Source organism: Hypanus sabinus, unplaced genomic scaffold (assembly GCF_030144855.1).
Source record: "Hypanus sabinus isolate sHypSab1 unplaced genomic scaffold, sHypSab1.hap1 scaffold_52, whole genome shotgun sequence".
NCBI classification, from domain to species: Eukaryota; Metazoa; Chordata; class Chondrichthyes; order Myliobatiformes; family Dasyatidae; genus Hypanus; species Hypanus sabinus.
In genome coordinates this window covers 1,110,119-1,182,207 of record NW_026781382.1, presented here as the reverse complement: position 1 = coordinate 1,182,207, position 72,089 = coordinate 1,110,119, and the positions used below count along the sequence as shown (strand labels likewise).

General features: G+C 41.3%; 1 protein-coding gene and 1 long non-coding RNA gene across 2 annotated transcripts in view; both read right to left on the bottom strand.

The window, feature by feature from the left end:
* The window catches only part of LOC132389266 (uncharacterized), a 2,248-nt gene extending 1,614 nt beyond the window's left edge, over nt 1–634 (bottom strand). The window contains exon 1 of the long non-coding RNA XR_009510467.1: nt 589–634. This is a non-coding gene — a long non-coding RNA (uncharacterized LOC132389266). The remainder of the gene's footprint in view (nt 1–588) is intronic.
* A 15,154-nt stretch (nt 635–15,788) lies between these two features.
* LOC132389264 (uncharacterized) lies at nt 15,789–58,341 on the bottom strand. Its single transcript, XM_059961759.1, has 10 exons — nt 58,261–58,341; nt 50,808–50,975; nt 31,262–31,433; nt 27,774–28,004; nt 27,183–27,314; nt 25,517–25,747; nt 24,927–25,058; nt 23,295–23,531; nt 20,649–20,870; nt 15,789–15,868 (listed from the first exon to the last, which is right to left on the bottom strand). The coding sequence occupies exons 1-10, from the start codon at nt 58,339–58,341 to the stop codon at nt 15,789–15,791; spliced, it is 1,686 nt and encodes a 561-aa protein (XP_059817742.1).
* Between the last annotated feature and the right edge of the window lie 13,748 nt (nt 58,342–72,089).

The following is a 72,089-nucleotide window of genomic DNA, read 5'->3' as shown; positions in this document are numbered from 1 at the left end:
ATAACTCTTTTAACCTCTTCTGTTTGCTTTTATCTGCATATTGTCCATCCCTTAACGCGATTGATTGATCACATTTTTCTCAGATATTCCAGCATTTTTCAGACTTCTGGGTCGAAGCAGCAAGATTTCAGATCTGCGTCTCCCTTAACTATCCCCTCGACTCGATTGACGTCATCTGCACCTTTTCCTTTACTCCTTCTATGGTTACACTTCTCATCCAGTTTTCAACAGTCTCCTAACTCTAAACATCTTCCTATTTTAAACAGAACTATCTGCGCTTTATGAGTAATGATACATAAGTCCAGCGATAATATTTTAGCCCTGTCGTGACACTCACTCCATTATTTCAAGTCAATCATCTGTCAACATACTAAATTTTCACACATCGTCTTAACCAACATCATTCCCTGCATAGGTGCCTCCTGAACATCTGACTTTTAGAAACTTGATTGTGCATAATAACTTCTGCAGTCGTTGGTGTGCTGATGAATCAGTTCGACTGTTTTATAGGAGATGATACGCGAAAGAGATACATAATCGAATGTCACCTCTTCGTCTTGACGCTGGACATCATAAACAATTACTCACGTCAGTGTTTTTATTTTACTCTTTTTCAGAACATCGAAGAGACGCTTCACTCCAGAATCTTGTAGGTTATTCTGGTTCAATCTGAGTATTCAATATAAACACGAATAATTAATTGATCCGGATATTTAAACTTGGAACGATATTCCAATAAGTTATTCAGCTTATTTACCACATGATACAGTAAAGATAATTCAATATCAATTATATTACTATTGTTATTAAGTCAATGTTCATTTTGAGACTAACTGCTGAACTTGAAATTCACTCTACTGTCCATGAAAAACTTAGGCAGGGTACTAATTTATAGACACAGATACACGTGAATGACTGCAATACATTCAGGTTAACATATTATTGAATCTCAGTAAATGAAGACATCAGCATTGGACCACCACTCAGTGGCTGAACTCCCATTTCAAGAAGAGAAAAACGTTCTCTGTCAAACACGTCCTCGGTAAAGAACTAACCCACACTACAAATCCACGCCGCAATAGTTCAAGTAGCATGAATTAACCTTCCTCCTTGATATTGTGCAAGTGTGTGTAGTAATCCGTTACAACACAAAATGTTTGCCCTTTAACATAAAACTCTTTTGAGATAATCCCTCAGACGATGCAAGTGACATTTAAAATAAGGTATGAAAGGGTGTTTTCTTGTACCAAGAAAGGGTGTTTTCTTGTATCATTTTTAACGGGAAAATACTTCAATAGTAATCTAAAATATACGAGATGTTATCAAATTAGAACAACCGATAAAACGAAGTCATTGAGAAAAATGTTTATTTAGACCCAAAGTGATATCGACAATCCACAGCATTGCCACTTTATGCAGATATGTGTATACTATTTTTTTAATATATTTACCGTATTTGATATATTACCTGAGAATTACACATCTGGGCAGCACCTGTTCCAGTTTCCGAATTTCCTCCGGTTGTGCAAAGCACGAACTGAGGTCCAGCTCTTGAATCTCTTCAGTGTAGGTTAAGGTTCTGGATAAAACAATGCAGTCAGGAGATTTGAGACGAAGGTGATTTAATTTAATAGTTGTAATGGAATGCAATACGTCCTTCATTATTTCATCGTCTAGAAATTCAAATAAACAGTACAGTATGCATAAAAACGTTCTTTGAGTATGTTTCGTATCCATGTCCTTCAAGCGTCTGGTGGCAATTCTTCTGAGCCATTCGGAGATACAGGAAGTAACTTCAGTAGGGAATGTCTGCAGTTCCAACTCTAGGCGATCCGTTGACATCCGAGAAGACAGGCCGACAAGAAAAATTGAGAAGGTACTGAATCTTCCTGTAATGTCTGTAGATCTTTCATCCAGTATCTGTTCCAGTTGAGATATTGGAGCATTTAGAACACTGGTAAGGGCAGCAAGGAAGTCTCGTAAAACAGAGTGCCTAAATTTGCAAATAGCACCACCACTCTGTTTGTCCAGACCCTGATACATAAACGCAGAGATAAACATGGAAGTACACGAATCCAGATCCCTGACTGCGTCTCCTTCAAATGAAAGTGTGTTTTGTTTAATGCCCTTCTCTGCCAGTTCTCCAACTGCAGTTAAACACTTCCGATTTGTGCTACGATCGTAACCACATTTTGTGAAAAGATGTGTGACGTAGTCAAAGAGCACCATGGTATGGTTTATGATGAGGTTTCTTTCTCCTTGTGTCTGGAAAGATTCCAGTGACGAGGCGAGGGTGACGCAAAACAGAGGGTCACTACACATATTCCACAATATGTCACTTTGCTTAATGAAGTCCACAATTTCATTTGCATTCTGTCCATTGCCGAAATAACGGCGAAAATATGTTTTTGCTTTCTCAGAAGTGAATCCCATAAGTTCGAAAGTTGAATCTGCTCTTACGTGATGCAGAAGTTCAAGCTTCCATTCTCGGGTTGTGATCAGCACTGAGCAACCTCTCAGAAATTCTCCGTGTAGGAGACAGCGTACGATATCGCATACATAATATTCAGACTCTGTGTTCCTAATTTGAGTGTCCGTTAAACTGTATCGTGAATTGTCGTTTCTACTAGTATTAGACAGAGTGAACTGTCGATACAATTGGTCCAGATCATCAAATATAAACAATAACCTTTTGGGTTCATTCCACAGATGATCCAGATAGTCTTCGAAGTGAGGATATGAGTCAACGATCAATCGACTGAATGTTATTGGAGATTTTATTGCATTTAAGTTCTGAATTTTGAAAGGAAGGACAAAACTGAATTCTTGAAATTCCACTTCCCTGGCCCAGTCATTGATTATCTTTTGTACTAGGGTGGATTTCCCCGTTCCTGCAGCTCCATACATGATGCTGATGGTGGTCTTCTCAGAATCACTCTTGCTTAGTTTGAATAATTCTTGGTACTCAACTTCGGTAATATGCGTATGAGATACTCCTGTTAAATTTGCATGTTCACTTTCTATCATTGTAATCGTTGGCTCAATATAGATGTCAGAAATTAAACATGGCTTGGGCAAGTTCAATTTCCTGCTCTGTCTTCCGAGATTGTATCTGTGTAGACGTTTCACATCTGGAATAACGAATAAACATGAACAGTGTTTCTATGCTTTGTCCATAGTATAAATAAAGGGTGATTACAGACTGACAAAAATAATAATAATCGTCCCTCATTCTGTATGTGCGGTATCGCTATCAATTAAAAGCGCTTAAGTCGTTCTTCATACCATATCTCTCCAAATTAAAATAAATTTTATCAATTTTATTAATTAAAATTTATAAAAGTGTTGTACGAAAACTTTGAATTCAACAACATAATCCTGTTTACCGTCAAGATGTGGCATAGTCAAAGGTTTCAAAGTTTTCAAATGCACATTTAATGCCAGAGAAATGTATACATGATACAAACATCCAGTAAAGCAGAGGAGTATTCCAAATAATGGAAGATAGTTAAATATTAGGATCCCAAAGCACCCTAGCTGCACCCCCACGCAAAAACAGTATCCGAACAAGGATTCCCTCTCTCCTACCAGCAGGAAAAGCATCGGCAGCCCTTGCCGGGCACTGAAACGAGCGGCGAAGCATCAATAAAGACACAGATTTAGAGTACCCCAAGGACTACTTGCTCATTGGGTAACTCGTCATACCACATGCACTCTCTATCTTGTTTTCTTTTCCTTATCTTAATCCATTTGTTGTTTCGTCATCCACTGGTTAATTTCTCCAATTTGTTAGTAGGACTCTTGTTTTTTTATTACTGCATATTTTCTGTAAAGTGTAACCTGTTTTGAATTCTGATCTTATCCCCTTATTTTATTGTTCTATGACGTACGATACACATTCAATTACCCGTTGGTTCTTTGATGCAATTCCTATGCCATTAGCATTTCACCATTTACTAATAATATCGGGGAACAAGTTTCTCTTTATTAGCAGTTATTTTGTTCATGTTTCTCCCTGTTCAATACTATTTGCAGCATAAATGTTTTGCGGGCAGCACCACGCATAGGGGTTTACCACTAATATCTGGAGACAATAAAAGAGAGCGGGAGGCCTATGCAATAATCACCGCTACATCAAATACGTTTTATCCCTTGGCGCACAGGCATAATCTTCAATCTTTTTTCTGCGTACAACCATACTGAGGGCATTTTGTTCGTTACTGCTGAGAAGCTTCTCGGGCATGAGAATTACATTTCCCAAGCCATTGCCTGTTCACTGCTTTTTCTACTTTCAATGTTTGTTCTTCCTGCTACAGGTCACAAATTATTGGAATGACTAAACACACACATACACACTGTGCGCATTCCATATATGTACATAACGATAGTCATACACAGTCATTAGCAGTATATGAAGTACAGTATATGCAGTGCACACACAAACACACACACACACACACACACACACACACACACACACACACACACACGCACGCACACACACATGCACAATATTCACACATCAATGTATACACAGACTCAAACACATCTAATAGATTTTCCACAATGCACGGACCTATACTGTATATACATATAGATATTCACTCACACAACTCACACAAACGTACTCTGATTCCACTGCCAGGAAGCAAAGCCTCGAAGCAACCAAGACACATAATAACTGTATTGTTTGAATGGCAAAGAAAAACAAAAAAAAATACATTCTGCTTAAGACAAGATCAAACAGTGTAAAAGCTTGCCAAATTTGTATTCACATAACGTGTTGAAATATCTGTGGATTTTCGATTCAAAGTCTCTAAGGTACTATTCTCCACTACACAACGAGGTAGATTATTCCATGTGTCTACTAACGTCTGTGCAATGAAACGCTCCCTGATGTTCGTTTGAAATGCCTCCTTAAGCAATCTTCACCTGTAGCCCTGTTTCCCGATGATCGATTATTTTTTTTAATTAACAGCTGACATCCAGTTCACTTATACACTGAATGAATTTGAACACGCCTATCATATCTCCTCTTATTCTAAGCCAGAAATTTTTAGTTATTTAATTATTTCACTGCTCAAATCTGCAGACCTGGAATGAGTTTCGTCGCCCTGTTTGAACTATCCAGTACCTTCAGAACCCCCAAAAATATGACGACCAAAACTGTGTACAGTACACAAGGCGTGGCCTCACCAGCGTATTATACCGGTTCAGGAGGATATCTGTGGACTTGAACTCTACTGAGTGCATTACATAAAGCAAAAATTTACTACCCTTCCTAATCACATCTGCGTGTTGCGCAAATGTTGATAGTGATGAGTCCACCAGAACGCCCAAATCCTTCTCATTCATTGCACCTACTAACTGCAGACACCTCCATTGTTTATATAGATCTATTATTCGCACTTCCCATATGTAATTCTCACATTTACTTACAATAAATTTCCTCTACCATTTATCTTCTCAGATCCCGATTCTGTTTGTCTATCTGAACTTATTCTGCAGCCTAAATGTAATCAGCCCATCCTCCTACGTCTGAGACATCTGCAGACTTGACGCGTTTATCTATTTTGTGCTTATCTAAACCATTAAGGTGCATTAAAAGCAGCAGCGGCCCGAAGACAGAACCCTGCGAATCCCCACTTGAAATATGTTCTACGAGTAAAACCGATCCTCTCATCAAAACTCGTTGTTCTGTGTTTTGCGCCAGTTCTGCACCAGTTCGCACACCTTACTCTCAATCTCCACATTATGACACTTGATTATCAAATCCTATGATTTACCTTATCGATAGGCTTCTGAAAGTGCAAAGAATTATAATTACGGCTTTATTGTTATTATAGATTTTAGTTTCCTCTTCAGAGATTTGTACCTAATCATTGGCTTGTCATTCCATGCATTCATGTTACATCCATCAGCTACTTGTAAACCGACTGACTCAACCTCAGCTTTATCCTATTGATTCCCATCGCCCTGCCACTTTATTTTAAACCACTCCCAGCCGCTCCAGTAGAAGCATAGTTTACTCTCATATGCGGAGCCCAAGGCACACCAGTGCCTTTTAAGGTTCAGTATAACATTCCTGTTCTTGTATTCAAGACCTCTTGAAAGGAATGCGATCAAAGCATTCCTCACGACGGACACAACCTCCAAGTTCACATTTGCATCTCAGATGTTTCGATTTTGTCTCCATTTAGAAAATAGACTTCACATTTGCATTGAGTATAGGGGTTGCGATGTAATGTTAAAAGTGCACGAGGCATTGGTAAGGCCGGATTTGGAGTATTGTGTACAGTTCTGGTCACCAAACTATAGGAAATGTCAAAAATAGAGACAGTACAGAGAAGATTTACTAGAATGTTACCTGGGTTTCAGCACCTGAGTTACAGGGAAAGATTGAACAAGTTAGGTCTTTATTCTTTGGAGCGTAGAAGGTTGAGGGGGGACTTGATGGAGGTATTGAAAATTATGAGGGGGATAGATAGAGTTGATGTGGATAGGCTTTTTTCCATTGAGAGCAGGGTAGATTCAAATAACAGGATATGAGTTGAGAGTTAGTGGACAAAGGTTTAAGAGTAACATGAGGGGAATTTCTTTAATTAGAGACTGGTAGCTGTGTGGAATGAGCTTCCAGTAGAGGTGGCAGAGGCAGGTTCGCTATTGTCATTTAATGTAAAATTGGATGGGTATATGGACAGGAAAATGATAGAGGTTTATGGGCTGACTGCGGGTCTGTGGGACTAGCTGAGAGTAAGCGTTTCGGCACGGACTAGATGCGCCGAGATGGCCGAGCTGTAATTGTTATATGTTTATATGGTTACTGCTTTTAGCTGTCCCACTCTGTCACCTCTGAAGCAATGGAAACGCGCAATATTCAGCTGTTGATCCTTCTCGTCCCGCAATAAAATCACTCTAATGGATACAATTTTCTGACTTTGTCTTAACAACAATTGTCTGCACATCCTCTCCATTCTCTGTTGAAGCACTGTTTTCCAACGTTCTACAAATCTGGTTTGATCTCCACCCATTCCTTGTGAAGGGCTCGTAAACATTCCCTCTCTTCTGAACATGTACCGCGTTCCCTGAAAGATGGGATACTCTGCCCACCTCCAGGCTCCCAATCATTCGGATTTCACGGAGTTGTAGCTCTAATACCTTAATGTGTGGATTTGGAAGCTGCAGTGGGATTAATGGATCAATATGTTTTATATATTGTAGTTTTTGAGACTTTGCTAGCGCTGGAAGTCATGGATAGAATGGATAGAAAACAAGCTGCGTATCATGACAATCGAAGTTTAAAGTAAAGCATATTTTAACAACATGAACTCACCATTCGCTCTTTGACGCTCCTGAAGGTTTTGCATCCATGTTTCTGTTAAGGCCTTTGTGGGTATATCATCTCTTTTATTTGCGATGACATTTTTACGGTCGGTATCATTTTGTTCAAAAGTCAGTGACTGAGATTCCACGTTGTCCTTATCAACATCCTGTTCTAGCTTTGCATTGTTGTCCGAATCGTTCCAATTGCTCCGGAGTTCCTCCACTTCCTTGAGTGTATCTGCGGGTAGTTCGTGTGACGTTCTTACATTTATGGCAGTAAAACGATAAACATGTCATACGGATAATAGAGTAAAAACGGGTGCCTGATTTGCCACATGAAATAAAACAATTTAATATAATTGACTGCAAATCAGGCACCGAAAATATGTAACCATCACGGCAATATAACACGCACTGTATATATCATGCGTAAGAAACGGGATACATTCTAAAGGAAAGATGAGAACAAACGAGGTCAACAAGAGATGACAAAACCAACATTAAATCGAAAACGAGTGTCTATAAAAGAGCCAAAAGTCACGGGAATTTAGAGGATTGGGAAGCGTTTAAAACCAATACAAGACAAGTAAAAATCCTTAAGAAGGTAAAGATGAAATACGAAAATAAGCTAACTAATAATATTAAACAAAATATCTACATTTATTTCAGGTACATAAATAGGAAATGAGAGGCGAGATTCTTTATTGGACCGCTGGAAAAAAATGCTGTAGAGCGACAGCATTGCGGACAAAAAAAGGAATGGCAGACGAAATGCAACGGTGTTTGCAAAAGCCGTCACTGTGGAAGGCACCAGCAGTATGATTGCGGTTCCACATATCAGTCGTCATGGAGTGTGTGTCGTTGCCATGACGACACACAAGGTTCTTGGGAATCTGAAAAGTATGAAGATAGATCCGTCCCCTGGACGAGATAGTGTACATCTCAGAGTGCTGAATGGTTTGGCTAAAAAAATTGTGGAGTCAGCTGTAATGACCTTTCAAGTATCACTGGAAAACTGCAAATGTCACCCCACTCTTCAGGTAGGGAGAGAGGCAAAAAAGCGAACTCGTGGCCAATTAGTCTGGCCTCACTAGTAGGGAAGATCTTGAAATCAATTATTAATGATGAGTTTTCAGGGTACGTGGAGAGACGTGATAACATAGGCGATATTCAGCATGGTTTACCTAAGGGAAAAATATGCTTGACTGATCTTTTGGAAAAAAATAAATAAATGGCAGCGCGTGTCGATAACGGATAAATGTTTGATATCGTGTGCCTGGATTTTCAGAAGGGTGCTGCCAGCTTCCGCACATGAAGCTGCATAAAAATTACCAGCTATGGCATTGCAGCAAAGGTTTTGGCATGTCAGAAAGTAGTGAATGATTGGCAGGATTGAAAGAGATGGAATGAAGAGAGGATTTACTGGCACGATGCCGCTGACTAGAAGTGTTCGACAGGTGTGTGTGTAGGGACATTTTTTTTAATTATATGACAATGACTTTGATAACGGGATTCATGACTTCACTGAAAAGGTTAGAAATGTTATGTTGACAGGTGGAAGGCGAGGTGGCTTTGAGAAAGTAGATAGAGTAGAGAAGGAAATGGACAGATTAGGAGAATGGACAAAAAATGGCAACTCGAATATAATGTTGGGAAATTGATGGTCATGCACTTTAGTAAAATAATTGAAAGGGTTGACTATATTCTAAATAGACCGAAAATTTCAAAATAAAAGGAACAACTCAGAAAGTCGTGGTGCAAAGGGACTTAGGAGGCATTGTGCAGGATTCCTTAAAGATTAATTTGCAATTTGAGTCGATGTTGCGGATGGTGTAGACGATGCTAAGATTCATTAAATGAGGAACAGAATATAGAAGCAAGTACGTATGTTTGAAACCTTATTTGAGACTGATGAGTCACCTAGCATCATTTTTCGCAGGTTTTTGCTCCTTAGCTGAGTAAGAATGTGCTGAATGAAAAACTTTTGCAGCAGCAGGAGGAGGAGCGAAGGGCTCGTGAGAGCGCTGAGTGCTGGGAAAAGGCGCGCGCAGCGGGTATTCAGGACAGTGTGATCGTGAAACCGTTGCAGCAGGAAGAGGAGGCGCGAAGGGCTTGTGCAATAATTGGCGGGGACAAATAAAAGAACGGGTAACTAAAGAGGCGCGGCGAATGCTGTGAGTGCCTCACGGTAGGAGTGAAGATCTGAGGCTGTAGCTGGAGGGGCTTCCGCGAGAAGAAGCTGAAACGAGCTTGTTCCAAGTGAGGTAATGCCGGGTAAGTTCCTTTAATTAATTTAATTAACTTAGGAGTAGGTAACGGCGGCAGTTCGGGCAGTCGAATGCTTCGTATGCAGGATGTGGGAAGTCAGAGACAGCACAGTTGTCCAAGATGATTATAACTGTAAAAGGTGCATCCAGATGCAGCTTCTGACAAATCGAGTTAGGGAACGAGAGCTGGAGCCGGATGAACTTGGGGTCATTCGTGAAGCAGAGGCAGAAAAGGACAAGAGTTTCAGGGAGATAATCATCCCTAAAGGTCAGGAGACCGATAGCTGTGTGGCTGTAAGGAGAGGATTGGGGAATTGACAGGAAGAGCAGAGCACCTCTGTGACTGTTTCCATCAACAATAGATATACCGTTCTGGATACTGTTCGTGAGGACGAAACTTGTAGTGATCACCTCTCCGGCACAGACTGGACCCTAAGCTCAGAAACGAAGGAGGGAAAAGAGGAGAGCAGTATTGATAGAGGATTCGATATTTAGGGGGTCAGATAAGCAGTACTGTGGGAGAGATCAAGAATATTCGATTGTCTGTTGCCTCCCTGGTGATCTCGGATCGAGTTCTCGGTATTCTCAGGAGGGAGGGTGAGCAGCCGGATGTTGTGGTCCATGTAGGGATCAATGACATAAATAGGAAGAAGGAGCAGGTTCTTCAAAAAGAGTTTAGAGAGTTAGGTGCAAAGTTGAAGGACAGCACATCAAGGGCTGCAATCTCAGGATTGCTCCCCGTGTCAAGTGCTAGTGAGGCTAGAAATAGGACGCTAATGCAGCTAAATACGTGGCTAGGAGATGGTGCGAGAGGGAGCTCTTCATGATTCTAGACAATTGAACTTTGTTCCAAAGAAGGTGAGACCTGATCCTACGGGACGGTTTGCACCTGAAATGGAAGGGGACTAACATCCTTACGGGTAGGTTATCTAGTGCTGCGCCGGGGGGTTTAAACCAAATTTGCAGGCGGAGGGGAACCACAGTGTTAGAGAAGATGGTGAGGTGGAGAAGGAATAATTGCATGAGTGAACTTCTTGTGTGGGCAGAAATCAAAGATTTGTAGATGATAGAATTTTTTTTTTCAGGGGCCAAACATTAGAGACTGGAGAAGTGGTGTCTGGCCCTCAAATAGCGAAAGATAGGAGACCACGTGTGAGGGAGGACAGGCAGGTTATAGCGAAGGTAAGCGCTCAGGCCGACGGTTTGAGATATATTTGTTTTAACGCAATGAATGTTGTGAACAAAGCGGATGAGCTTAGAGCATGGATCAGTAACTGGCGATATGGTGCGGTGGCCATTACAGAGATGCAGATGGCACAGGGTCAGGAATAATTACATCAAGTCCCTGATTATTGATGTTTCAGAAATGCCAGGGAGGGAGGCAAAAGAGGTGGGTGCGTAGCACTGTTGAACAGAGATTGTGTCACGGCTACAGAAAACTTGGAGGTAATGGAGGAATTGTCTACGGAGTCTCTGTGGGTGGAGATTAGGGACAGTTGGGGATCAATAAATTTACTGGGTGTTTGTATTTACATATAGGCCACCCAATAGTAAGAGGGTTATCGACGAGCAGATAGGGAAACAGATCGTGGAAATTTGTGATAATAACAGAGTTGGCGTGATGGGAGATTTTAATTTCCCAAGTATAGATTGGCATCTTGCTAGAGCAAGGGGTTCAGGTGGGTTGGAGTTTGTTAGTTGGGTGCAGTAAGGTTTCTTGACAAGATATGTAGATTATACTAAAAGAGGAGAAGATGTACTTGATTTGGTATTGTGAAATGAACCGGGTCAGGTGTCAGATCTCTCAGTGGGAGAGCATTTTGGAGATAGTGATCATAATTCCATCTACTTTAGCATAGCATTGTAGAGGGATAGGAACAGGCAAGTTAGAAAAGCGTTTAATTGGTGAAGTGGGAATTATGAGTCTAGCAGGCAGAGAATTGGAAGCAGATGTTCTCAAGGACAAGTACGGAAGAAATGTGGCAAATACTCATGGAATATTTGTGTGTAGCTCGACACAGATGCGTTCAAGTGAGACAGGGAATATGTAGTAGAGTACAGGGACAGTGGTTTACAAAGGCAGTAATAAATCTGGTCAACAAGAAAAGAAAAGCTTACCGAAGGTTCAGAGAGCTAAGTAATGTTTGAGATCTGGAAGATTATAAGGCTAACGGGAAGGAGCTTAAGAAAGAAATTAGGAGAGCCAGAAGGGGCCATGAGAAGGACTTGGAGGGCAGGATTAAGGAAAACCCCAACGCATTCTACAAGAGCAGGAGGATAAGACGTGAAAGAATAGGACGTATCAAATGTGACAGTCGGAAAGTGCGTTGGAACCGGAGGCAATACCAGAGTTACTTAGTGAATACTTTACTTCAGTATTCACTATGGAAAATGATCTTGGTGATAATAGTGACGACTTGCAGCAGATTGAAAAGCTTGAGCAGATGGGTATGAAGAAATACCCATCTGCTGGAGCTTCTAGAAAGCAACAAGTTCAATAGGTCGCCGGACGTAGATGAGATGTATCCCAGGCTAGGACGGAAACTTCTGAGCCTCTGGCGATGGACTTTACATCACAAATAGGGACGGGAGAAGTCTCAGACGATTGGAGGGTTGCCAATTTTCTTGAAAAGGAAAAGGAGTAGAAATAGACCAGGAAATGATAGACAAGTAACCCACACATCAGTGGTTGGTAAGGTGATGGAGAAGATCCTGAAAAGATTAATGAGCATTTGGAGAGATATAACATGATTAGGAATAGTCAGCACAGCTTTGCCAAAGGCAGGCCATGGCTTACGAGCCTGATTGATTTTTTTGAGGATGTGACTAAACACATTGATGAGTGTGGAGCAGTAAACGTAGTGCATATGCATTTCAGCAAGGCATTTGATAAGGTACCCCATGCAAGTGTTATTGAGAAAGTAAGGAGGCATGGGATCCAAGGGGACATTGCTTCGTGGAACGAGAACTAGCTTGCCCAAAGAATGCAAAGAGTAGTTGTAGACAGGTCATATTCTGCATGGTGTTCGATGACCAGTGGTGTGCTACAACGATCTGTTTTGGGTCCCTTACTCTTCATGATTTTTATCAATGACCTGGATCAGGAAGTTGAGAAATGGGTTAGTAAGTCTCCATATGACACAAAGGTTAGAGGTGTTGTGGAGAGTGTAGAGGATTGTCAGAGTTTACAGCGGGACATTGATAAGATGCAAAGCTGATCTGAGTAGTGGCAGATCGAGTTCAAACTTGATAAGTGTGTGTTTTCGTAGGTCGAATATGATGGCAGAATATAGTATTAATGATAAGACTCTTGGCAGTGCAAAGGATCAGAAGGATCGTCCGAGTCCATAGGACGCACAAAGTAGCTGTGCAGGTTGACTCATTTGTTAAGTAGGCTTAAGGTGTATTGGCCTTAATCAGTCTTGGAATTGAATTTAGGAGTCGAGAGATAATGTGAAGACATATAGGACCCTTGTCAGACCCCACTTGGCGAACTGTGCTCAGTTTTGGTCGCCTCACTACAGGGAGCACGTGGATGCCATAGAAAGGATGCAGAGGAGATTTGCAAGGATGTTGCCTAGATTGGGGCGCATGTCTTTTGAGGACAGGTTGAGTACAGTCGGCCTCTTCTCCTCGGAGAGATAGAGGATCTGAGGCGTTGATCGTGTGGATAGTAAGAGGTCTGTTTTTTGTTTTTTGTTTTTTTTCCCCAGGGCTGAAATGGTTGCCACAAGAGGACACAGGTTTAAGGTGGTGGGGAGTAGGTACTGTGTAGATATCAGGGGTAAGTTTTTTGCTCAAAGTTCAGTAAGTGAGTGGAATGGGATGCTGGCAAATGTGGTGGGGGCATATACGATAGGGTATTTTAACTGTATTTTGGATCGGTACATGGAGCTTAGAAAAATAGAAGGCTATAGGTAAGCCTAGTTATTTATAGGGTAGGGACATATTCGGAACAACAGTGTGGGCCGAAAACTGGTTAAAAAGCCTTAATAAAGTGGACGTGGAGAGAATATTTCCAAAGGTGAGAGTGTTTCAGACAAGTGGACGAATTCTCAGAATAGAGGGGTTTCCTTCAGAACGAAAGCGACGGGGAATGTACTTAGTCAGAAATTAGTGAATCTGTGAAATTAGCTGCCGCAGGCACTTCAGGAAGCAAACTCTTTATGTATATTTCCGGTAGAGTTTTGAGATATATTGGAGTGGCCAGGGCATGAGGAGATGCTGGGAGAACGCAGGAACTGTGGCAGAACAGAACGTTTGATCAGCCATGATGAAATGGCAGAGCAGACGTGACGTAAAATGGTCTAATTTTGCTCATTTATCTTATGATGTTATGGAAACGGATAATAGAAACACGACTGAATGTCCAAGATCACACTGCTTCACAAACAAATAAACTGGAAAGATCCAGCTTTCCAAACAAATTTTAAAGCAGCAGTCAAGGGGCGACCAGTAACCATGCAGTTTGCTCGACCTATTTGGGCAGCTACTGGTGCTCCCTGCATGCGAAACAAAACGTCTAGCTGCCCAGAACTGTTGGAGATACTCAGCTTGCGCCTGTGTTGTATATTTCCAACTCTGAACTGTTCGGCTCTGTTCGCTCTTTCACATCGTTCTTGGTCAAGTTACAAGAACGTTCAGACAGATTCCCATTTTAAGTCTTGATATTTTTTCATGTTATGAAATTTCCTCAAAGGTATACATAAATGTTTATGCTCTGGGTTTTGCCCTTTTCCGAAATCTTAAGAAAGTTATTAGAAATATTTCTATTCGTCATTATTGATTGACTGTAGAATACAACAAAACACCCACCTTTATCACTTCTGTTCACATTCCCTTCTTCTCGTAAGGCTTCATTAACCGTGAAAACGTCCAATTCTGATTCAGCCTGCTGTCCAGTCCATGATGGATATTCCACATGTTTTTCATTGGAGTCCGGTTTATCAAACGTTCGCTCTATATTACTTACAGATTCTAAGTTGTAGTCTTGGTGTTTTTCGGTTTGATCTATAGAAATTGGACGACATGCGTCAGCATTTTCTATATTTATTGAAGAATCTTCCTGTCCAAGAACACCCCAAGAAAAGGGTAAATTTACGTAGTAACAACCATCGCATCTGCTCCGCTGTTCCAAATTGTCTGGCTTCATAGCGCCCTTTACTCTTATATTTCTAACTCTTTCTCTCTGGAACCCTTGAAGTCTTTCCAAAAGCAAAACCTAACTACCCCCGCGTTATGTAGACCTAATATCGTGGCGTCCACTGACGCCTGTGGCACGTATTCAACAGATTCACCACCCTTTCCCCGAAGCAATTGCTCCCCATCTCTGTTCTAAAGGAAGTTCCTCTAATCTCAGGCCATGCACTTTGGTTCTGGTGTACACTGTTATAGAAAATAACATCTCCATTTCCACTGCATTCAATGTTCGATAGGTTTTAATATGGTCATCCGTAGTCTTCTGAAATCGATCCAGTATGGCCCAGGATCATCAAACACTACTCATATCTTAACCCCTGTGGTCCCAGAACCATTCCAGTCAACCTTTTGCTCTGGACCATCCTTAAATCCGGAGTCCAGATGTGTTCTCAATTCTTCTAGTGCTGTCTGTGCAAAGCATTATAAACCTGGTCAATAATTAAAATCTGGGGTTCTCGTTTAGAATAAGTTTTAAGTCTCAAGTGAACAGAAATTATATAATAAAATCTGTTCATAATTTCAGCATCTTTGCGTAATATTTTTCAGGTGTTTTTATTTTGTAATAAATGTAACAAGTTGGGTAGTGTATCGAGTTGTGCTAATACCTCGTTAAGTTTTTTCCAACTGCTGTCATCATAGTTGTTATGAAACAGTAAACACGGAGATTTTCAACTTTTCGTCCCTGCACAGTGGAATTGGACTTGTTGTCGATGAAGTCCGCATGCGGGAATCAGGAAAACCCCTGAGTATTGAATTTTATATTGCATACTTGGCCCACAAGCTGAATCTCAGCTGTAGCTATGCCGTCTGTGCCATCCGCGATCCGAATATAATCGGAGACAGGTTACAATTTGAGCTTTCAGATCCACTCATCCATGCTACCCGTATAGGCGAGACCCAATAAGACTGCACATAGAAATCATTTCATTTTGTGCTAGCGAGTTAGAATCTGCTCGGCTGCAATGCGTATGATTTACCCTGCCAACACATTCTAACTCACTAGTTCATGGCTGTCTCGACAACTCGTGACTCTGCCTGCATTTCAAAGGCGGAATTGCCAGCGTGAATTCGTTCAATGACTAGAAAGGTCGATGAATTTCGAGAAAGTTATTCAGGTGTTTCTGAGTTTATTTCATGTTCATTACCCGGATGTTTGATTCAAAGATTGAGTGGTGAACGATCCCTTTGAAAAGTGATCGGATAACTGAGAAGACAAGACAGAACACAACAAGAGAGAATGGATACGTTACAAGGCGTCATGGTAACTGAAAACAAAGGTATCTGGTTGTGGATGTCTGCTTCGTATGAGTGAAGGGGTTTAAATCGACTGCAGTTGATAAGGGATGCACTTGGGTGAAGGGACATAAAAAAGAAAATAAGAAGTGGATTTACGAATCCATGGAGCAGATGAAAATGTTGTCGAGTCGACGAACATACACCTGTAGAGATTGCCTTGGAGAATCCCGTGAACGATGGCTTGGAACCAGTGAGCATTATGAAGGTAGTCCTCGACAGATACACGCGGAGGATGCGGATCAAGTAAAACGCGCCACGTAGATCCAGTGTGGGAAGATGCTGGCCCCAGTAGTTTTTCAAATATTATCCATCGATGAGGGTGGGTAGCGTTTCATAATCGTGATTTTGTTTAGTCCATGTCAGGCAGTGAGCTCCATCTATCCTGCACACAAAGAGGAAACCTGCACTGACTCGACACTGGGATTGCCGAACGACGCAGTAAGATAAGTAAATCGAAAGCTCAAATTTGAAAATAATTTTCATATCAGAGTACGTATAGTTCATCATCATTTGCCTTGAGATTCATCTTCTTGTATGTATTTACCACAGAAGAAAAATGCCATAGGGTCACTGAAAAGTTATGCACAAAGTCTGATCTACAAAATATGAAACATGCACAAATATAACGCCTAATAATAATAAGAAATACAGTAAATAAGCAAGACGTAATACCGACAATCTGAGTTGTAGAGTCCTTGAAAGTAAATCCGTCGAATGTGCTGGTTGGCGATGTTCACTCTGAAATATCAGCCTAATAGGTAACCATTAGGGTTACTTGATAATAGGTACCGAGGTGATGTCAATCGTAGGTTTATTTTGCACAGAGAGAGGAATGCACAGTCGGCGACGATGGCAAAGTGGATACAATAAGGTATTTTAATAGCCTCTTAGATAGGTACAAGAAGCTTGAAATTAGAGGGATATGCAGTAGGGATATTGTAGATGGTTCCTACAGTAGATTACATAGTCGTCACAACATTGTGGTCCGATGGGCTTGTAATGTGCTGCAAATTTCTATGTTCTATGTTCCTGAGGCAGCGTATGTAAAGGTGCTCATCATCAGGGAGACCTGTGTATATGTTCCTTTGGGTATGTGTTTAACGCATTTTGTAGCGTTTTTCCGTTCTTACGAATTGGTGTGTTCAGAACAGGCGGTGATGCATGCTGACCACATACTCCCCACTATTCATCTATTGCAAATCGTCGAAGTTTTAGAATTTTCGAGAAAGCTGAGGTTCTGCCGTAACCTGTTTCTAATGGCACGGACGTGCTGGTCCCAGAATCGATCGACTGATAATATGACACCCAGAAATTTAAAGTTATTGAACAACACGCATCCGATGGCTTAATCAGGACTAGCTGATGGACATGAGGATTCTGCTACCCGCAGACAAAAATCAGTCACTGGACTTTCTGACTTTGTTGTGGCAGTAATTTCAAATATTTTCAATCTCCTTCCTAAATACATTTCATCACCACTTTTGATTCGGCCAAAAACACACGCTGGTTTCGTAATTTCACAAGAAATTTGTGCTGTGCTGAAATCTTAAGACTCTAAAGCAATAAAGATAGTAATTTTCATTTTATGGAACCAGATGCGTCCGTGAAGCTGGACTGCGGACTTGGGCATGCATTCGTACAGAATATAAATCGAATCTCTCTCGACCCGAAATGATGGAGAATGTTTCATTAAATATGACCCCACCTTTGACGAAATTAGCTACCACAAATTCTGCTGCACTTATTTTACGTACAGTGCCGCTCAATTCACAAGTTTACCTTCCAGGTCCACAAATACAAAGAACTCCTGTAACGCTTTCAATGAGTAGCACACATTATATCATCTTCGGTTATCCTTTCCGTTCACACTTGGCTGTCGAAAATGTGTGTTCCCGCTTTTATCCATTTCAGAAACTTAAGAAGCTCTGGCAAATTTGACCCAACATTTTTCGCTCGAGAATATATAAACTAGATGCATCAACCTTTCCTCATATGCGATATTCTCTATTCGAGGTATCATCCAGGAAACTAACGTCCACAAACCAAAGCTTCAACATCTGTTCGATAATGGAAGTGACTAGTACGGAACTAAATGGTCGACGACTAACCTAATTCTGTTGTTTGCTTTTATATGTAGAACAGAATAGTTGCATATTCTCTTGCGGCTCTTAAACTCCATTACCCGCGTAATAAAACCCAGAAGAGCAAACCCCTTCCAAACAGCAGGGAGCGTGTCCAGACAGGTATATGTAGTTCACCACAATCTCCTTTATTAGCGATGAGAATATTTACGTTCGGTATCATTTTGTTCTACAGTCAGTACAGGAGTTTCCACGTTTTCCTTATCAACATCCAGTTCTGGCTTTGTATCGTTGATCGATCCGTTCCAATCGGTCCGGAGTCCCTCCGCTTCTTTGGGTGTAACTGTGAGTATTTTGCGTGACGTTCTTTCATTTATGGCAGAAAAAACGATTAACACATCATACGAATAATAGACAGAAACGGTGCCTGATATGCCACTTGAGAGAAAAAAAAATCAGATGTAAATGATTGAAAATCATGCACCTAAAATATGTAATCATTATGACTATTTAACGCTCACTGTATACATATCATGTGTAAAGCACGGGATGCATTCTAAAGGAAAGATGAGAACAACCGAGGAGAACAAGAGATGTCAAAACCAACATAAAATCGAAAGCGAGGGCCTATAATAGAGCAGAATGTCCTGGGAAGTTAGAGGATTGGAAGTGTTTAAAACCAATAGAATGCAACTGAAAATCTTTAAGAAGGTAAAAATATAATCCGAAAGTAAGCTAACTATTAGTATTAAAGACGATATCAAAAATTTCTTCGGATATGTAAAGAGTAAATAAGATGGGCTATTCTTTATCGGTCCGGTGGAAAACAACGCCAGAGAGGTAGAAATTGGGGACAAAAAAATGACAGACGAAATGCAAAGGTATTTTGCATAAGCGTTCACTGTGCAAGACACAATGATGGCGTTCCAGATGTCAGGGGTCATAAAATGCGTGAAGTTGCAATGACGACACAGAAATTCTTGGAAATCTGAAATGTATGAAGGTTGATCAGTCCCCTGGAGCAGATGGTATACATCTCAGTGTAATGAACGAATTAGATAAAGAAATTGTGGAGTCCTCTCCAATGATCTTTAAGAATCACTAGAAGTTGCAAATTAGGATCTTAATTTTACTTAATCGTTCGTTATACCGAATTAGCATGTTTTACATGTCAGATAGAAATTAAGAAGTCAAAACAACATCAACAAGAATAGGGAACACGCTAGATCAAACCTATCGGGGTAGTATCGTGAGTTGTGGTTTTACTTTATTGGCAATTCTCCATAAATCTCTATTTCCCATCGGTTAAGCATTGATCTATTATCCGTTTACTTTTAGTTATTAATCTACCCATTACTCTATTAGAGGGTAGAAACTGATATCAACGTCTAAACAATGAATTTTGCAACCCAGTGTAAACTGATTTATGTTCTCTTCGGTCGGAAAATGCCCCAATTCATCTGTATCGCAGGATAGCTTATCAGCTTCTTGTCTCTAACCATGTACTTTTCCGTTTTCATCTATTCAGAATCCTGTTGGGAAGTCTTACCGGGCTGCATTTCCAACTCTTTCAGTCCCCCGGTGCGTCGTGTACCAGCATATCTTTGTATTTCCCGCCTCTTTAACACTTACATCATGCTCGGATCAAATTTCACACGCTTTGACGTTTGACAGCAGTAAAAACACCCTAAATGCCATTTTTCAGCAATTTGTTGACTTTTACAAAAATGACCCGAAATTCGCAAAACTGAAAATATGTTTAAAAATTACACTTTTGAGCAGATGTTACAATTTTCTTTTTTTTTACATTGAGGCTGTTCCGGGTCGAATTTGACCTGTGTCTATTGAAATGGATATTAAATCGCTGATACATTAATTAAGGATTAAAGTATATTGAGGCTGTTCAGAGTCAATTTTGACCCGTTCCGTTGAAATGAAGTTTACACCAGTGAAGCATTAATTACGGATTAATCAACTATTTACTAAAGTCCGATAGGCTATTTATACATTTTAAAGACATCTGTTGTTCAAAGTTTAGTACAGACATTTGTTATAAGGGGATTCTTGTGCAGTGGCAACATTGATATGGATCACCCTATGAAGGTATCGAATTTGAACTGCATGTAAGGGTTTCTTTAATCCCAGTTTCAGCTTGTTCAGAATCAACCACGCACTGGGACATTTACTGCCTGACTGTGGACGCCCCTGCTGTCCATTACTTCGTTCCTGCCGGCAACTAATGCCCATTATGGCATGTCCGATCTCAGCTGCATCCCTAATTATACTGGGTCTTCGTTTTGATCATTGTCCAGTCTTCAGACTTCTGGTCCACTGTTAATTTCACCAGCTACATCTGAGTCAGGGTGTGGAGCCAGGATCTCTGCCAGGAACAGTATACTACTTGCTCTTCATATCACGAACTACCTACTTAATTTGGAAAGGATTTGGAAACATAGTTAGAACAACATTAAATTATACTCACCACCTATGGTTCTGCCATCCTGCGATGTGCCTGACTTTTCATCTCGTCTGTCAGTTGCCGGATCTTGATTCGTTATTTCAATATCCTCCCTCGCTCTTTCGTTACCAGCACCGTGCTTATCTTCAGCAGCTCTTGGTTTCTCATTGTCTACACTATCTTCTTCATTCTCTGTACTTTCTTTCAATTCTGTGTCCGCCATATGACGTATCACGCCACATAACTCTGCAGGTGAATGTTAAATACAACAAAGGCGTAAGATCTGGGAAGCATTTTCCAATATCGGGAACAGCAAATGACACTTGTGCTTGTGGTAATGAAAAACTTAATATCTATAATAGACAATATGGACAGACTTATTCAATCCTCATCTGATCCAGAGGATGGTAAATCGTTGCTGGTAGATACGAGCACAATAGTTTCAAGTCCGAGATCTTGCCATTTTTGTGAATGCTGCATTTCAAAACTACTATGTCTGCGAAACTGCCGGATGTAAGTTTTCTTTTTACTAGTATTGTTTCTTTCTCTAGGTGTACCTGTGCATCTGGCGAAAAATTCAACTTTGAATTTGACTTTTGCTTTACCGAATAAATATCTAATTGGCGCCAGGATACCAAGCCAGAAGGGATGGCGACTCTAGCAATATTAGTAAATACGCCTCTTTAAGCTCATAGCTGTCCCAGGGTACGTCAAAACCAGTCTACCTAAACTGGTCTCAAATCCTCTACTGCGTTTGTTTTCCGCAACTTTCAATTTCCCCTCGTTAAACAGTTATCTTTCAAAAAGTTTTTTTTTAATCCCTTAATCTGCCGTCCCTATAGCCCAGGGTGTAAACTGATATTAACTTCATAACAATAAATTTTGCAAAAGACTGCAACCTGATTTATATCCTTCTCAGACGGACGATGTTCCAATTCACCTGTACCGCAGGATAAATTCTGGACTTCTTGTCTTTATTCCATGTCCTTCTCTTGTTACGTACCCATGGATATCTTGTATCTGTCACATACCATGTTATATTTGAAGTTATGCTGTGCATGAGGTAATGGTCTTGTGTTGGTGGAGTGTCGTCACTTTTCCGTAAGTGAGAGGTCATGTGTTAGTTTTTTTCAACCGGGTATGAAAGGACAACCATGTCCTGTGACTTCGGCAATTCGTTGCTGAATTCGCCAGTGACTCCATGTTGCTTCGTATTCGATGTTATGATGCAATATTATTTTAAAGTGGAGCTTTAATTTCTGCCTTAAATCTCAAAGTTTATTTCCAGCAGTTTTGCTTCAATACTTCCAGTAAAAGCCCAGATGGAAAGTTAAGATTTATCAAAGTTCGGGAAGCGAAGGATCGAGGAAATTTAACGTCGACAGTGATTCGACTTTTATTTAATCTTTGTACAAGGAATTAGTAACTTGCGTCCATGTTAACGCCTTCTTTGACAAAAAAGAGCAGAAAGTTGGATGCAGAGATTCTCCAAGTAAAGGTCAGTGCTTTTAAGCCGTTTTATTTTCTTCAATCGTAAATCCCTCGGCAAAGCATACTTCGTCTGGGAAAAGTTGTAACGGCGTGAAAGAGGCTTTAAATCAAGGAAAGTCTCTCCCTTAATTGACTGTAAATCATGTTGGGCGTTTTGCAATACTTCCTTCAAGAACTGAGTTCGCATTTCTTGCTTTAAGAACTGTCCGAGCTGCCGTACTGCAGCTGACCTCCGGTTAAGATAGTCTTAATTCTCTTTTTTTAGCAGTGTTAAATAACAGTTTTATTTGCAATATTAAAAAAAAAAAACTGTCTCAATCATATATTCCTTGTTGCTGGATCGTAACACAACATTGTCATCAGTTCAGATTCCTAATACGTATTCTTACACTGCTGCATGTCCAATTCTTACGTTCTCCAGGTGAGCCATTTGACAGCCTATATTTGTAATCACCTTCTCTTTCGGATTTTGTTTCCCAAATTTCCCTTATTCAGTATCAAGCACGCCCTGGGACATTTCCTGTCTGACGAAGGAAGGGCCCCTACTGTCCATTACATCGTACTGTCCATCAAACACAATTCCCTTCGCTTAACCAGTTATCTTTCAAATAATTATTTTTAATCTCTTTTTCGAGAAGACCACAACATCTCATTTCACTGCCATATGTTTTAGTTTATTTCTGTCTGAATCATTTCCATATTCATGATGTTCTTTTACTTCTGTGTCGTGTCGGGAAATGGAATAGAATTACAAGGTCTGTCTATCTGGACGATAGAGCTGAAGTGCCCGGTAGAGCGGCTCAGCATCGTAAACGTGCACGGTTACCGGCTATCGGAGGGACAGGACGAAGAAAGACGAGCAAATGCTACGGATAGGGCTGCACGGGCTTATTCTGTCCTCAATGCCGGTTACCGTATGGTTACTCCCGGAAATGGAAGCTAGCAATGCCGAAATATGAAGGACAATATAAACAGAAAATTTACCGACCGCAGTGGGAGTGACAGCATTGATCCTCGAGACTCTGCAGGAGCACAATGAGATTCCTAGTTCTCCGCAGTTGCTCTCTGTCCCGCAGAGTCCCGCGAGACGTATACTACTTCTTCCTCAAATCACGAAACAGCTACGTAATTTGAGAAGTATTTGGAAACATAGTTAGAACAGAATTAAATTATACTCACCACCTGTGGTTCTGCCATCCTGCGATATGTCTGACTTTTCATCTGGTCTGTCAGTTCCCGACACTTGATTCGTTATTTCAATATCCTCCCACGCTCTTTCGGTACTAGCACCGTGCTTATCTTCAGCAGCTCTTGTTTTCTCATTGTCTACAGTATCTTCTTCATTCTCTGTATTTTCTTTCAATTCTGTGTCATGATCTTCCGCCATATTACGAATCACGCCATATCTCCCTGCGGCTAAATGTTAAATACAACAAGGTAGTAAGATCCGAGTAACAATTTCCAATATTGGAAACAGAGAATGACACTTGTGCTTGCTGTAATGAAAAACTTAACATCTATAATATATAATATGGACAGAAGAGTTGAATCTTCATCTGATCCCGAGGGTGATAAATCATTCTGGGTAGATATGAGCAGGGTAGTTTCAAGCCTGAGATCTTGCCTTTTTTGTGAATTCGGCTGTTGGAAGGTCGTATGCCTGTGAAACTGCCGGAAGTAAGTTCTGTTTATACAAGCGTTGTTTCTTTCTCTGGGTGTACCTGTGCATCTGGCGAAAAATTCGACTTTGACTTTGCCTTTTGCTGTTCTGAATAAATATCTAATTGGCGCCAGGACACCAAGCCAGAAGGGATGGCGATTGTAGTAATATTGAAAATACGGCTCTTCAAGCTCATCGCAGTCCCAGGGAAAGTTATTGTTTATCTAAACTGGTCTCATAACCACCACTGTGTCTGTTTTCCGCAACTCTCAATTTATCTTCGCTTAGTCAGTTATTTTTGAAAAAACTATTTTTTTATCTCTTAATCTGCCTTCCCTGTAACCCTGTATGTAAACTGATATTAACTTCATAACAATAAATTTTGCAAACTATTGCAAACTGATGTATTTCCTTCTCATTCGGACGATGTTCCAAATCACCTGTACCGGAGCATAGATTCTGAACGTCCTGTCTTTTTTCCATGTCCCTCTTCTTTTTCATCTGTTCAGCTTCCTGATATGTATTCTTACTCGTCTGCATTTCAATTCGTACGTACTCTCGGTGCGCTATTTGCCAGCCTATATTTGTAATTAACTTATCTTTAGGAATTTCTTCCCCAACTACCCTTTACTCAGTATCAAGCTCACCTTGGGAAATTTCCTACATGACTGTGGACGCCCCTTCTGTCCATTATTTCGTACCTCCCGACAACTCATGTCCCATTATGGCGTGTCTGATCTCAGCTTTATCCCTAATTATACAGGATCTCCGTTTTGGTTCATTGTCCAATCTTGAGCCTGCTGGTCCATTGTTAATTTCCCCAGCTTCATCTTCGTTTGGGTGCGGAGTTTCAGGAACCTCATCGCCAATTTTTGGACATTTTGTATTCGGTACGGTATTTGTACAAACGTAAATCGGAGGAGACAATGCACGACTTTTCTGCGCAGTTCTGACTAAACTAATACAAAGTGAAGAAAAAAAGAACAACCGCTGTCTTTATGAAATGCATGTCACTGGAATTTAAGGAGTAAGGAAGTGCCGGGAACATTTGGTAGATTCGGCTCGTCAGACATTTACATTTACATTTACAGCAACCTGTCAGCTATACTGCAGTGTGTTAAAATTGTGTGCTTGCAAAACCTGATCCTTACCTTCGTTATCAGCACTGTGAACATCTTCGGGGCCTCCGCTTTTCGAGGAGTCGACACCATCTTCTTTCACTGCCATATGTTGTTGTTGATTTCTGTCTAAATCATTCCCGGTTTCATGATGTTCTTTTACTTCTGTATCGAATCGGGCAATGGAATAAAATTACAAGGTTTGGCTAACTGGACGATAGAGCTGACGTGCCCGATAGTGCGGTTCAGCATCATAAACGTGCAGAGTTACGGGCCAACGGAGGGAAAGGACGAAGAAATACGAGCAAATGCCACGGATGAGGCTCCTTGGGCTTCTTCTGTGGCAAATGCCGGTTACCGTATGGTTACTCACAGAAATAGAAACTAGAAATGCCGAAATATGAAGGACAATATAAACAGAAAATTTACCGACCGTAGGGGAGTGTCAACATTGTTCGTCGAGACACTGCAGGAACACAGTGAGATTCCCAGGTCTCCGCAGAAGCTCTCTGTCCCGCAGAGTCCCGCGAGAAGTATACTACTTCTTTTTCAAATCATGAAACACCTACGTAATTTGGAAAGGATTTGGAAACATAGTTTGAACAGAATTAAATTATACCCACCACCTACGGTTCTGCCATCCTGCGATGTGCCTGACTTTTCATCTCGTCTGTCAGTTGCCGGATCTTGATTCGTTATTTCAATATCCTCCATCGCTCTTTCGTTACCAGCACCGTGCTTATCTTCAGCAGCTCTTGGTTTCTCATTATCTACAGTATCTTCTTCATTCTCCGTACTTTCTTTTAATTCTGTGTCATGATCGTCCGCCATGTTACGAATCACGCCACATCTCCCTTCAGGTAAATATTAAATACAACAAGGTAGTAAGATCCGGGTAACAGTTTCCAATATCGGGAACAGAAAATTACACTAGTGCTTGCTGTAATGAAAGACTTAACGTCTATAATATATAACGTGGAGAGAATGGTTGAATCTTCATTTGTTCCGGAGGGTGATAAATCGTTTTGGGTAGATATGCTCTGGGTAGTTTCAGGCCTGAGATCTTGCCTTTTTTTTGTAAATTCTGCATTTCAAAAGTACTATGCCCGTGAAACTGCCGGATGTAAGTTTTGATTTTACTCGTGTTGTTTCTTTGTCGAGGTGTACCTGTGAATCTGGCAAAAAATTCGACTTTGAATTATTTGCCTTTTGCTTTACCGAATAAATATCTAATTGACGCCAGGATACCAAGCCAGAAGGGATGGCGATTGTAGCAATATTAGCAAATACGCCTCTTCAAGCTCATCGCAGTCCCAAGGACAGCTATTGTCTATCTAAACTGGTCTCATATCCACTACAGTATCTGTTTTCCACAACCCTAAATTTCCCTTCACTTAAACAGTTATCTTTCAAAGAACGATTTGTTTTAATCTCTTAATCTGTCGTCCCTCTAGCCCAGGGAGTGAACTGATTCTAACTTCATAACAACAAATTTTGCTAACTAGTGCAAACTGATTTAATTACTCCTCAGCCGTATGAAGTTCAAATCACCTGTAGCGCAGGGTAGGTTCTGAACTTCTTTTCTTTATTCCATGTCGCTCTCCTATTTTATCTGTTTAGGATACTGATATGTATTCTTCCTCGTCTGCATTTCAATTCGTATGTTCTCCCAGGGCGCTATTTGCCAGCCTATATTTGTAATTATCTTCTTTTAGGATTTTGTTCCACAACATGCCATTCTTCAGTATCAAAAACGCCTTCGGAATTTTCCTGTCTGACTGCAGGTCGACCCTGAAATCCATTATTTCGTACTTCCCGGCAACTAATGACCCATTATGCCGTGTCCGATCTCAGTTTCATCCCGAATTATACAGGATCTTCGTTTTGGTTCCTTGTTCAATCTTGATCCTGCTGGTCCCCTGTTAATTTCCCCAGCTACAGCTTCGTGAGTATGCGGAGTTTCAGGAAACTCATCGCCAATTTTTGGACATTTTGTATTTGGTAAGGTATTTGGTACAACTTAAATCCGAGGAGACAATGGACGAATTTTCTGCGCAGTTCTGACTAAACAAATACAAAGTGCGGCAAAAAAAAAAAAGACAAAGAAAAACATAAAGAACAACCGCTGTGTTTATGAACTGCAGATCACTGGAATATAAGGACTAAGGACGTGCCGGGAACATTTGGTAGACCTCGGCTATTCAGACATTTACGGCACTATTCTGACAGCAACCTGTCAGCTATACTGCAGTGTGTTACAAATGTGTGCTTGCAAAACGTGATCCTTACCTTCGTTATCAGCACTGTGATCATCTTCGGGACCTCCGCTTTTCGAGGAGTCGACACCATCTTCTTTCACTGCCATATGTTGTTGTTGATTTCTGTCTAAATCATTTCCGGTTTCATGATGTTCTTTTACTTCTGTGTCGTATTGGGAAATGGAATAGAATTACAGGGTTTGGCTAATTGAACGATAGAGCTGAAGTTCCCGATAGAACGGCTCAGCATCGTAAACGTGCACACTTACGGGCCATCGGAGGGACAGGACGAAGAAAGACGAGCTAATGCTACGGATAATGCTGCACGGGTTTTTTCTATCCCAAATGCTGGTTACCATACGGTTACTCCCAGAAATTGAAATTAGAATTGCCGAAATATGAAGGACAATATGAACAGAAAAATTACCGACCGTAGTGGGAGTGTCAATATTGTTTGTCGAGAATCTGCAGCAACAGAGTGAGATTCCTAGGTCTCCGCAGTTGCTCTCGGTCCCTCAGAGTCCCGCGAGAAGTATACTACTTCTTCTTCAGATCACGAAACACCTACGTAATTTGTGAAGTATTTGGAAACATAGTTAGAACAGCATTAAATTATACTCACCACCTATGGTTCTGCCATCCTGCGATGTGCCTGACTTTTCATCTCGTCTGTCAGTTGCAGGATCTTGGTTCGTTATTTCAATATCCTCCATCGCTCTTTCGGTACCAGCAGGGTGCTTATCATCAGCAGCTCTTGGTTTCTCATTGTCTACAGTATCTTCTTCATTCTCTGTACTTTCTTTTAATTCTGTGTCATGATCGTCCGCCATATTACGAATCAAGCCACATCTCCCTGCAGGTAAATATTAAATACAACAAGGTAGTAAGATCCGAGTAACCGTTTCCAATAGCGGGAACAGAATATGACACTTGTGCTTCCTGTAATTAAAGGTTTAACGTCTATAATATATAATGTGGAGGGAATGGTTGAATCGTCATCTGATCCGGAGGGTGGTAAATCGTTTAGTGTAGATACGCGCAGGGTAGTTTCAGGCTTGAGATCTTGCCTTTTTTTGTGAATTCTGTATTTCAAAACTACTCTGCCTGCGAAACTGCCGAATGTAAGTTTTCTTTTTACTAGTATTGTTTCTTTCTCTATGTGTACCTGTGTATCTGGCGAAAAATACGACTTTGAATTTTACTTTTGCTTTACCGAAAAAATATCTAATTGGCGTCAGGATACCAAGCCAGAAGGGATGTCGATTGTAGCAATGTTAGCAAATACGCCTCTTCAAGCTCATCGCAGTCCCAGGGACAGCTATTGTCTATCTAAACTGGTTTCAATTCCACTACTGTCTCTGTTTTTCGCAACTCTCAATTTCCCTTCGCTTTAAAAGATATCTTTCAAAGAACTACTTTTTCTTTTTTTCATCTTCTCCCAAACAGCCGTCCCTCTAGCCCAGTGTATAAACCGATATTAACTTCATAACAATAGATTTTGCAAATTAGTGCAAACTGATTTATGTCCTTCTCAGTCGGTCGATGTTCCACATCACCTGTTGCGCTGGATAGATTCTGAACTTTTTGTCTTTATTCCATTTCCCTCTCCTTTTTCATCTGTTCAGGATTCTGATATGTATTCTAACTCGTCTGCATTTCAATTCGTACGTACTCTCGATGCGCTATTTGCCAGCCTATATTTTAATTAACTTCTCTTTAGGAATTTGTTCCCCAACTTCCCATTATTCAGTATCACGCACGCCTTGGGAAATTTCCTGCCTAACTGGCGACGCACCTACTGTTCATTATTTCGTACCTCCCGGCAGCTCACGTTAAAATTATGGCGTGTCTGATCTCAGCTTCATCCCTAATGATACAGGATCTCTGTTTTGGTTCATTGTCCAATCTTGAGCCTGCTGGTCCACTGTTAAATTCCCCAGCTAGAGCTTCGTGAGGGTGCGGCGTTTCAGGAACCTCCACGCCAATTTTTGGACATTTTGTATTTAGTAAGGTATTTTGTACAAACGTAAATCCGAAGAGACGATGCACGACATTTGTGCGCAGTTCTGGCTTAACCTCCAACCTGACGGCATGAACAACGACTTCTGCAACTTCCGATGATGCCTACAGCTCTACCATCTCCATTCAGTGTACGCATTTCCCTCTGCCCCTTTAGCTTAATGCCTTCCCATCCCTGTTGTTCCTGACTGTTCCTTTTCCCTTCTATTTCGTCCAGGGCGTTCTGCCCTCTCCAGTTAGATCACCCTTTCTCCATCCCTGTATCGCTTTCACCAATAAAAGTCCCATCTCATTATTTCACTTCTGGCCCAGCGGTTTGACATATCACCTTGTTTATCTTCATCCACTCTCCCTTCTTTTTAACTCTACTGCTCATCTTTTTTTCTTTAGTCCTGCCGAACGGTCTTGGCCCAAAACGACGACTGAACTATTTTTTCATAGATGTTACCTATATATATCGTAATTCCCACAGAGACCCACGAGTAAGGTGGTCATTCAGAACATGTTTTTTTCCACTGAAGCAATATCCATTGCAGAAGCGTCGGCATTATCGTCAGAGGAGTTAATTTTAAAACGAACTCGAAGGGACAAATGTTTTTTTTTACTGTTTAAGGACTTTCTACAAGGGCACGATTGAGAGCATCCTAACTGGCTGCACTACTGCCTGGTATGTGAAGTGTAATACCGTCAATCACAGGATTCTGCAGGGAGGTGCTGACAGCCCAACGCATCTGTAGTTGTGAACTTCACACTATTCAAAGCATTTACAGAGGCAGGTGTGTGAAAAAGACCGGTAGGATCACTAGTGACCCGAGTCACGCCAACCACAAACTGGTCCAGCTGCTATCATCGGGAAACGGTACCTCAGTATTAAAACCAGAAGTATCTGGCTCCAGTACAGCATCCTCCATTGTTTATTTCACGCAGGTACATTTGTATTTCTATGCTACGTTTACTGTCCGTATGCACATGCTATTTATTACAAATTACTATAAATTGTACATTGTATATTTAAATGGAGACGTAACTTAAAGCTGTTAACTCCCTGTGCATGCGAATGGTGTACGAAATAAAGTGAATTTAATATAGTTCAATTCAATGTTAGTCGGAGGTGACTGGAACGGAGTGGAAGCATTTGCGTCAGCGGAGATCAGGAGGCTTTAAAATGAATATGCAGCAAATGCAGAAAAGTGGATCATATACATTCAGAAGGATGTCGTATCATTTATCACTTTGTATGGCACAGGTAATAGTGAACACAATATTTGCGTTGGTCGGAATGTTACGAAATAGAGGACTTGCATTTATGATGAAAAGACATTACAATGGTGCATGGGCTGCTATTTTTTTCTACTACAGTGAGTGCTAGTTGACTGGACCAGTCTGCCAGTCTTCGTGTTCAAGGCATTATTATTCTGCGTTAATAACCTGTGAGCTATACACCAACATAGAATAGAGGTATGTCGTTCCCGTACAGCAGAGGTAATGTAGTTGAGAATGGCACAGTATGGAAGATAACACACAGTGCTATGTTCTACGCAGAAGGGGAAAACATTTATTCTTTTAAACGACACAGCGGAGTTGGCACATGCATGAATTGATACTGCTCCGTTGATATAGCTTCGAATGTCAACTGCAGATAACAGTCAGTGCCTACTCTAGTATCGGAGTAAGATTCTGCACATCACAGCGGAAGACGACAGGGCAATTCAGACAATGAACACTTACAATATAGTTTGCATCTCATCATATTTAAATGGGAAAATATAATCTACGGAGGGAATGTATATATGTTTATATCAGGAAAATTGCTCGTTGAGATTTTAAATAACAATATCCATTATGTATATGCCATCAAAATTATTTTCTCTATTAATTGCCTAATTAATGAGGAATTTAGATCCGGTGAGATTAGCGTCATAGTCACAGACCTATGCAGCATGCACAACGCAATTCAGCCAGTACCATCATGACATATGCCCCAGTGGAAATGCATTTTTTGGTATTTAGTATGCACTTAGCTGTCTGATTGATGGAATAGCTTTCGTGCTTTCTATATATATTTCTTAACTAAATATCGTCGATCAATACCTGTTCTTTTAATTTCATTTATTAACGCATTCAAGGTTGCATTTATCTTCTGATGTCGCTCCATTATTTCCCAAAAATTTCGAACTTCATTATCACCATTTGTGCGAACTTTCCCGAACAGTAGCTTGCATGCTTCCTTTTTTCGTTTCTTATTGAAGAGATACATGACTCGCTGAATAATAATAACAAAAAAAATCAACAAGTTATCGAGTTGTTTTTGTTTCTGGAGCAGTGATATTTGCGAGAAATAAGCTTCTGCTTAATAATTTAAAAGCAAAGTTTATAAAGGAATGTGTTTTAGAAAATCTTACTAAATTAACAAATTTCCTGTTTGTGACGATCTTTATCAGCAAACATAAAAAAATTACTTATTTGGAACTGTATCTATGTACTGCCTAGCACATCCAGATTAAATGAAGATTTACTGTGGGAAGTGAAACATTCTTCAGCGAGGTGACCCCAATGCATGTTACCTGTCTGAGGACAATGTAGTCTAACTCTTAAGGTGTTAGGTTGTGTTTTTTTTTAGTTTTGGATATAACATTCTCAGCACTTCATTCTGTGAAACAGCAGAGTCATCAAGAACCAAATACTAGAACTCAAGTGGGTTAAGGCATTGGCCTGCATTTAAAGAAGACATTGAATATATCTTTACAAATAAGTTAAAGACTAATCCCGCTAACCCTGCCAGTGAACAAAGAAGAAATAACCAATTAGGATATAATTTGGTTTTGATTACATCATGAAGTTACTTTCAGTGATACCCCAGAGACTTGGACAGCTACATGGAGCTCAGACCACTAGGGAGCTATTGGTAACCCGAGGTAATTTCGAAGGTAGGTATAAAATCGGCAAAGCTTTGTGTATTGTGCTGTAGGTTTTCTATGCTTCTATTCGTAATTATTATAATCATCGTAATCATCACCATCATTGTCCTCATCACCACGATCTTCATCATTGTCATTATCAATAGCAGCTGCATCATATTGCTGCACAACACAACCGGGAAGTGGACTATATTTCCATCTTCGGTAATTTGGTATCGTCTTAAAACAGGAAACTGAACAAATGCAAAATTATGATGTTCGATGCAATGACAATTACTCTATTTTCATTTGGGATTTTTTGACAGTGCTAATAAAAGCAGGTCGTCAGATTAAATACTAAAAACTGAAAAAACAATACGGAGAGAAAAATTCAGGTATGAGCTCAGTCTAGCCAGGAATATAAAAGGGGATAGCAAAAGCTTTTTTAGCTATGTGAAGAGAAAGAAGATAGATAAGAACAACGTTGGCCCCTTGAAGAATGAATTGGGAGAAATTGTTATGGGAAACAGGGAAATGGCAACAGAATTTAATGCATACTTTAGATCTGTCTTCACCAGGGAGGACACAAGCCATCTCCCAGATGTATGGATGGGCCAGGGTCATACGATATTAGAGGAATTGAGACAGATTGACATTAGGAAAGAAACTGTGATGAGTAGACTGGTAGGACAGAAGGCTAATAAATCCCCGGGTCCAGATGGCCTGCATCCGAGGGTTCTAAAAGAGGTGGCTCAGGAAATTGCGGATGCATTGGTAATCATTTTCCAATGTTCCTTAGATTCAGGATCAGTTCCTGAAGATTGGAGAGTGGCTAATGTTGTCCCACTTTTCAAGAAGGGAGGGAAGGAGAAAAGGGAAACTATCGCCCTGTAAGCCTAACGTCAGTCGTGGGGAAGATGCTTGAGTCCATTATTAAGGACGAAATAGTGGCACATCTAGATGGCAGAAATAGGATTAGGCCGAGCCAGCATGGATTTACCAAGGGCAAATCATGCTTGACTAATCTTTTGGAGTTTTCTGAGGGTGTAACAAGGATGTTAGACGAGGGTAAGCAAGTAGATGTTGTGTACCTAGATTTTCAGAAGGCATTCGATAAGGTGCCACATAGGAGATTGGTGAGTAAAATCAGAGCTCATGGCATTGGGGGCAGGGTTTCAACATGGATAGAAAACTGGTTGGCAGATAGAAAGCAAAGGGTAGCAGTGAATGGGTGTTTCTCAGACTGGCTGGTGGTGACTAGTGGGGTACCACAGGGCTCTGTATTGGGACCACAGCTCTTTACGATTTATGTCAATGATTTAGATGAGGGCATTGAAAACTATATCAGCAAGTTTGCTGACGATACTAAACTGGGTGGCAGTGTGACATGCGAAGAGGACGTTAGGAGAATACAGGGAGACTTGGATAGGCTGAGTGAGTGGGCAGATACTTGGCAGATGTCATTCAATGTGAATAAATGTGAAGTTATCCACTTTGGAAGCTGGAACAAGAGGGCAGAGTATTGTCTGAACGGTGTAGAGTTAGGTAAGGGAGAAATGCAAAGAGACCTAGGAGTCCTAGTTCACCAGTCAATGAAGGTGAATGAGCAAGTGCAACAGGCAGTGAAGAGGGCAAATGGAATGTGGCCTTTGTTACAAGGCGAATTGAATACAAGAGCAAGGATGTTCTTTTGCATTTGTACAGGACCCTGGTGAGACCACACCTGTAATATTGTGTACAGTTTTGGTCTCCAGGTTTAAGGAAAGACATTCTGGCAATTGAGGAAGTGCAGCGTCGATTCACTACGTTGATTCCTGGGATGGCAGGGCTGTCTTACGCAGAGAGATTGGAGAGATTGGGCTTGTACACGCTGGAATTGAGGAGATTGAGAGGGGATCTGATTGATACGTTTAAGATACTTAAAGGATTTGATAGGATTGAGGCAGGAAATATGTTCCAGATGTTGGGAGAGTCCAGTACCAGAGGGCATGGATTGAGAATAAGAGGTCAGTTATGTAAAACAGAGTTGAGGAAGAGCTTCTTCTCCCAGAGAGTTGTGGAGGTGTGGAATGCACTGCCTCGGAAGACGGTGGAGTCCAATTCTCTGGATGCTTTCAAGAAGGAGCTGGATAGATATCTGATGGATAGGGGAATCAAGGGATATGGGGACAAGGCAGGGACTGGGTATTGATAGTGAATGATCAGCCATGATCTCAGAATGGCGGTGCAGACTCGAGGGGCCGAATGGTCTACTTCTGCACCTATTGTCTATGGTCTATTGTATATTGTCTATTAAGGAGACATGGCAGATGCGTGAGGTCGGAGAGAATTACAGTGCATAAGTAAGTAAGGTCGTACATGATGAGATGCCAACCTGACTATAGATTACTAAATAGAAATAATATTACCGGAGGAGAAAAATACTGAAAACTTGTAACTCTTCGTTAAGTGACTACTTTGTAAAGCCGATTTATCTTCTGATTCAATCTTCGGTTAAAAGTGACTTTCCAATTTGCAAACCTATTGAATGTCCACCATTTGACAGAAAGGCGAATGGTTGGTGGGTGTGTGGGCAGTGAATAAGAGTGCGTGTTCCTATTGAACGCCTAGCTTACAGTAGTTCGGACATAAACGTGAAACAAGAGAGCTGAATAATGAATTACTTTTTTCTGATTTACATCCAAATGAAGAATGCAGTGTTCTGAACCAGCAGCAACACATGAGTCCGGATTTATAAACAACCAAATTTATTAACCTCTGCTCAAACAAAACATCCAAAATTAAAACGACTAACTTAACCGGAAGTAAAAAAAAGTTAGGCAGCTATCTGTAGCTAACACTGACACTTAGAAATAGTTCATAAGTAGTTCTAATTCAAGCACAGACATTAAGGTATTAAATTCAAAAGTTCAGGTTTTCTATACAGTCAGTAAGGCGAGTCTTTACCGAAACAACGATTCCTTCGATGAAACGATGATTCTGCCGTTGAAAGCTGAGATATGCCTTTTCCAAAGAAATCCCCAAGAAATTAAGTGTCTTAAAGTAACTGAACTTTTGTCTGGAGGGTTATCACTGCACAAATCTTCCTGACTTTTCAGTGCTTTAACTCAAACATGCCTGCCTCAATTTCCGGAAAGAAGGTACAAAAATGTCGATCACTCCCAGAACACCGAACGACATTAACTTTACCCAATCTTTCGGGTTTGGATAATGCTGGTAATGTCTTCACTCTTCATAACTAACTGTACGAGAAAAAAACACAAACTTGCAACAAACAAAACCAGTGGCGTATTATCACAAAGTCGCCAAACGACATTAACAGGGTTGCAACGTAAATTACAATGAATAACTGCGTCACGGTTGCGGGCTTTTCTTTTATGCAATGCCATCACGTGACATTACATACCCCACTGTCACAAGGCCATTACATCATCCAACTCTGAAGCCCATTACATCATCCTACTCACAGGACCATTACATACTTCCACTCACAAGATCTCACGGTGACATGTAACACCTCCACTCAAGGGAAAACAAATGGTCTGTTGGGAGCAAACTTTTAACAACTATTTAAAAATAATCAAATAAAATAAGAATGTATAAAACCCAGAAGATATACAATATACATGTAATTATTATGCAGCACTTTACAAACTAATATACGGTAGAGTGTATACAAATTTAAAATATCCACTCAAAAAATAACATTGTTAATTCAACATCAGTGCAGACAATGGACAATTACATTATCGTTGCTTCCAAAGTGAGTTATGTAAATATCATGTTCCTGTAAAATTAAACTCCATTTCAGTAATCTTCTGTATTTGTTTTTCATCTTACTGAAAACACTACCAGATTATGATCAGTGTAAACCACCAGTGGTTTCTGCGTTGCTCCAACATAGACATCAACATATTGCAGAGTCAAAAAAAGGTAGAATAATTATTTTTCTATGGTTGAATAATTTATTTCATGCTCATTAAATTTCTTCGAAAAGTAAGCCACCGGATGATCAGCCTCCTCAGCGTCAGTGGTTTGGAGAGATACTGCTCCTGCAGCCTCATCACCGGCATGCATAGCTAATGAAAATGGGTTCTCAAAATCAGGTGACCTGAGCACAGGTTGATGACATAACGTAGCTTTCAATTTATCAAATTCCTCCTGACAAAGTACTGTCCAATTAAAATTTTCACCTTTCTTCAGGAGTTTAGTTAATGGAAAGGCAAAGTTAGCAAAGTTCTTACAGAATTTGCGGTAATATCATATCATCCCCAAGAATCTTCTGAGAGCCTTCTTTGCAGATGGAGTAGGTACCTACAAAATTGTTTGCAATATTGCCTGAACTGGAGCCAACCTACCATGACCCACAATCTTTTGGAAGAGGACAGCGAGGCTTGAGAGGAAGTGCGGCGGCGGCCATTTTCAAATTGTCCAATTGCTTCTCAGATCGGAGTTCTGAGAGGCGGGACTGCGCAGGCGCGTGAAGGAGGCCCGGGAAGGAGGGAAGATAGATAAAGAACGCCGCCTTAAGAAGCGGGCAGCTTCGTTTGCGGGCAGCGGAGTGAGCCGGGCGCAGAGTGTAGGGCTTGGGCTCAGAGAGCTTAGGCGGAAGAGGGCACAGTAGGCTTATCTTTTGTTCTTGTATTTTCAGTTATTTGGGAGGTATGAGTGTGAGGACAGCTTGTTGTTCTCGGTGTCGGATGTGGGAGATCCTGGAGTCTCGGAGCCTCCCGGACGTCCACATCTGCGCCAGGTGCGCCGAACTGCAGCTCCTGAGGGACCGAGTTAGGGAACTGGAGCTGCAGCTTGATGACCTTCGCCTGGTCAGGGAGAGTGAGGAGGTGATAGAGAGGAGTTACAGGCAGGTGGTCACTCCGGGACCACGGGAGGCAGATAGGTGGGTTACAGTCAGGAAGGGGAAGAGGCAGGTACTAGAGAGTACCCCAGTGGCTTTACCCCTTGACAATAAGTATTCATGTTTGAGTACTGTTGTGGGGGGACAGCCTACCTGGTGGGAGTGACAGTGGCCGAGCCTCCGGCACAGAGGACGGCCCTGTAGCTCAGAAGGGTAGGGTTAGAAGAAAGTGGTCCATAGTAATAGGGGACTCAATAGTCAGGGGCTCAGACAGGCGTTTCTGTGGAGGTGACCGGGAGTCCCGGATGGTAATTTGCCTCCCTGGTGCCAGGGTTCGGGACGTTTCTGATCGCGTCCAAGATATCCTGAAGTGGGAGGGTGAAGAGCCAGATGTCGTGGTACATGTAGGTATCAATGACATAGGAAGGAAGGGGGAAGAGGTCCTGAATCGAGAGTATAGGGAGTTAGGAAGGCAGTTAAGAAGAAGGACCGCAAAGGTAGTAATCTCGGGATTACTGCCTGTGCCACGCGACAGTGAGAGTATGAATAGAATTAGGTGGAGGATGAATGCGTGGCTGTGGGATTGGAGCAGTGGGCAGGGATTCAAGTTTCTGGATCATTGGGACCTCTTCTGGGGCAGGAGTGACCTGTTCAAGAAGGACGGGTTACACTTGAATCGTGGGGGGACCAATATCCTAGTGGGGAGGTTTGCTAGGGCTACAGGGCGGACTTTAAACTAGTAAGATGGGGGGGGGGGGCGGGAGACTATTTGAGGAGACTATGGGAGAGGAGGTTAGTTCACCAGTGGAGCAAGTAAATAGACAGTGTGTGAGGGAGGAAAGGCAGGTGATGGAGAAGGGATGAGCTCAGCCCGAATATGTAGGGGAGAAGAAAGAAAAGGATAATAAATTTGGATGCATTGTTAGGGATGGAAAGAGATGAGGAGATGGAGAGTATCTTAAATGTATCTATTTTAATGCTAGGAGCATTGTAAGAAAGGTGGATGAGCTTAAAGCGTGGATTGATACCTGGAATTATGATGTTGTAGCTATTAGTGAAGCATGGTTGCAGGAAGGGTGTGATTGGCAACTAAATATTCCTGGATTTAGTTGCTTCAGGTGTGATATAGGAGGGGCCAGAGGAGGAGCTGTTTCATTGCTTGTCCGAGAAAATCTTATGGCGGTGCTTTGGAAGGATAGATTAGAGAGCTCCTCTAGGGAGACCATTTTTGGTGGAATTGAAGAATGGGAAAGGTGCAGTAACACTGATAGGAGTGTATTATAGGCCACCTAATGGGGCGCGTGAGTTGGAAGAGCAAATGTGTAAGGAGATAGCAGATATTTGTAGTAAACACACGGTGGTGATTGTGGGAGATTTTAATTTTCCACACGTAGACTGGGAAGCTCATTCTGTAAAAGGTCTGGATGGTTTAGAGTTTGTGAAATGTGTGCAGGATAGTTTTTTGCAACAATACATAGAAGTACCGACTAGAGATGGGGCAGTGTTGGATCTCCTGTTAGGGAATGCGATAGGTCAGCTGACAGATGTATGTGTTGGGGAACACTTCGGGTCCAGTGATCACAATAGCATTAGCCTCAATATAATTATGGAGAAGGACATGACTGGATCTGGAGTTGAGATTTTTGATTGGTGAAAGGCTAACTTTGAGGGGATGCGAAGGGATTTAGAGAGAGTGGATTGGGTCAAGTTGTTTTATAGGAAGGATGTAATAGAGAAATGGAGGTCATTTAAGGGTGAAATTATGAGGGTACAGAATCTTTATGTTCCTGTTAGGGTGAAAGGAAAGGTTAAAGGTTTGAGAGCACCATGGTTTTCAAGGGATATTAGAAATCTGGTTCAGAAAAAGAGGGATGTCTACAATAGATATAAGCAGCATGGAGTAAAGGAATTGCTCGAGGAATAAAAATAATGTAAAAGGAATCTTAAGAAACAGATTAGAAAAGCTAAAAGAAGATACGAGGTTGGTTTGCAAATAAGGTGAAAGTAAATCCGAAAGGTTTCTACAGTTATATTAAAAGCAAGAGGATAGTGAAGGATAAAATTGGCCCATTAGAGAATCAGAGTGGTCAGCTATGTGTGGAACCGAAGGAGATGGGACAGATGTTCAATGATTTCTTCTCTTCGGTATTCACTAAGGAGAAGGATATTGAATTGTCTAAGGTGTGGGAAACACGTAAGGAAGTTATGGAACCTGTGACAATTAATGAGGTGGAGGTACTGGCGCTTTTAAGAAATTTAAAAGTAGATAAATCTCCGGGTCCTGACAGGATATTCCCCAGGACCTTGAGGGAAGTTTGTGTAGAAATATCTCTGACGGAGATCTTTAATATGTCATTAGAAACGGGGATTGTGCCGGAGGATTGGCGTATTGCTCATGTGGTTCCATTGTTTAAAAAGGGTTCTAGAAGGAAGCCTAGCAATTATAGACCTGTCAGTTTGACATCAGTGGTGGGTAAATTAATGGAAAGTATTCTTAGAGATAGTATTTATAATTATCTGGATAGACGGGATCTGATTAGAAGTAGCCAGCATGGATTTGTGCGTGGAAGGTCATGTTTGACAAACCTTACTGAATTTTTTGAAGAAGTTACGAGGAATGTTGACGAGGGTAAGGCAGTGGACTATATAAGGTAGTCTATATGGACTTCAGCAAAGCCTTTGACAAAGTTCCACATGGAAGGTTAGTTAAGATGGTTCAGTCGTTAGGTATTAATGCTGGAGTAATAAAATGGATTCAACAGTGGCTAGATGGGAGATGCCAGAGAGTAGTGGTGGATAATTGTTTATCGGGATGGAGGCCGGTGACTAGCGGGGTGCCTCAGGGATCTGTTTTGGGGCCAATGTTGTTTGTAATATACATAAATGATCTGGAGGCTGGGGTGGTCAATTGGATTAGTAAGTATGCCGATGATACTAAGGTAGGAGGTGTTGTGGATAATGAGGTGGATTTTCAAAGCTTGCAGGGAGATTTATGCCGGTTAGAAGAATGGGCTGAACTTTGGCAGATGGAGTTTAATGCTGAGAAGTTTGAGGTTCTACATTTTGGCAGGAATAATCCAAATAGAACAAACAGAGTAAATGGTAGGGCATTGAGGAATGCAGAGGAACAGAGAGATCTAGGAATAACTGTGCATAGTTCCCTGAAAGTGGAGTCACATGTAGATAGGGTGGTGAAGAGGGCTTTTGGAACGCTGGCCTTTATAAATCAAAGCATTGAGTACAGAAGTTGGGATGTAATGCTAAAGTTGTACAAGGCATTGGTAAGGCCAAATTTGGAATATTGTGTGCAGTTCTGGTCAACGAATTATAGGAAAGATATCAATAAATTAGAGAGAGTGCAGAGACGATTTACTAGGATGTTACCTGGGTTTCAGCAATTAAGTTACAGAGAAAGGTTGAACAAGTTAGGTCTCTATTCATTGCAGCGTAGAAGGTTGAGGGGGGATTTGATCGAGGTATTTAAAATTTTGAGAGGGATAGATAGAGTTGACGTGAACAGGCTGTTTCCATTGAGAGTAGGGGAGATTCAAACTAGAGGACATGATTTGAGAGTTACGGGGCAGAAGTTTAAGGGAAACACGAGGGGGAATTTCTTTACTCAAAGAGTGATAGCTGTGTGGAATGAGCTTCCTGTAGAAGTAGTAGAGGCCAGTTCAGTTGTGTCATTTAAGGTAAAATTGGATAGGTATATGGAAAGGAAAGGACTGGAGGGTTATGGGCTGAGTGCGGGTAGGGGGGACTAGGTGAGATTAAGGGTTCTGGCACGTACTAGGAGGACCAAGATGGCCTGTTTCCGTGCTGTGATTGTTATATGGTGAAATGGTTATATAATATAACCACGGTAGGTCAGGGTGGCATGACCAAATTCACTTTTAACTAAATTAATAGCTCGGTTAGCTTTTGAAAGCCTTTCAAACAGGTTTTCCCCGCTGCAGTGACATGTGCTTCCCAAGTGTCATTCCCTTCAACTAAATTATCCATATAGGCATCTGCATATTTTAACCCATGAATCGCAGATCTAAAACATTTTCTGGAAAGTTCCTAATGCATTCTTCATTCCAAACGGTCGAACATACTATTCATATAACCTAGATGGCGTTACAAAAATATCTATCAGTCAGTGGAACATATCAATACCTTTTTAACAAATCAATCTTTTCAAGAAACAACAACATACACAAAATGCTGGTGGAATGGAGCAGGCCAGGCAGCATCTATAGTGAGAAACGCTGTCGACGTTTCGGGCCGAGACCCTTCGACAGGACTAACCGAAAGGAAAGATAGTAAGACATTTGAAAATAGTGGGGGAGGGGGAAATGCGAAATGATAGGATAAGATCGGAGGCGGAGGGATGAAGCTAAGAGCGGAAAGGTGATTGGCGAAAGTTATACAGAGGTGGAGAAGGGAAAGGATCATGGGACGGGAGGCCTCGGGAGAAAGAAAGGATGGGGGGGGGGAACCAGAGGGAGATGGAGTACAGGCAAACAACTAAATATGTCAGGGATGCGGTAAGAAGGGGAGGAGGGGCATTAACAGAAGTTATAGAAGTTAATGTTCATGCCATCAGGTTGGGGGCTTCCCAGCCGGTATATAAGGTGTTGTTCCTCCAAACAGAGTTTGGATTCATTTTGACAGTAGAGGAGGCCATGGATAGACATTTCAGAATGGGAATGGGACGTGGAATTAAAATGTGTGGCCATTGGAAGATCCTGTTTTTTCTGGTGGACAGAGCGTAGGTGCTCAGCGAAACGGTCTCCCAGTCTGCGTCGGGTCTCACCAATATATAAAGGGCCACACCAGGAGCACAGGACGCTGTATACCACAATAGCCGACTCACAGGTGAAGTGTCGACTCACCTGGAAGGACAGTCTGGGCCCCTGAAGAGTGGTGAGGGAGAAAGTGTAAGGGCGGGTGTAGCACTTGTTCCGTTTACAAGGATAAGTGCCAGGAGGGAGATCGGTGGGTAGGGATGGGTGGGACGAGTGGTCAGGGTAGTCGCGTAGGGTGCGATCCCTGCGAAAAGCAGAAAGGGGGGGGGAGGGGAAAATGCGCTTTGTAGTGGGATCCCGTTAGAGGTGTCGGAAGTTACGGAGAATTATACGTTGGACCTGGACGCTGGTGGGATGACAGGTAAGGACAAGGGGAACCCTCTCCCGAGTGGGGTGGCGGGTGGATGGTGTGAGGGCAAATGTGCGGGAAATGGGAGAGATGCGTTTGAGAGCAGAGTTGATAGTAGAAGCTCCTTTGTTTAAAAAAGGAAGTCATCTCCTTCGTCCTGGAATGAAAAGCCTCATCTAGAGTTTGCAAGAAACTTTGCTTTTCCTACGTTATCTACCCTGGGGTTTGGATACGCATCTATTTTTTATGGCATTTACTTTCCTGTCATCAATACAGGACCGAATAGTACTTTTGGTTTAGGCAACATGACACAATGTGAACTCGAATTCGAAGTAGAAGGTCTAAAACATATTTATTTTCTAACCTATACTTCATTTCTTGTTCGGCAAGTAAACATTTTCCATGTTCATTGGAAATGGATGTTGCTCTATGTTTTGGGCATTCCCAACATTCTCATCAGCTATTGATGAGAAGCTGATCTGGATCTTTTAGGAACGTCTGGAAATAAATCCCTGTGTTTTAAAATTAACTGTTTCATGTGCTGGCTCTGCCCTGGCTGTAAATAAAATGATTTCCCATCAATAATTTTCAGAATTGTCGCATTTGTTACTCTGTCAGAATAATGTTCAGTTTAAAATAAGCCTCAGATGGATCACCATATAGTTCCAAGAAGGATCAGACTCATGATTATTGATCATAGCAGTCACTGTAGCAGACTGTTTCTCATAATATGGTTTTATCATATTTTTATGATAAAGCTGTGTTGGCCTTCTTTGATCCGGTGTTTTCACACATCATCATTAACTTTAGATATAAACTCAAACGGTCCATGAAATTTAGGTTGTAATGCGTTCCATTGCAGCGCAGAAAGAACCAACACCTTGTCTGCAGGCAGAAATGACCTCATTCTAGCTTCCTTGATATACCAGGTTTTCATTCTCTCCTGAGCAGATTTTAAATTTTCCTTTGCTCGGCTACAAGCTTTTTGTAATCTCTCCTTAAATTTTAAAACATAATGCAGCAAATTAGTATGTACCACTTTATGAATCCACTGCCAAACTCCATGGCCAAACACACTTTCAGAAGGACTAAAACCTGGGGTTGTCTTCACTAACTCCCGTACTGAAAATGAAAAAAAATTGTGCGCTTTATCCCAATCCTTTTTCATTTTCCAATCAGTACTTCGTAATCATAGTTTTTAGGGAAGAATTGAATTTCTCTAATGCCCCTTGCATTTCTGGGTGGTATGCAGACGAGGTAATCTGTTTGGCACATAGATTATAAACTAGCTGTTGGAATAATCCTGACATACAATTACTTCTTGCACAGCCTGGATCTCCTCAGGCAACCCAAAGTACGTAAATAAACTTGTAAAATTCGTTACTGTTTTAGCCTTTATATTCTTGAGAGGTATTGCCACAGGAAACACGGACGCTGTGCACATGATGATCAGTAAATATTCTTGGTCAGTTTTAGTTTTCGGGAATGGGCCTATACAATCTAAATTAATTTTGGGGAACGGTTCCAAATAATTTTGGAAAATGGGGCAACTGGGGGGACATGATTAAGCCCCAAAACTTATTAATATCCCGGACAAGCCCCCTATTTTTGTTATGAACCAGTAGCGACAGATATGCAAAATGAGTCTGAATATATAAACAAACAACCAGATGTATTAACCTCTGCTCAAACAAAACATAGTAAAGTAAAACCAGTTAACTTAACCGAAAGTAAACAGTTAGGCGGTTATATCTAACGACCACTCAAACTTAGAAATAGTTCTTAAAGTGTTCTCATTCAAGCGCAAACTAAAAATGTTAATTCAAAAGACGAAGTGATTTATACAGTCATTAAGGAGAGGCTTTTCGGAAATCAGGATTCCATCGAAGCAATGACGAATATGCCGATCATAGCTGAGATCTGCCTTGTCCAAAGCAATCCCCGAAAAATGAAGTGTCTTAAAGGTCCTGAACTTTTGTCTGGAATGTGGTCACTGCACATACCTTCCTGACATTGCAGGGGTTTAACTCAAACGTGTATGCCAGAATTTCACGAACGAAGTTTCAAAAATGTCCATCACTCCAAAACACCGATTGACATTAACTTTACCAACAATATTAACTAACAAGATTAACAAAAGCCCAAGCAAACGAAAGAGGATTTTCAAGAACTTAAATAACTTAAGATAAGCAGAAGAACAATTTGAGTTTCACTAGATAAGGAAGCAAAACGACTGAGCAAAGAGGGGTTGGCATGAGTCTCTGGAATACACCGGGGAATATTCATAGCAATGAAGCAATAATTAGACAACAGGGATGGTTAGAAAATGCAATGATATCCAAATCAAACACCTACAAATAACTTGCTAATTATATTATATTATCCTAAACTTAATGTTAGTGTTAAACACAAGGAGCGATTTAAAATCTCCCAAATACGAAAAGAGACACATACGAAACAAAGTGGGAAAAAAAAGGACCAGTCCAAGGACAAACAATTATACATGGGAGATAAGCAATACAAGAAAAACTGCATACTCATGAAATGACACCGAGAAAATGCGGTCCACATACTAACTAAAAGAAAATCTTTCTGCATTTCTAAGCAAAAAATACACTGCAGATGTTGGGGTCAAAGCAACACGCACAACACGCTGGAAAAAATCAGCAGGCTGGTCAGCTTTCGTAGAAACGAATGCTCGTTTCTACGGATACTGCCCGACCTGTTCAGTTCCTCAAGCGTGTTGTGCGTGCTGCTTTCTCCGTTTCTAAACATCTGACCGCAACCCTTCTCGAGCCGAGTCCTGGCGTCTCACGTTGATCGGCTTGATATCGATGAATATCAGACAGCAGAGCAGGACCTAAGATATCATGTTCAGAACTCCTCCTTTGTCCGGACTATACCCCTGCCAAGTGATTAATTATAACAATTGCCCTTTAACTTGCAGGAGACAAGCAATCTTCGCACAGCATATGAAAGGGCTTCGTTAATGTTCTTGGCGGAAAGGATGGCCTAGAAGTAGGGGCTAAATGACTACAGTATAGGGATTTAATTTAGATACATTAAAGGGAGGGTAAACTAGTTTAGAGCTGGAAAACTGTAATCTGCAATTTACAGGATTGATGTTCTTATCACCAGTGAAAAGCCCTCTGAAGCGAGAAGAAAGCTGCGGGATTCCATTTTAAGAGGGAGGGAGCCAAAGAGGCTGCTGCATGGAAAAAAGAAGGCTTTTTCGTCTTCTTTTGTTGGCATGACATTGTTGTCTCACTGAAACAAGGCCAAAAGACCTCTTGGCTTGAAGCCATCGTTGTGTAATTGAAAAGGGACAGTTAGAGAAAACGCAAATAAATATGATTTTTTTTTTATTTGCAATGAAGCTGGAGTATTATAAACTCAAAATCGTATTGTGAATTATATGGTGAAAACAAATTTAATTTAATATGTTTAGTTCTGATCTTGATGCCCAAGGAAATTTCGGTTTTGTAGGAGGATAATGATCCGTGGGTGAAAATATTCTTTGATGAAGAATGCATGAATGATACTGAAATTAAAGTAGATGAATGAGATTAGATCTAATTATGTACTCTTTGTCGGGTGTTCGACCGAACTGCTATGGAGATGCTACTCCCCTGGCCTGGGGAATATGAAACGAGAGATAATGGTCACAAGGTGTAGCCTTTTGGAAACGAAGCGAGAAAAAAAAATATAGCTGCATATTGAGAAAGTTCTGAATGTTTGGCATTATTTCTGTTAGAGAACTGTAATGCAAATCCTTGCACATATATTCCAGGTTAGGTAGTTAGTCATAATAATCATAATTTTGAAAGGTGGTGCAGGATTGAGAGGTTTATAACTGTCCTTGCATAATGCATTTTTATTGGAACTGAAAGAACCAATGAGCCGAGTTTCTTTAAATCGTCCAATGCAGGACGAATTCAATGAGCCCGTCATGCTCCCGTCAACACGTTGAAAGAACAATAAAGGTTTGTCTACAGCGCCTAACAAAGTGATTAGGAAACGGATCATCGACTTTCACATCTTACTCTGGAAAGAGATGATCAATCCCAAAATGGCATTCGAAATATCATATGCCAAGCCGCGAATGATGAGCGATGTTATAAACTATTTCTGACAAAATTAAATGGTCACTCCAAGAGGATTGATTACAGAAACAAATCAACGAAGAGGATGTTTCATATCTTGTTTCGACCTCTTGTTCTGACCATTCGTCTGTGGGTGAAAGTAGGAATAACTGCGAGAGGTATTTCCAGAAAGTTTACAAAATGCACGACAAAACGTGGACGTGCGTTGTGTGCCCCTATCAGAGATTGCATCGGAATGAAAGCCGTACACGCTACACCTCTGCTGAAATGAAAAGTCTACTGTTTCCAGGGCTGTGAAACTCAGTAAGGTAAAAAGTTAACCTGACTTGGAATATCAGTTTAAGTAACAGTGAAGAAGTGTGAAGTCCAGTGATAAAATCAGCAAGAGGTGGAACCAGGTGTGGGAGGGTAAGGGGAGGGGACGGAGAACACCATGGTGTGAAATGGAATCTTTGGAACGGTAACAAACGGCACAAACCTCGGCAAATTACTTGACGAACCTATCATAAACAACAGGAATTCTCCTGATGTTGGAAAACCGAGCAACACAAAAAAAATTCAGGTGGAGGGCAGTAGGCCACGCAACATCTAGGAAATGAGCACGGTCGAATTTTCGGCCCGAATAGCTACTTTTTCTTTTGAATTCGAGGCTGCGTAGAATGCCAGGGCGGTCTCTTCTCTTCGATGAATGACCCTATTTGAGGACATCTGACATAAGCTGGGGTGGCACCGATAGCCGACGTAAAGGTCTGAGAACTGGATGAATCCCATCAAGAGCTTGTCTAATCAGGTCATCAACAATCCAAGTGACAGGAAACACTAATGTTTTTTCTTCAAAATTATCGACTCCGACATCTCTGACGAATTGGCGAGATCAATTTGCCTAGATAGAGCGTCGGGCTTTACGTTTTCGGAACCCAGATGATAAGTAATGTCAAAATAAAACAGTTTAAAAAAGAATGCCGATTGGACTTGCGGTGGTTAAGTCCCCTGACATTCTGGGAATCAGCTAAATTCTTATAAGCCGTAGAAAAATAGAAACATAGAAAGCACAATGCAGGCCTTTCCGCCCCCAAACTGTCCTCCCATGAGAAATTATCTAGAGTTACTCATAGCCCTCTATTTTTATGCACTCCATCTCCCTGTCCAGGAGTCTCTTAAAAATAACCTGTCGTATCCACTAGCACCACTTTCGCCGGCAGCCCATTCTACGCACTTAATCCGTTGAACAATAAACAGATTCTTAACCCCTTCAGCCAGAGCCGTCACTCGTCTAACAGCCAATAGCTCACAATTACCTATACAATAACGCGATTGAGCAGGTGACAACCGTTTCGGAAAGTAAGCACTGAGATGCAGCTTCCTTCGGCGGTGGAGCTCGGGGGCATGACTTCTTCTATTCATATCTGGAGTTTCTCCTCTCAGCAAATGAAGAACAGATCCAGTTTATGTAGGCGCATTATGGGAACAGTGACAAGCGAGTTCTTAGGGTTGTTGAAGACTGACTCCGCCTCTGCTGTCTAATAGAAACGACTCGACGTTTCCTTAGTCAGGTTAATCAAGATATGAGCCACAACACAAAATGTCCTGATAAATTTCATAAAAGCCAGAAACCGCAAGCATCTCAGAATCACTTTGACAGATCGGTGAGTGAGTGGGCCTGTCTAGAAGAACACGAGTTTTATCGGTAGGCATTTATAGGTCTCGTGGAAAATGACAGATCCTGACTTTAGAAGTATGAAATTCACTCATCTCCACAGTGATATTTTAAGTAAATGTCTAAATAACAGTGAAGACCTGACATCAAATGGGATACGTGTTTCGAATACGAACTTATAAACATCAAATCACCGTCTAGATGTACAAAAATAGGCCCGTTTTGCATTTCACTCAAGACATCTTTAATGAATGTTTGTATAACTGCTATGGCGTTATCAAGTAGAAAAGTGCATAAATTTTGCCAGTCGCCGTCTAGAATGCCGTCCTCCATACATCACACTGAACTATCGAATGGAAATGTAGGCATGCCTGCGATACAGTTTACTGAAAAAAAATGGCATCTTTCAGTAAGGCAGAGTTCACCAGTAGTATTGGTTAACGATTATCACTGTCATATTATTAAAATTCCGTTAAACAATGCAGTTTCTGAAGGTGCCGTTTTTGTGAAAAAGAAAAGTCAACCTCTGTAGGGGATGTCGGGGTACTAACAAGCCACACTGGCAGCTCCTCATTGAGATATTTTGCCAGAGCTCCTCTCTTAGGACCAGATATGGATAACAGCCTGCCTTTTTTAGGAGAGCAACCGTCAATAAATCGAAGTAAAATGAAAACCACGAGAGGATCGCAGCGAAATAGCAATTTTCCTGTTCATATCTGCTAGTAGATCGCAGCATTCAGAATGGACTCTTTTAACATCGTTAATAGCTTACAACGCAGGAAGCTAGAATGCAAGTTCAGGGATGTGTCTTATTGACGTTGAATGCCCGAGACACATACTCACGTTTCTTGGGCACCGATAAAAAAAGAAAACAAAAAAAAACAACAATTACTGGGACGTTTTGACACAGCCATGGATGCCCAAGCATAGGAGGTACCTCTTCAGAATGAATGAAGTGGAACATTAATATCTCATGGCGATGCCCGATAACATTGCCTAACGATCCGAGGTGAAACAAACTCAAGAGGTCGATCTTACAGGGTAAACACGGCAAGGAGATGATCAAGCTTCAAGATAGATACCCCCATTTGCATGCCATTCCGAAATTCATAATGTTATACTCTGAATAAGAGTCAATGAATGTTCGAATGGGAGATGTTTTTTGATTCCTTATGAAACAGACGGTATATGTAAGCTCGATAAATTATTTATGGAAGAAGCACCAGAGATCGTTACAAATCTCCCTCACCAGACAGCTTCCGAGGGTTTCCCGACCACTTGCGAACATGGTCACGTAACGTCCCAGTGCCTGACAGCACAAAAATATCACTCTTTAAATCTTCCATTGGGGCGGGAAGGACAGCAACTGGAGAGCGACTGAAGCTGCTCGCGCGGACGTTCTGACAGACGGACGTGTAGAACAAATGGCTCCGTTGATTAGCCCTTTAAGTTCCAATGCAAAATCGCAAACTGCCAGTTCAGGAATAAGAGAGTTTTTGAGCCCTCTGTAGAAGATGGACACCACCGCTTCGACGTTCCATCCCCTCTCTTGAGCTGAATTTCTGAATTCCAATGGAATATCATGCCGCCGTCTTTCAACCTTGTTTTATGTCAAGAAGTCACTCTGCCGCCTGCTGCCCACCGATGGTGTGATGAAACACTCTCCTTAGGGAGCCAGTAAATGGATCAATGGACTAGCATTGAGGGTTCACTCTCTCACATGTAAGCGTTGCTTATTCTGCAGCTTTCCCAGAGGGGAGGGACTTAACGTTCGCCACTTTGCTTAGTTCGGCATGCAAATTGTGCGGTGTTATTTCCAACAACAGAGAACAATGTGTTATAAATCGAAGGCACGACTCGAGACTCCTGTCGAAGTGCTTCTGAGTAGTCAATTAGTGAGTTATCAAAATTCTGCGCCACCTCCGCCCACCCTCCAGTCCACTACGGGAGCATGGCTACCTTCGTTGGACGCTTTTAGCTTTAACTTGAAGTCAGTGAGAACCTTGGCCATTTTTGGACAGCTATACCTCCTGCCTAATAAGCTTCGCACTATGTTCTGCCAGCTCAGGTTGCACGTCGTAATCTACTGAGCTCATTTTTTCAGGCGCAATCACACTATCATGGCCACTAGGTAAGTCACGTTCAGGATCACAGGGGTCTTGACAATGCAAATAAAACTAAGAATTTATTCCAGAAAATAAACAGCAAACCTAATAGGAAATCAGGCAAAATTTACAGATTATTCAAGATTTAAAGTCATTCACAACATAAAGAAGAACACGGTGTTAAAGATGGTAACCAGAACCGCCCAGAAAAAAAAAATGGGTTGCATGTATTCCTTAAGTGCAAGCTGGTGCAATTAGGCATTCAGGACCAATCAGACAATTAAGTGGCATCAGATTGTGTAAAAGTCATAAATACGTTGTGAGCTTAAAACTCGTCATAATACAAAAAGAGACACCATGAAAACAAACTGAAAAAAAAGATTTACTTTCAGACAAACCTTTAAACATGAAAGGTAGACAATAAATGAAACACTGCATACATAGAGATACGATTAAGAAGATGCAGTCTCAATACAATCTGAAAATAAAAATATATTTTGCTTTTAATAACGATCCCTGTTTTTTTCATGTATATAAAGCAAATTTCCTGCTGGTTAAACTTGAAAACTAAGATGCATTGCACAGTCTGATACAGTTCAAAATTGCAAAAGCATCTAGACAGAGAAAAGTCGCCGACTTTTTTTTCCGGTGCACAACACCTGCTAAGATTTAAAGTTCTAATATCAATCATATTTGTTCACAACGTTCAAGAATGTCCGTTAAAATTTCAACAATTCATAAGAATTTTAGCTGAAAAAAGTAGAAATTGCATGTTCCGTCATTGTGAAACTAATTCAACATCACAAGTGCAACAAAGCTGGCTTCTGTAAATGTGTTAGTAAACTTATGCTGGAACATAATATCCTGCATTTATAACCTACCTCATGTTCTTCAGAATTTATTATATTATCCCGCCGGAAAGCCGTTGATAAAGCGAGGATGTATTCCACAGCTGAGTCTTCCAATCTGTCTCGGTATGAGTTCGTGATTTCACGTAGATCACTGGGTTTTAAATGCGTGGCAAAGTTCATCTGTTCAGATTCTGTAGTCTAGAGTGTTCATAGAAGAAACGTAAAAAAGAAAATGAAATCTGATTCAAAGTTCATGAGTTAGATCAGACACAGTTAATGTCAAAATTATTACATGCACCTTAGCCAACTATATTTAAACAGTTTTTCACAATTCCTGACATTTAATCCCAGAAAACATTCCCTGTCTGAGGTCAGTTAGGATCACTACTTTATTTTAAGAATGTGAAATGTCAGAATAATAGTAGGCAGAATGAATTATTTCAGCTTTTATTACTTTCGTCCCTTCCCAGTGGGCCAGAAGATTACATACACTTTGTTAATATCTGACAGCATTGCCTTTAATTTGTTAAATTGGATCAAACGTTTTAGGTAGGCCTTGGCAAGCTTCTCACAGTAAGTTGCTGGAATTTTGTTACATTCCTCCAGACAAAACTGGTGTAACTGTGTCAGCTTTGTAGGCCTCCTTGCTCGCACATGCGTTTCCATTTCCGCCACATATCTTTTATCGGATTGAGATCAGAAAATAATGTCAAGTCTGGTTCATCCTTGGGAGTAATTTCCAAAAGCCTGAAGGTACCACGTTCATCTGTACGGAAAGCAGTACACAACTATAAACACCATGGGACCACGCAACCGTTATATATCGCTCAGGAAGGAGACTCAGTCTGTCTCCTTGAGATGACCGTACTTCGGCGCGAAAAGTGTAAAACAATCCCAGAACGAGAGCAAAGGACCTTTTGATGATGCTGGAGGAAACAGGTAGACAAGTATCTATATCCACATTAAAACGAGTCCTAAATGGACATAACCTGGACGGCTGCAATGTGTGGCCACAATGATCAATTTCATGTTTGGAGGAAAAAGGGTGAGGCTTGCAAGCCGAAGAACAACATCCCAACCGAATGGACGACAAAGTTCATCTCTTCAAATTCTGTAGTCAAGAGTGTTCATAGACGAAACGTAAAAAAGAAAAGAAAATCTGATTAAAAGATCAAGAGTTCCATCAGACACAGTTGATGTCAAAAGTTTATAAGCACCTTAGCCAACTACATTTAAACTCAGCTTTTCACAATTCCTCGCATTTAATCCTAGAAAACATTTCCTGCTTTAGGTCAGTTAGGATCACTACTTTATTTTAAGAATGAGTGAAATGTCAGAATAATAGCAGAGAGAATGAATTATTACAGCTTTTAATTCTTTCGTCACTTTCCCAGTGGGTCAGATATTTACATACAATATGTTAATATCTGGTAGCATTGCCTTTAACTTGTTTAAATTGGATGAAACGTTTTGGGTAGACCTTCGCCAAGCTTCTCACAGTAAGTTGCTGGAATTTTGTTCCTTTCCTCCAGACAGAACTGGTGTAACTGAGTCAGGTTTGTTGGGCTTCTTGCTCGCACACTCGTTTCCAGTTCTGCCAAATATCTTTTATCGTATAGAGGTCAGAAAATGATGTCAAATACGGTTCATCCTTGGGAGTAATTTCCAAAAACCTGAAGATACCACGTTCATCTGTACGAACAGTAGTATACAACTATAAACACCATGGGACCACGCAGCTGTCATAATGTTCAGGAAGGAGAATCATTCTGTCTCCTTAAGATGACCGCATGTCGGCGCGAAAAAGTGTAAAACAATCCCAGAACAAGAGCAAGCGACCTGGTGAAGATGCTGGAGGAAACAAGTAGACACGTATGTATATCTACATTAAAACGTGTCTTACATGGACATAACCTGAACGGCTGCTCATCAAGGAAGCCGTCACTGCTCCAAAACGGCCACGTAAAAGCCGGACTATAGTTTGTAAGTGCACATGTGGACAAAGATCTTGTTTTTTGGTGAAATCTCCTTTCTTCTGATGAACACAAAAAATGAACTGTTTGGCGGAGAACTGAAAAAAAAACGTATGCGAGCGGGGCCTACAATCCTGGCACAGTTACAACCGTTCTGTTTGGAGGAATGGAACAAAATTCCAGCAACGTATTGTAAAAAGCTTGAGGAAGGCTACCAAAACGTTTGACCCAATTTCAACAATTTAAAGGCAATGCTACCAAATACTAACAAAGTGTATGTAAACTTCTGAACCATTGAAAAGTGTTGAAAGAAATGAAAGCTAAAAAAAAATCATTCTCTCTACTATTATTCTGACATTTCACATTCTTAAAATAAAGTAGTGATCATAACTGACATCAGACAGGGAATGTTTGCTAGGATTAACTTTCAGGAATTGTGAAAAACTGAGTTTAAATGTATTTGGCTAAAGTGTATGTAAACTTCCGAATTCAATAGTATTAGGCATGATTTGCATGCTTTCAGAAAATCGTTCTGTCTATCATGAAATCTTGCTATGTATTTAAATCCCTAATTATTTTCCACTCCTTATTGCCCTTCAGAGAGATGACGTATTTAAGCTTGAAAACGTTCTGGTCACCCTGGTTGATAAGACTAGGAAACACACACTCAAGACCCGCCAGACCAGTGAGACTGAGATGGCTTTCCTAGCTTAACCTGCTGCTTGTGTGAGTGCTGTGTACTTTGTCACCCTGTTACAGCTCTGTACCAAGAAACAGCACACAGCACATAGCATGCCATTAAAGGAATTATATTTATGAGTCTTAACTAAAGGTTTAGTGAAGAAAAGACAGAAGAACAAAATAAGTTCCCATTATAACTAAACAGTCAAATGTGTGCCACTTGTTGCTCAATTCACAGATCCTCAGTCGATCTCGGCGCTCGGCTCCATCGAGTCATGATCTCCCCACCGGGTCGAATCCTATGACAAGTTCTCTCCAGCGTCCTTTCTCTTTATCAACCGGCGAACAAAGGACCCAGCTTACATTCCAAAGTATCCATTATCTCTAACCATAACCCCAAAACTGCTTAGACAGAAAAAGAATTATGTTAGCTGTGAAAACTTTCCCAGGGTGTTCCCCGCACCCCGCACCAAATTCGTTAATCTCCTCATGACGTTGAGATAATCTATAACGCCATCATACATAGCAGAAAGTCAAACTTATTGCAAAACGGTGAAACCATAGGTCATCACGGAGATTGTGTGCCACACTTTGTTCCCCGGGTGCAACTTCTGTCAGTCTATCCGGAGTGTCTTCTCAATCAGTGGGATCTGAGTACCTCATGACCCACTTATTCAGATTCAGATACACCCTGGGCTCTTTCTTGTCGACCTGGGGATGTCCCTGCCTGCCCCATTACTCGTACCTCACGAAAGCTGAGGTTCCCTCTTCCCTTGGCAGAGATCAAATTCATCCGCAGTTATTTCGGAGTGCAGCCTCGCATTATATTCTAACTGCCGCCTCAGCGTGAAATGGTAGGGAATCTCTTCATCAATTATTCGGGATTTTGCGAAGGACAGCATATACCACACCACCATTTCATTCTCTTCTAAGTCTGCATATTACACCGGGGTATCGTTCGGTCTAATTATAATCCTCGCTGGTCATTCTGTCCACCGCCACAGAATCTCCAACAATCGGTTTCCGGGGGGGGGGGGGGGGGATGGGAATGTCTATTTATTTATCTATCTATTTATTTATTTATTTATTCATTCATTCATTCATTCATTCATTCATTCATTTATTTATTTATCTATCTATCTATCTATTTATTTATTTATTTATTTATTTATTTATGTATGTATGTATGTATGTATGTATGTATGTATGTATTTATTTATTTATTTATTTATTTATTATTTATCTAGCTAGCCATCCATCTATCCGTTTATTTATCTATCTATCTATCTATCTATCTATCTATCTATCTATCTATCTATCTATCTATCTATCTATCTATCTATCTATCTATCTATCTATCTATCTATCTATCTATTTATTTATCTTCCTACTTATTTATTTATTTTAAAGATTATTATTATTTATCAGAGCACTGCCATTGCTCCAGCATCTGAGAGTTCTGCTTCACCCAAGTGTCATCCAGCTCTTCCAATTTAGGGACCGACATCTTTTCAAACAACATGCAGAGACTACAATAGCTGGGTCTTTTAAACTTGGTACTTTGCCATTTATTCGTTAGCAGGTTAAGGGCAGTTACTAACTCAGAATGCTCACCTCTGGCTGGAGGCCTCAATGGCCCATCCACATTAGGTCACCCATTCCCCTCGGTCCGCTCAAAGGTGAGCAACTTGTTTTTAAAATCTGTGCCCCCAGCTACGGGAAATTCGGCTTCCCATTCGGCACGCTCGCCTACACTACCCTCCTCCTGGAAAGTATGGTCTGTCCATGACCCCTTCACACCCGGGGTCCCAGTAGTACCAAACAGATTCATTGTCGGTAAGTCAGCTCCAGTCTGACCTAAGCCAAAGTCTTCGCCTGCCATGTTGGAAATCTCCGCTCCATAATCTTAACTGTTCGTAATGATTTAAATAATTTTACAGTTTGAATTAACAGTTCCTTGGGTCTACGAATATCTACCCTACTAAATGCAAAACTGATTTGTTACCGGTAATCCCGAGGATTTGCACTACCGCGAAACTACTGCAACTGTCCATAATCACGTATCAAGGGCTTGAACGCACAACCCAATGGATCAAAGCTCAGGACAATCATAGAACATCGAACGAAATATATCCCGGACCATACCCCCTCAAAGGAAACCCCGCTGATCTTCCTGGCTGCGTAAGTCTAGGGAAGATACACTTCAGTCCCGCCAAACCTGAGAGAATGAGATGCCTCTCCTAAACCAAACCTCAATTTATGTGGATGCTGTGTAATTTGCTCCCTGTTATAGTTCAGTGCCAAGGTACAAGCAAAAGGAACATTGCATACACTTAAAGGAAATATACTTAAAATTCTTAACAAAAGGGATCATAAAGAAAAAGAAGGGAAAGCAAAAGGGGGCCCATAAAAATTCAACAGTTAAATGTGCAGCAACGAACCTCAAATTAGAGTCACCTGACTTCATTGAGTCAAATCGTACTGTCGTCTCCAGCATTTTCTCTCATATCCCGACTTTCCCAGGGAGTTAAAATGTAAAACATAATATGCAAAAATACATGCAATCTGCCTAATGTTGATTTGGATTATTGGTGTTATCATGAGAATATTACACAAACTTAGGACTAGATATGGCGAAGATTTAATTGCTATCCAACATTGACCCCGCTGTTACATCAAACCTGACCCTTGAAATTTAAACTCTGAGTCGAAGGTTATTTTACAAAACACAAAGTTCAATACGTCAACCACTGCTGTTGATAATGATCAGAACAGGCCTTGTTGAAAGGATTTACAGCTGACATGTAAATTCTATCCACGTCTCTGCCCTCTCAGTATTTCTCGCGGATTCTGCTTTTGATTCAGAAAACCGGATTCTGAAGGCATTGTTTATACTGCTTATAATATCATGAGACTATAAGACATACCAGCAGTACTAGGGCATCTGACCAACCGAGCCTTCCTCTCCATTCCGTCATGGCTGATCCTGTCTTAACTCTTCCTTAACTCCAGATCACAGCCTTCTCCCTGTAACCCTTGATACCGTACCCAATCAAGCATCTATCATTCTCTGCGTTAAATAAGCCCAACAAACTGGCCACCACCGCTGCATGTGGCAACAATTTCCACAAATTCACCAGCCATTTGGCTAAAAAAAATTCTCTGCTTCTCTGTTTTGAAAAGGTGCCGCTGTATCCTGAGGATGTACCCTCTTGTCCCAGGCTTTCCAATAATGGCATCCATCCTTTCCACATTTACTCTATCTAGGCCTTTCAATATTCGAAAGGTTTCAATGTTATCCCCCTTTCATCCTTCAGAATTCTAGCAAGTACAGACGCAGATCCATCAAAACGTTGATCGTATGATATGCATTTCAATTCCTGGAATAAATCCTGTGACCTACTCTGGACCCTCTCCAGTCTTTTCTGAGATGAGGCGCCAGATAATGTTCACAATACTAAAGGCATTCCGGGGAGCGGGTCTTCCGCACAAGGACTCCCAAGCCCATATGCATCTCAGATTGCTGGATTGTCTACCCGTTTGGGAAATAGTACGTACATTCATTTCTACTGCCATGTGCATGATCATGTATTTTCCAAAATTGTATTCCATTTGCCTCTTTCTTGACCATTCTTCTAATGCGCGAAAACTGGCGTACATGGTCAACCTTCTTTAAAAGACTGTTCGACGCTTTGCAGGAGCAAAAAATACTACGGAGCCCAGTCGTTCCGACATTACGTGGTTGAGTTAAGGAGGGACTGTCATCTTTCAGAGCGAGGGCAGGACGCTGCCAAACTGCTTCTGGACCTACGCCATAACAGAGGAACGGTGAGATTCTATGCAGTTATATTCCGTAAACGTGCTGTAGAGTCGGATTGAAGTGACAAATCTCTCATCACTGCCTTGCAGCGTGGACTGAACGCAGCGGTCAGGCATGAGATCGCCGTCTAGGAAAAGCAGGATAGGCAGGATGACCTGATTAATCTGGCTATTGGAGTTAACGACCGGGTGACTGAGTACTGCAGGAAAATAATATTTCAAACTTCCTAGGCGCCGCCTGGTCAAAGTCATTCCTAGAGCTTTCCCCCTCCCCCAGCACGCAGCACCCTGCCCACGAACACAGAGGAGTCTTTGCAAGTGGGGCGCATGTAACTGTCTTAGGAGGAACGAGAACAGCGCCGGAGAATAGTATTTTGCCTCTGTAGTGGTGATCCAGGACACTCCCTGGTGGCATGTTCCAAGCGTTCAGTAAAACAGAATACCCGTCAGTAGGGAGGGGAATTCTAAAGAATCGGTTTTCTCCTCAATAAGCTTTCCATAATTCTCTAATGCTTGCATCCTCCTTGTTGTGGGGGGTCTCATACCCATGAACGTATGGAGTTTATTGATTCTGTGAGCAGCAAATATCATGGATACCTCTCTCGCTCAAAGATGACGAGTTCCAATTCAGGAATTAAGAGAAAAGATCAAAGTCAAGCCGCTGGACTGTCGAATTCTGGGAAGAGACCAGATCCACCTTTCCGCCCATCCCCTCCGATTGGTGCTCGGCGACAACCATCTTGAAAAAAATAAACTTTCTATCTGGTTAATTCCCCTGCACTAACATTGGTACTTGGTATCCTCTGGTTATCCGGCCATAACCTACGGATCGATTGTTCTCTGAAGGTACTCCAAAGGTGGAGACGAGCATCACTGTCTACCTGTCTGTGTCCTGCTCAAGGTCCGTTCCATGAACATCCTCCTGTGTAAGCAAAGGATACGGAACAGTCGAGGTTTCCAGCTGAATATCCGGATCACCTCGATGGTTTCAGTAAAAGAAAGGCCATTACCCAGCCCCCATACTGGCCATAGGGCTGTGCCACAGACTTCCTAAATCGCAGTAGTCCTCCCCGGAGCCGGCTCGTTTCCATCTTTCGTCCTGAAACGATGGCCATTGAGGAATACATCAAGGATGCATTGAGCATCGTTTTCCTCCGTATATCAACCTCCCCGGCAGAAGTGGCTGTCAACAACATCACTGTGAAGAACAACTACCCTCTTCCCTTGCTGATGTCTGAGTTTGAAGTTCTCCAGGGAGCAACATATTTTCCAAAATTGATCGGCGCATTGCTTAAAATCTGATTCGCATAAGAGATGGGAAAGAGTGGAAAACGGCTTTCAACATCTCTAATGGCCACTATGAGTACCCTGTGATGCATTTTGATCTAACCAACGCCCCCGATATATTTCAGGCCTTGGTTAACGATCTGCCTAGACAATGTTGAACCAGTTTGTATTTGTGAATTTAGATGGTACCCTTATCTATTGCTGCTCTGAATAGAAGTACGTCCAGCAGGTCCGGAGAGAACTCCGATGAAACGTAACATCTCGGCCAAACCTGATAAATGTGGTCCATAAAGACAAGGTGTCGTTTTTGGGCTACATACTTACCCCATCTAGTGTTCAATTGGAACCTAGTAGAGCTCAGGCTGTGCAATGTAGCCCAAACCGTTTACAGTCTCAAAGATACGGCACCTCATGGGGTTTGCGTACTTTTAACGCCGCTTCGCCCAGAATTTCGGCTCTATCGCGGTTCCATTTAATGCACTCAGCAAGAAAATCTCAGCCGGATTCCATTTGACGGACGATGCCGAGCAAGCATTTTCAGAGCTAAAACGACGTTTTACCACTGACCAATCCCCACGTTCACCATTCCCGCCCACACCAACACCCCAACCCCCCCCCCCCCCCCCGGTCAGATGCAACACCCAGAACCATCTCAGCCATTCATTGTCGAGGTGGATGCATCCGATGTCGGCACTGGAGCTGTCCTCTCCCGGCGCTCATCTACGGATAGCCGGCTGCGGACTTGTGCCTTTCCTTCCCGTCGCTTGACTCTGGCTGAGAGGAATTACAATGTTGGGAACCAGGAGCCGCTTGCCGTCAAGGACGTCCAGGCGGAATAATGACAAAGGCTCGAGGGGGCAGAAGATCTATTCTTGGAATGGACAAATCACAAGAACCTCTCATATATTCAGGATGATGGGAGACTCAACTCTTGTCAAGCCCGATTGGCTCTCTTCTTGACACGGTTCGATTTCATCATCACCTATCCTCCCCGTAGCAAGAATACAAAGGCCGACGCTCTCACCCTGCATTCGACGGATCAGAGGACAATGCCGATCCAGAGCTTCGCTCCTCTGTCGCTACACGGGTGACATAGCGTATAAAGGCAGAGAGGAGGGCTGCACAGCAATCAGATTCAGGCCCTGTTGGCCGTTTCCTCCTGTGTGGGGTCTGTATGATTTTATCACCTTACAGGTACATTAATTAAAAACTTGCTTTCATAAATGATTAATATTATTTATATTTTTCACTGTCACATCTCCAAGGGTTCCTCCACTTTTGTACTGACTTTTTGTTATTGTTTCTTGCAAATGGAGCCACTTCATAATTGACGGCGCAAATTCCCACTACTGCGTGAATTCACTTCTTAAGTCACTACGGCAAATGGTGCTAATTTCAGGTAAGTGTGTTCCGTCATTTTAGAATGTCTCAGCTATGTAAGGCTTTGAGCGAACAGTAGCATAGTGATAAATAATATGAAACAGAGTAACACTGAATCACAAGTAAATTTCACCAAAATGATATAGCATCACAGGCAGGTACCGTTGTAGAATATGCTTTTAGCACGCCAGCCTTCATTAGCTATGTTACTGAGTGTAGATGTTGAAGGACAACTCACAAATGCTGAAGGTACTCAACTGTTTAGTCAGTATTCATGGAAAACAGTACAGTCGGTCTTTCGGACAGAGACCCTTTATCAGGACTGGGAAGATTGATGCGGGAGGTAAGGGTACGAGAGGGAGAAACACAGGGTGATAGGTTTATCGAGCAGGGTGTGTGGTGGATGAAGTTCTGAGAAGTTAATTGGTGAAAGAGATACAGGGCCGGAGAACGGGGAATCTGATAGGAGAGGACAATAGCCCATGGAAGAAAGAAAATGGCGAGGCGCACGAGACGGAGGTGAATGGCAATTAAAGGGATAATGTGAGCGAGGGCAATAGGAATAGGGAATGGCGGAGGGTCGGGGCTCTACTGGAAGCTCAGTTAATCGATCTTCATAACATCAGGTTGAACGGTGCCATTAAATAAATGTGAGAAGAGTTTGTGTATACCCTTTGATAGTAATGCCGTTGTTATAAACGGTCCGTTCAGTGAGACACACAGAAAACATGCTGGCATCTATGGAAAAAAGTACAGTCTACGTTTCGAGTCGAGACCCTTCGGCAGGACGCGGATGAAATTCAGCAGCAAGAAGGCATCTCATAAGTGATAATGTTACCATATAATAACCATATAACAATCACAGAATGGAAACAGGCCATCTCGGCCCTCCTAGTCCGTGCCGAACTCTTTATCTCACCTAGTCCCACCTACCCGCACTCAGCCCATAACCCTCCACTCCTTTCCTGTCCATATACCTATCCAATTTAATCTTAAATGACACAACTGAACTGGCCTCTACAACTTCTACAGGAAGCTCTTTCCACACAGCAATCACTCTCTGAGTAAAGAAATACCCCCTCGTGTTTCCCTTAAACTTCTGCCACCTAACTCTCAAATCATGTTCTCTCGTTTGAATCTCCCCTACTCTCAATGGAAACAGTCTATTCACGTCAACTCTATCTATCCCTCTCAAAATTTTAAATACCTCGATCAAATCCCCCCTCAACCTTCTACGCTCCAATGAATAGAGACCTAACTTGTTCAACCTTTCTCTGTAACTTAATTGCTGAAACCCAGGTAACATCCTAGTAAATCGTCTCTGCACTCTCTCTAATTTAAGGATATCTTTCCTATAATTCGGTGACCAGAGCTGCACACAGTATTCCAAATTTGGCCTTACCAATGCCTTGTACAATTTTAACATTACATCTCAACTTCTGTACTTAATGCTTTAATTATAAAGGCCAGCCTTCCAAAAGCCTTCTTCACCACCCTATCTACATGAGACTCCACCTTCAGGGAACTATGAACTGTTATTCCTAGTTCTCTCTGTTCCTCTGCATTCCTCAATGCCCTACCATTTACCCTGTATGTTCTATTTGGATTATTCCTGGCAAAACGTAGAACCTCACACTTCTCAGCATTAAACTCCATCTGCCAACGTTCAGCCCATTCTTCTAACGGGAATAAATCTCCCTGCAAACTTTGAAAACCCACCTCATTAACCACAACACCTCCTACCTTAGTATCATCGGCATACTTACTAATCCAATTTACCACCCCATCATCCAGATCATTTATGTATATTACAAACAACATTGGGCCCAAAACAGATCACTGAGGCACCCCTCTAGTCACCGGCCTCCATCCGGATAAACAATTATCCACCACTAGTCTCTGGCATCTCCCATCTAGCCACTGTTGAATCCATTTTATTACTCCAGAATTAATACCTAACGACTGAACCTTCTTAACTAACCTTCCATGTGGAACTTTGTCAAAGGCTTTGCTGAAGCCCATATAGACTACATCCACTGCCTTACCCTCGTCAACATTCCTCGTAACTTCTTCAAAAAATTCAATAACCTTATTATCAATTACCTTATCGACAGACATCTTTTGACTCTCTATGCCTATGCTCGGCTGCTGAAATTGTATCGGAAGGCTCGATCCACATCAATAATCCAATGTAAATGCACCCAGTGAAGTCCAGATCTCGAAACCTTAATCTGGCTCTGGATTTACTTTTCAATGATTTTCGACGTTCAGTGCGTTAGCAAGCACTCCCGGGGCGAAGTCCAGCGCACTTCAAACTGCTGAGGTTAGCCTTCAATAAATATAATCTCCACCCCATCCAGCACTGAATTCTAATGATGTGCGGAATTGCAGCTCATAATTTCTCAGTTTGCCTACCTGTATAAAATTAAAAAGCGAGAAAATGTGCTGCATTCGACTTCTTTTACCTAAGTCATGCACGTTATCAAGAGATAAGAGCAGGCAAAAAGAAAATTTCAAGCCCCGTCCACATTTGTCTACACACAACCGCCTCTATATTACTTAAACATGTACATTTAAATCTAAATATTTAATCGGACATGTAAGTTGTAGCACCTGAAGCACAACGGCATACAGAGTTGTTTATGACGTTTAATTTTTGTGCAGGCAAATCAGCGAAAGAGACAGAATTGTGATCCATGTCATTTTGGTGATGGGGGTTAATTCCTGATACCCGACAGAGTGGTTTGAGTATCTCAGAAGCCGTACACCAATCGGCATTTTCACGCAGGCTATCTCTACTCTTTGCATAGAGAAGCAGTTCAGTGGCCACTTTATTGGGTGAAGGAGGCAACTAAAAACGTAGCCTCTCAGTGCATTTGAAATGTTTTTATTGTCTGACATGTAAATGCTATAGATTGCGAATGAACAATGTTTCTCTTCTGCTTTTGGGATCAAAGACCCAAAGGTAAACGCACCGAACTTTCCTATCTGAACAACCTTTGTTAATGATTATGTTCACTCTCATTTTAAGATTGACAACTTGTTTCTTTATTCTGATTGAAACGCAGTCATTTCATTCGCTGCCACTTATCTGTAATTGAATTACTGCTCATAACTTGCAGCTTTGCATTTTCCACTAATTTATCCATTACAAACTACTTGTAAACAATCATATAATCGAGCAAAGGTCGCCTCCAGGTCGGCTTATCGCATCTTGGTTTCGATTGCTTCAAGTGAATCATTTAATGCCTGCTCTTAACTGAAGCATTGAACAAAACATAAAAGGACACATTGATAAGACTGGATTTCTTTTCTCTAGAGTGATATAGCAACGAATAATGAACTCCCGTAAACTCCTGGTGATGCAACGCGGGATAAAATTGAATGAGCACATAGCACATAAAGGGGGAGACTGTAGACTTGGTAACAGAAACCTGCATTCTTGTCAGGTTCCAAACGAATCGAACTATAATTTGCAAGATAAAGTGAATTATTGAAATCTCACGCAAAATTACCAGCATAATATAATCTCCATAAGAGACAATTTGAAACACTGTGCTGTTATCCAGTACTGAGTAATTTCAGGCGAACTACGTATGGGAGTAATTTCAGTTGAATTACGGAAACATGTTGCTGCAGCCAGCCAGAAGGAGAAACAGTTCCTCTGCCGAAATAGATAATGCCTCTGGACCTGATTTAGGAAGCGAATATGATCCGGTCAGTTGAGCAGAACGGATGGGGTACAGTCTTGCATCCGCAAATTGATGTGTACATAGTCAGTAGATTCACGGTTGTGTAATTTACAGCTCTGTGCAATCGCATGTCCGCAGCAAATAACAAATCGTGCACTGCATACAATTATGAAGAAAGTATATTTATGTATGAATGTTAACCTAGCCAAAGAGGATTTAAAAAAAACATTTAAAACAACTCCCTAGAATACTAGAACAGCAAAGCACAGTACAGAACCTTCGGCCCTCGATGTTGTGCCGAATGACATATTACTTAATTAAAGTTACTAAACCCACAGCACCCCGTATCCCTCTATTTTCTCTTTCCCCTATATGCCTGTCCAAGAGGCTCTTAAATACCCCTAATGTTTCAACCTCCACCTCTATCCTTGGCTAGTCATTCCGGTCACCCACAACCGTCTGTGTAAAAAACTCACCCCTGATGTCTTCCCTAAACTTCCCTCCCTTAACTTTGTACATATGGCCTCCGGTGTTTGCTATTCGTGTCATTGGAAACAGGCACTGGCTATGCACCCTATCTATGCCTCTCATAATATTGTAGACGTTTAACAAGTCCCCTCTCATCCTTCTACGCTCCAAAGAGAAAAGTCCCAGCTCTCTAACCTTGCATCATAAGACCTGTTTTCCAATCCAGGCAACATACTGGTAAATCTCCTCTGCACCCTTTCCGTAGCTTCCACGTCCTTTTTATAATGACGAGACCAGAACTGAACACAATACTCATAGTGGGTTCTCAATAGATATTTGTAGAGTTGCAACATGACCTCCCTATTCTGGAACTCAAATCTCCGTTAATGAAGCCAGCATCCCATAGGCCTTCTTAACTATCCTATCAACCTGTGCTGGGACCTTGAGGGATGTATGGATTTGAACCCCAAGGTCCCCCTGTACATCCACAGTCTTAACCCACAGATCATTAACACCGTACTCAGCGTTCTGGTTTGTCTTCCAAAATGCATCAACTCACACTTATCCGGATTCAACACAAAGAGGCCCATTATGATTAACAATTGAATGTGTTCAGATTGGAGCTCAAACCATCCAAAATCCAATTTGCACAATACAAACAAATCACCAGCTCAAACTCTCCAACCCTCGGAGTAGACTTCCTGAGCGTGGGTTCCATCTAACCGCGCACACTCGCCGGATCGAACCCTGCAAACGTTTCTCTCGAGTTTCCTCTGTATTCATCAGTCCCGAAAACAAATGAACTGAACCATCCTCACTGCCCGTCACGAAAACCGTTCTCCCAGTGTGCTCTAGAAACTTCTCCGAGTTGCAACATCCTGATTGGATGACACAACATCACTGTGCATCCCTTACTTTTGATGGTAACCGAATCAGTTTCCCGCAGCGTATTAGTAAAAGTTTCAACCGGAGCGTAGCACTCCATAACTCCACCCACCTCCCTCTCTTCTACCCCCATCCAACCAAACGAGTCATGTCCACGCACCTTTACACTTTATTAGGACTGAGCTCTACTTCTTCCCCTGTTAAACTATTGCCTAAGTTTCCTAGATTCTTTAGCCGCAATCGAGCTTCTCCACCTGCAGTCCCTCTGCTATATCCGCATTAGCGTCAGGAAGTTCTTGACCCTTTTCATCAGTTATTGAGGGATTTACATAAGGAAAATATACCACACCTACAGCTCTAGCTCAGTACAATATTTAGTGGTTAAGTCCCCTCCAGTTCTCTTTATTGATCGTCATTCTCTTCGCCCATTTCGCCTGCAGAGTCCTCCGGCTAAATACAGAGTCCATGTCTGGCTCTGAGTCAACACTTATCTCTTGTCCTAAAAATAAAATGTGGTTCACATAGAAAATGTTGACATGTCCATTCCTGGCACATTTGGCATTTGATTCTCCACTACAGAAGGCGTAACCAGCCAGCGGTCAGTCGGTTTATGTTTCTGTGGTGGCCCCAAATTCCTTGTAAGAACGCTGTCTCCAGGTATCAGTGTCTAAGGTTTCAATAAGTACTTCTAATGTCAGAGAATATTATACAATATACATTCTGAGATTCTTTTTTCTTCGCAACCATCCACGAAAACGGAGGAGTGCGCCAAATCATGAATAACAGTTAAATGTTAGAACTCCAAAGCCCCTCCCAACTCCCCCCTCCCACGCGTAAGCAGCAGGAAAGCAGCGATTCCGCATTCTCCACCAGCAAAAACTAAACATCTGCGACCCCCACCAAGCACTCAAGCATGCAGCAAGGCATCAATAAAGTCACAGATTTGCAGCACCCCAAAGACTACACGTTATCCGGGTAATTCGACATACGATAGCCTCTCTGTCTCTCCATAATAAAGGGGAAAAAAGGTGCCTTTCTTTCAGTTGCTGCATTATAAACCTTCCCGAGTCTGGGCGGTTCTGCGTAATGTCTGCAGGATCAAAAATGAAAATGGTGAAGAAGCTTCTACAGTGACGTAAATAACTTTTAGTATGCTCCACTTATCTGGAATAACCTGCCAGAGAATCTGAAGTTTTCCCCAAATGTATGCTCTTTTCAATAAATGGTTAACTTTTTAAAAAATGTTGTTTGCAGATATAATTAGAATCTGCTGCGTTGTAAATTCTATATCTTATTTTTATGTAACTTCATTCTCTTATACATTGTTCGGAAAATGTGGTTTAATTTACGTGTCTTGTCCATGTAAAGACTTTGAACTGTCTTGTGTTTGAAAAGTGCTACACAAAACAAAACGTGCTTGTTTGCTCTTCATTTTTACTTAATGCTGCCCAAGGCTGCATCGCTTGTTATGGCACTGAACTGAAGAATTAACTGGTTTAATTCTATTTTAACGTGGAGGAAATTGGGCAAAAGTGCATAACCCTTGTTTAATCGGAACACACATTTGTAAAGTACGGCCACATTCCGGTAGATGAGAAATGAAAACAAAACCTTCCACTGATTAATCGATCCACTGACAATTGTGTCGTACGAAACTCTGGAAATTAGAAAGAAAATATATATATAGTCTTATTCGACTCTTCCCTTGATACAGTGTATCGACATAAGGAATAAATTATTCTGTATACATACAGCGTCTCTGATCCAACCAACATCTGACAAACGTAATTCACCGTTAAAACTCGTAAAGCAAGCTGACAGCTGAAAATGTGATTTTAGCAACTTGCAGAACTTCACTATCATGGAGATGATTGAACAGATCTGGTGGCCTCCTTCATTATTTTGTAACCGGAATGATAATTTGTACACCAAGATTCCGCCCACCTATTGCTCTTCAATAATACTGAAAGCAAAGCTGGAAACCAGTTGGAAAAAAAAATCAAAAAAACAATATATATAGACCAGATTCCCTAAAATTAGCTGGTTTCCAGCTTTGTTTTAAGTATTATATATAAACCCCATTTCCAGAAAAGTTGGGATATTTTCCAAAATGCAATAAAAACAAAAGTCTGTGATATGTTATTTCACGTGAACCTTTATTTAACTGACAAAACTGCAAAGAAAAGATTTTCCATAGTTTTACTGGCCAAATTAATTGCATTTTGTAAATATACACAAATTTAGTATTTGATGGCTGCAACACACTCAACAAAAGTTGGGACAGAGTTAAAATAAGATTGAAAAGTGCACAGAATATTCAAGTAATACCGATCTGGTAGACTCCACATTGAGCAGGCTAATTGGTAGAACTGGGATTGTGAAACGGGCCAAGCAGAGATTGCACTTTCTGAGGAAACTTAAACAAGCAACACACCCCACTGGCATCTTATCTACATTCTACAGAGGCGTGGCTGACCTTTTGCATCACAACTTAGGACTCCAGCTGCAGCGCTGCCGACAAAAAAAGCCGCGCAGAGGGTGGTTAGTGGAGCAGAGAAGGTTACTGGGCTCTCCCTACCTTATGTCCAAGAAGTCTTTCAGAGTCGATGCCTCCAGAAGACACGGTACATCATTAAAGACCCTTCACACCCTCTCCATAAACTGTTTTTTTTTTCTTCTGCAATCAGGCAAACGTTACAGGAGCAGTAAAATAAAAACCACAAGATTATTAAACAGCTTCCTCCCACAGGCAATCAGACTGCTGAATAGCAGCTCTCCTTGACTCTGCTTTGGACACTTTTTCACTTCACTGGACACTTATAACTTGATTATAACTGACGTGTGGTTGCTGTGTTTTACTATTTATTGCTGTGTTTACTATTTGTTGCAATTGTTATGTTATGATTACACTTGCCCCTGGGAAACATTGTCTCATTCTGCCCTGCAGAGCTGATGTATGGTTGGAATGACAATAAAGCTTTTGACTCTTGAAACCTTGAATCTTGAATCTAGATAGATAGATATTTAGATCTAAACAGCACCAGTAGCTATCTATCTATCTATCTATCTATCTATCTATCTATCTATCTATCTATCTATCTATCTATCTATCTATCTATCTATCTATCTATCTATCTATCTATCTATCTATCTATCTATCTATCTATCTATCTATCTATCTATATGTATGTATGTACATATATATATATATATATTAATTAAAATATTTTTTCTATTTGCTTGTTTGTGTGTGTATGTGTGTGTGTGTGTGTGTGTGTGTGTGTGTGTGTGTGTGTGTGTGTGTGTGTGTGTGTGTGTGTGTGTGTGTGTACGTGCCAGACGTTTCAATGTCTTGACCAATATGTTGACTGCATGGCCGTCTGTCCAAAATAAAATCTATTTGATGTCAGATGTTTGTAGCTACTGGATGCTGTTTAGATAAAAAATATTAAACACATTTTTACATAACAGTTACATTTTTGTATGTATTCTCAATAATAATTCTATTTGTGCCAAAGTTTATAACGAGGGACATGTTTCAGGAGGCTTTTGGATAGGTACATGGAACTTAGAAAAATTGACGGCTATGAGTAACTCTTGTAATTTCTAAGGTAGGGACAACTTTTTTTCGGCACATCTTTGTGGGCCGAAGGGCCCGTATTATACTGTGCGCTTTCTATGCTTCTATGAAATTCTTACAGTCATGAAGCATTTGAAAAATTCAGCACAGAAGTGTGCTCTTCGGCCCATCTGGTCCTTGCCGTGCTATTGCAAGTGTCCCCTCTCCTCGACCTGGGCTAGATGTACTCCATTTCCGGGAGTAAAGTAACAACATTTTTAACCTGTAATCCACCAGAACCTCTCCAGTAACTTTTGATTGTGCAAATATCATGGCCAGAAGATCAGTAATCACCATTCTCACCTCCTAGAGTACCATGGTAGATATCTCTTCCGGTCGCGGCTACTTATCCCAGTTGATGCTTTCCAAAAGCTCCAGCACATCCTCTCTCTTAATATCTGTGTGCTCAATCTTTAACGTCTACTGCAAGTCATCACTACAATCACCAAGAACTTTTTCCATAGTGAATACTGAAGGAAAGTATTCACTAAGTAACTATATAAACATATAACAATTACAGCATGGAAACAGGTCATCTCAGCCCTTCTGGTACGTGCCGAACGCTTTCTCTCACCTAGTCCCACTGACCCGCACTCAGCCCATTACCCTCCATTCCTTTACTGTCCATATACCTATCCATTTTTTAGTGACAAAATCAAACCTGCCCCTACCAGTTCTACTGGTAGCTCGTTCCACACGGCTACCACACTCTGAGTAAAGAAGTTCCCCCTCGAGTTACCCTTAAACTGTTGCCCCTTAAATTTCAACTCATTTCCTCTTGTATGTCCTCTTCAACTCCCCTACTCTCAAATGCATGTGTCTATCCACGTCAATACACATCTATCCCCCTCATAATTTTAAATATCTCCATCAAGTCCGCCCTCAAACTTAATTGCTCCAAAGAATAAAGACCTAACATGTTCAACCTTTCTCTGTAACTTAGGTGCTGAAACCCGAGTAACATTCTAGTATATCTCTTCTGTACTCTCTCTAATTTGTTGACATCTTTCCTATAATTCGCTGACCAGAACTGCACACAATACTCCAAATTCGGCCGCACCAATGCCTTGCACCATTTTAACATTACATCCCAAGTCCTATACTGAATGCATTGATTTATAAAGGACAACATGACAAAAACTTGCTTCACCACCCTATCCACGTGAGATTCCAACTTCAGGGATCAATGCACCATTATTCCTATATTATTCTATGCTACTGCATACTTCAATGACCCACCGTTTACCATGCATATCCTATTTTCATTATTCCTACCAAAATATAGCACCTCACACTTATCAGCATTAAATTCCGTCTGCCATCTTTCAGACCACTCTTTTACCTGGCCCAAATCACTGTGCAAGCTTTGAAAACCTACTTCATTATCCACAACGCTACCTATCGTAGTATCATCTGCATGCTTACCACCCCATCATCCACATCCTTAATGTATATGTCAAACAAAATTGGAATCAGTACCGATCCCTGATGCACACCACTAGTCACCGGCCTCCAAGCTGACAAACAGTTATTCATCACTACCCTCTGGCATCTTCCATCCAGCCACTGTTTAATCACTTTTACTAATTCAATATTAATACGTAACAATTGATCCTTCCTAACAAACCTTCCGTATGAAACCTTGTCAAAGGCCTTACTGAAATACATATAGACCACATCCACTGCTTTACCCTCGTCAACTTTCCTAATAACCTCTTCAAAGAAATTCGATAAGATTGGTCAAACATGAACTTCTGCGCACAAATCCATGTTGACTGCTCCTAATTAGGCACTGTCAATCCAGATAATTATATATTCCATTTCTAAGAATACTTTCCTTTAATTTACCCTCCACTGACTTCAAAGTTACAGGCCGATAATTTCTAGGTTTACTCTTAGAACGATTTTAAACAATGAAACGATATGTGCAATGCGCCAATCCTCCGGCACTATCTCCGTTTCTAATGACATTTGAAATAATTCTGTCAGAGCCCCTGATATTTCTGCACTAACTTCCCTCAAGGTCCGATGGATAAAATCTAAGGACCCGGAGACTTATTCACCTTTATATTCTTTGAAATCTCTAGTAATTCCTCTTGTTTAATCATCATCATTTCCATAACTACCCTACTTGTTTCCCTTACCTTACACAATTCAATATCCTTCTTCTTAGTGAATACCGATGAAAAGAAATTGTTCAAATTTTCCTCATCTCTTTTGGCTCCACATATACCTATCATCTGTTATTCTCTGAGGGACCAATTTGATCCTTCACTATCATTTTGCTATTAATATAACTGCAGAAACCCTTTGGATTTATTTTCACCTTACTTGACAAAGCAACCTCATATCTTCTTTCAGCTTTTCTAATTCCTTTCTTAAGATTCTTTTTGCATTCCTAATATTCCTCGAGCACTTTATTTACTCCATGCTGCCTGTATTTATTGAAGATCTATCTCTTTTTACGAACAATGTTTCCAATATCCTTTCAAAACCATGGGTCTCTCAAACTGTTAAACTTTCCTTTCATCCTAACAAGAACGTAAAGCTTCTCTACCCTGAAAATTTCACCTTTAAATGATCTCCATTTTTCTCTTACATTCTTCCCATAAAACAAATTTTCCCAATCCACGCCTTCTATATACTTTCGCATCACCTCAAAGTTAGCCTTTCTCCAATCAAAAATCTCAACCCTGGTTCCAGTCATATCCTTCTCCACAATTATACTGAAACTACTGGTATTGTGATCACTGGACCCGAAGTGCTCCCCAACACATACGTCCGTCACCTGACCTATCTCATTCCCTAACAGGAGATCCAACGCTGCCCCATCTCTAGTTTGTACCTCTATGTATTGATGCATAAAACTGTCCTGCACACATTTTACAAACTCCGAACCATCCAGCCCTTTTACAGAATGGGCTTCCCAGTCTATGTGTAGGAAAAGAAACTCTCCCACAATTACAACATTGTGCTTACTATAAATATCTGCTAACTCCTTCAAAATTTGCTTCTCCAATTCTCGTTCACAATTAGGTGGTCTATAATAGATCCCTATAAGTGTTACTACACATTTCCCATTCCTCAATTACACCCAAATAGTCTCCCTAGTAGAGACCTCTAATCCCTCCTCCAAAGCAACGCTCTAATATTTTATCTGACAAGCAACGCAGCACCTCCCCCATTGCCCTTTCGATTCTGTCACACCTGAAGGAACGAAATCCAGGAATATACAGTTGCAAGTCTCATCCCTCCTGCTGCCATGCTTCACTAATAGCTGCAACATCATATTTCCAGGTATCAAACCATGCTCAAAGCTCATCTACCTTGCTTACAATGCTGCTAGCATTAAAATAGATGCATTTAAGAAACTTTCCACCTCCTCCCCTCTGTTTATCCCTGACTGTGTAAAACAACGTTATTATCTTTTTCTTCCTTTTCCCCTACATCTTCGGTCTGAGTGCTCCCCTTCCCTATCACCTGCCTATCCTGCCTCACACAGTGTCAA

Bases quoted from the DNA above. Each gene is read 5' to 3' on its own strand.
- LOC132389264 (XM_059961759.1), bottom strand. From the start codon at position 58,341: ATGGAAACGAGCCGGCTCCGGGGAGGACTACTGCGATTTAGGAAGTCT. The intron at 31,434-50,807 runs GTAGGTTATAAA...ATTATTATTCAG, and splicing joins TAAATTCTGAAGAACATGAG to CGAGTCATGTATCTCTTCAA. The intron at 28,005-31,261 runs GTATTGATCGAC...ATTTACCTGCAG, and splicing joins AAATGAAATTAAAAGAACAG to GGAGATGTGGCTTGATTCGT.